Here is a 58547-nt window from a genome sequence, read left to right as displayed (position 1 = left end):
GCCCATCCAGCTCAGAGCCCGACATCGGAGGCCTCCTGGCCTTTCTGTGAAGTTCTGCAGGCCGAGCCGGCAGACTTCCTTGTCAGAATGTACTGGAAGGACAGAGGCCTATGGGCAGCTGACCAGGAACCAGATCCCTCGGGACCGCAGCCATTCCATCCCAGTGCCCCTATACTGAGTGGCCTTGTGTCGGGTGGCCAGGCCCAGAGGCTCTGGCCCAGCCCTCCGAGTGCCAGCTGCCAGGATGTCACGTTGTCGGGGAAAGAACACGCAGTCCTTGGCTCTCCCGGTCTCCCCTTTGTTCCCGGGAAGAGGAGGGGGCTTTTGTCCTGGCAGCCAGCCCCTCCCCCCTCAAACGGTCCCTTGAGGTGAAGATCGGAGGCACCTCGGGTCTGGGGTTTCTGGCCGGAGAGGGTCCCTTGTCACCCAGCATGGCAGAGGAGTCCCCTCCCCCCAGCCAGCCCTGCCTGCTCAGAGCTCCTGTGTCCGGACCTTGGGGGAGGCCAGGTCACCCCCTCGGGATTGGAATGCCGGAGGTGGCAGCAGCGGGGGGGTTGTGGGGGGGACATTCCCAGCGGGACAGGCGCCGTGATGACAGCTGCTGGCCCCCGCCTGTCCTGCGTCCCCTAAGTTGGAGGCTGCAGCTGGCGCGGGTGGCTTTGGTTTGGGGGGGCATGTATGTTATTTTGGGGGTGGCGGCAAAGGAGCGCGAGAGGCGCCTCCACCCAGGGCAGGAAGTGGGGCGGCCCCAGCTGCGTTCTCCCGTTGGCACACCTGGCCCAGCGGGCACTGGCGGCCACCGCACAGGAAGTGTTCCCAACGCCCGCCTGTATGGTCCCCCAATCGGAGGCCCGGAGGGGAGGCGGCCAGCAGAGAGGGTGCAGGGGCCCTCTGTTGTGGGCCAGAATCTTCCAGAAGACCCCCCCCCACTGGGGTAGCAACGGTGCCTCTGGAGCGAGTGCTTACTGCGGTTGATACCGGTTATAGACGTTAATCCAGAGACTTCGGGAGGGAGGGGCTATTGATGAATCCGAGTTCTACAGATGAGAAAACTGAGGCTCAGAAACAGAAGCGACTCCCCCAAGGTCACACAGCACAGAAACCGCAGAGCTGGGAATCTCAGTAGCATTTAGGATCAGATATACTAATAACTCAACATAGGCCTCCAACCTGATAGTGTGGACAGGAGGTCCCAATCAGGGCGATCCTTGGGGTGTCTGGAGACATTTTTGGTTGTCTCGGTTGGAGGTACACCTGGCATCCAGTGGGTGGGAGCCAGGGATGGTACTCCACACCCCACAGTGTCCAGGATGCCTCCCACAGAAAACAGTCCAGCCCCAAATGTAGTCTTGCTGAGGTGAAAAGTAATAATAATATTATTAATTATTATTAAGTATAATCTTCATTTTATTTTATTTTGAAACAAGGTTTGTTTGTTTTTGGGGGGCCGCACCTCACAGCTTGTGGGATGTCAGTTCCCTGACAACCAGACATGGAACCTGAGCCCTCGGCAGTGAACGTCTAGAATCCTAACCACTAGGCAACCAGGGAACTTGCTAACCTTCATTTTATTTATTTATTTTTTAAAGTCTTTATTGGGGCTTCCCTGGTGGCGCAGTGGCTGAGAGTCCGCCTGCCGATGCAGGGGACACGGGTTCGTGCCCCGGTCCGGGAAGATCCCACATGCCGTGGAGCGGCTGGGCCCGTGAGCCATGGCCACTGAGCCTGCGTGTCCGGAGCCTGTGCTCCTCAACGGGAGAGGCCACAACAGTGAGAGGCCCGCATACCGCAAAAAATAAAAAAAAGGCTTTATTGAATTTGTTACAATATTGCTTCTGCTTTATGTTCTGGTTTTTTGGCTGCGAGGCATGTGGGATCTTAGCTCCCTGACCAGGGATCGAACCTGCAACCCCTGCACTGGAAGGCGAAGTCTTAACCGCTGGGCCGCCAGGGAGGTCCCCTTAGTCTTCACTTTAAAGATGAGGAAACTAAGGCCCAGAGAGCCTGTGCTTTGGACTCCTGGACCCCAGGTACCCATTTCCCTTGGCTGCTTCCTTACTGTCCTTTCAAGCTTTGCAGTAAGGGAAACTGAGGCCCAGAGAGGAGATATAAGTGAAGACTGGAACCCACAGCCCAGCACAGGCCCCTCTGCTCCTCACAAATCGAGCCTGCAGTGGCTGTGTGGGCTCAGACTCTCCAGGGTCCCCATCCCAGCTCAGTCACTCACTGACACCCAGGGACCCTGGCAGGCAATGTCACCAGCCTCAGCTGTGTGTCTTCCTTCTCAGCTGAAGCGGTAATGATAACCACCGTGGTTCATGGAGAAGCAGCATGTACAAGGGTTAGGGCATCTAATCCTGGCTGCAAGCACTTGGGCAAATCACTGCTCTCCCCTGAGCCTCAGTTGTCTCAACTGTAAAATGGGGTGATAATCATTGTCCCTAACTCACAGATGATGGAGGGGATCAAATGAGGTAACACATAGCTTAGCATGGTGCCTGGGACATGGGAAGCACCATATAAGGGTCGGATATTTAAAAAAGAAAATTTTTAACTGTGGTAAAATACACAGAACATAAAATGTATCATTTAAACCTTTTTAAAGAGCACGCTCGGTGGCATTAAGCACACTCACACTGTCATGCAACCATCCCCACCATCCATCTCCAGAACTTTCTCATCTTCCCAAACTGAAACTCTGTCCCCATGAAACACTGACTCCCCAGCCCCTCCCCCAGCCCCTGGCCCCCACCATCTACTTCCTGTCTCTGTGGATCTGACTCCTCTGGGGACCTGCTATGAGTGGAATCAGACAGTATTTGCCCTTTTGTGTCTGGCTTATTTCTCTGAGCGTCATGTCCTCAAGGATCATCCATGCTGTAGCAGGTGTCAGAATTTCCTTTTTAAAGCTGAGTAATATTCCATTGTATGGATGGACAGCATTTATTTATTCCTCCATTGATGGACACTCGGGTTGCTGAACCAGGGTGGTGTTAAGGGAAAGGGTAATAGTCTAGAAGGAATTTGAAAGTGGATTCAATAGAATTTGCCAAGGAATTGTCGGGGAATGTGGTTTTTATTTATTTTTTATTATTATTTTTTTAACATCTTTATTGGAGTATAATTGCTTTACAATGGTGTGTTAGTTTCTGCTTTATAACAAAGTGAATCAGTTATACATATGTTCCCATATCTCTTCCCTCTTGCATCTCCCTCCCTCCAACCCTCCCTATCCCACCCCTCTAGGTGGTCACAAAGCACCCAGCTGATCTCCCTGTGCTATGCAGCTGCTTCCCACTAGCTATCTATTTTACGTTTGGTAGCGTATATATGTCCTTGCCACCCTCTTACTTTGTCACAGCTTTCCCTTCCCCCTCCCCGTTTCCTCAAGTTCATTCTCTAGTAGGTCTATGTCTTTATTCCCGTCTTACCCCTAGGTTCTTCATGACCTTTTTTTTTTTTCTTAGATTCCATATGTATGTGTTAGCATACAATATTTGTTTTTCTCTTCCTGACTTACTTCACTCTGTATGACAGACTCTAGGTCCATCCACCTCACTACAAATAACTCAATTTCGTTTCTTTTTATGGCTGAGTAATATTCCATTGTATACATGTGCCAACATCTTCTTTATCCATTCATCTGTTGATGGACACTTAGGTTGCTTCCACGTCTTGGCTATTGTAAATAGAACTGCAGTGAACATTGTGGTACATGACTCTTTTTGAATTATGGTTTTCTTAGGGTATATGCCCAGTAGTGGGATTGCTGGGTCATATGGTAGTTCTATTTTTAGTTTTCTTAAGGAACCTCCGTACTGTTCTCCATAGTTGCTGTATCAATTTACATTCCCACCAACAGTGCAAGAGGGTTCCCTTTTCTCCACGCCCTCTCCAGCATTTATTGTTTCTAGATTTCTTGATGATGGTCATTCTGACTGGTGTGAGATGATATCTCATTGTAGTTTTGATTTGCATTTCTCTAATGATTAATGATGTTGAGCATTCTTTCATGTGTCTGTTGGCAATCTGTATATCTTCTTTGGAGAAATGTCTATTTAGGTCTTCTGCCCATTTATGGATTGGGTTGTTTGTTTCTTTTATATTGAGCTGCGTGAAGGGAATGTGGTTTTTAAAAATATGTCCACACATTTTGGACACTGCTTTAAAAGGTGGAGCCTAAGTCTATTCCCTGTGAGTATGGGCTGAATTTAGTGAATTGTTTCTCACAAACAAAATATGGCAGAAGTGATTGTGTCCAATACCCGTGAGGCTTCTGAAACTAGGTCATAAAAGGCACCATAGCCTTCTTGCTCTCTTTTTCTCCCTCTCTCTCTCTCTCTCTCTCTCATGTCAATCGCTCCAGGGGAAGCCAGGTGCAATGTTATGAGGATACCCCAGAAGCCCAGGTAGCAAAGAACTGAGGTCTCCCACCAACAGCCATGTGAGGGAGTCTTCTTGGAAGCAGCTTCCCCGACCCAGCTGAGCCTATAATCACAACTGCATTTAGAAAAGCTGTCTCTCTGACTGCTGTGTGGGGAATGGACTGTAGGGGGCAGGAATGAAAGCAGGGCCACCTGGGAGGTGGCTACTGCAATAGTCCAGGGAAGCCTTGATGGTGGCAGAGGAGATGGAGAGAATTAGATGGATGGATTTAATAGTTATTTGGGAAGTAAGACAAACAGGACTTGGGAGAATAAAAAGTCAGTGATGACCCTCAGGTGCGGTCTTCAATGAAACGGAGGGAGGAGCAGGTGGAGGCAGGGATGGAGGAAGATATGATGGCAGGTTTAGCTGTGGCCACACTGAGTCCATGTCCCCAAAATGTACAAGGGTGTCCATAAACGTAGCTACCTGCATGATAAGAATAGACTGGAGGCTCTCCACTAAGGGTGATTCTACCCACCCAGGGGACATTTGACAACATCTGGGGAAATTTCTGTTGTCACAACTGTGGCTGGGTGGGGGTGGGGTAGGGTGGGTGGGGATGCTACTGGCATCTCTTGGCTAAAAGCCGGAGATGCTTCTTAACATCCTGCAATGCACAGGGCTGTTCCCCATAAAAAGATTTATCTGACCCCAAATGTCAATTGTATGGAGGTGGAGAAATCCTATGGCTGGAATAAGGAAATCTACGATGTGGTATGTATATACATAAATATATATATATATATATAATGGAATACGACTCAGCCATAAAAAAAAGAACAAAATAATGCCATTTGCAGCAACATGGATGCAACTAGAGATTACCATACTAAGTGAAGTAAGTCAGAAAGAGAAAGACCGATACCATATGATATCACTTATATGTGGAATCTAAAATATGGCACAAATGAACCTATCTACAAAACAGATACAGACTCACAGACATAGAGAACAGACTGGTGGTTGCCAAGGGGGAGGGGGTGGGGGAGGGAGAGATTGGGAGTTTGGGATTAGCAGATGCCAACTATTATACGTAAGATGGGTAAACAACAAGGTCCTACTTTATAGCACAGGGAACTGTATTCAACATCCTGGGATAAACCATGATGGAAAAGAATATTTAAAAAAAGAATGTATGTGTGTAACTGACTCACTTTGTTGTACAGTAGAGACTGGCACAACAAACTATAGTTCAATTAAAAAATAAATAAATAAAGACAATCCCAACTTCAGTGGAGGTCGTTTATTCAGTAAAGTTTTATTTCTTGGATATGCAACAATCAAGTACAGAGCGAGTTTCCTGGGCAGCTCGCCTCCAAACAATCTGGGGCAAGCAGCTGGCAAAAGGGGAAAGAGCAAACAAGTCTCTCAGGGGAAGATTTTAAAGGATCAGGCCGGAAGTGACTTTTATCACTTCCTCTTACACCCCATTGGCCAGGTCAGTCCCATGGTCTTGCCTAAGTGCAAGGGGTGCTGGGAAATGTAGTCCAGCCACGTCCCCAGGAGGAAGAAGGAAACGGATGGAAAAGGAGCCAGTTTGTGCCACAGTATTATTATCATTGTCCTCATTATTTCTGATGTTATTCCGAACTAGCGGCTTCCTGGATGTATTGTATTCCATCCACAGGGTTAGTGCAGTGATTTTTCAAATCTCCTTTCTCAAATCCTCACTCTCTAGCCCGTCTCCAAAGAAAAGTACTCCAAACATTTCTGCATAAGCCATAGGATCAAGTCCAATGCCCCTGACCTAGCATTTCCAGAGTTCAAAATGTTGACCAAGCAGTGGGATATGGATGTCTGCAGAAATGAACCCTGAAACTCATCTATGTTTCGGGACCTGGTAGAGAACGGTGAGAGGCTCTGCTCGGCAGGACTGGAAGGCTTCCTGGAAGAGGAGACCTGGGTGCTGTGACTTTGAAGAAAGCAGAAGCCCCTTATCTGAAATCCGAGGAGCGGGAGAAGAATGAGAAGGGTGTGGCATCAGTGAAATCAAGGGAAGTGGATGTTTGCGTAAAGAGGAAATGGTTGGGACTTACCTGGTGGCGCAGAGGTTAAGAATCCGCCTGCCAATGCAGGGGACACAGGTTGGAGCCCTGCTCCGGGAAGATCCCACATGCCGCGGAGCAACTAAGCCCGTGCGCCACAACTACTGAGCCTGCGCTCTAGAGCCCGTGAGCCACAACTACTGAAGCCCACGCGCCACAACGAAGAGTAACCCCGCTCACTGCAACTAGAGAAAGCCCGCATGCAGCAATGAAGACCCAACACGGCCAAAAATAAATAAATAAAATATTTTTAAAAAGAAAGAAAACAGTATACCAAGTCCTCAAAAAATTAAACATAGCATTGCCATATGATCCAGCAAGGCCACTTCTGCGTATATACACAAAATAATGGAAAGCAGGGTCTCAAAGAGATATTTATGTGTGTACCGTGTTCGTAGCAGCGTTTTTCACAGTAGCCCAAAGATGGAAACAAATGTCCACCGATGCGTGAATGGATAAACAAAATGTGACATATACAGACAATGGAATATTATTCAGCCTTTAAAAAAGGGGGTGCTGGTGGTGAGGGGAATGGGGAGTTAATGGTTAATGGAGACAGAGTTTCAGTTTGGGAAGCTAGGAAAGCTAGTTGTGGTTGCACTACAGTGTGAATGTGCTTGATGCCACTGAGCTGTACATCTAAAAAATGGTGAAGATGGTAAATCATGCTGCGTGTATTTTACCACAATAAAAAAAGATACATATCGGAAGAGTGAGGATAGTGGAATAAGGAGTGTATACAGGTGAGAGGATGGAACTGCCCTGGGAGTGATCGTGTTACTGTGATTATCTAGACGCTTCTAATTCTCAGGGTACTGGAAGAAGTGCAAACTACAGGGACCCAGCACCATGATGCTACAATTTACTGCAAAACAATCTGGGAGAGAGAAAAAGAGGAAAAGAGCAAATATGGCCAAAATCAACAACAGGAGGCTCGAGGTGGATGATCACCTGTCTATTGTATAATCCTTTCAAGCTTTTTCCATAGGAATTGGAATTTTTCCAAATAAAAAGTCTAAGAAGGACAAGGACAGTGAGGTGACCCTAGGCGCAGTGACCTGGAGGTCACTGAGACCTGACTGGTGAGCTGTTGGGAGTTGGAGAAGTCCATGAAGGGAAATAAATCCTAAAACTCATAATTAGCATCTGGCTGGCACTTACTGTGTTCCAGAAGTTCTCCTAAAATCGGTGCACATACTAGCCCTTTTATTTTAATTTTTTGGCCGCACAGCAATATGGGATCTTAGTTCCCCGACCGGGATGGAACCCCTGCCCCCTGCAGTGGAAGCATGGAGTCTTAACCACTGGACTGCCAGGGAAGTCCCTAATCCTTTTAATCTTCTCCAAACTCTAGGGCTAACAACTTTTGTTTTTTCCATTTTACAGATGGGGAAACTGAGGCCCAGAGAGGAGAAATCCCTTGTCCCAAACAGAAGGAAGTAAGGATAGTATGGTGGGAAAGAATCGGAGGCCCCCCCCCGGGTTCACAGATGCCCCCTTCCGGCCTGATGACACCCCAGCTGTGAGGGGTAGTCACCAGCTGGCTTATGATCCACCTCTGGGATTCTTGAAACGCTCTGTCCCACCATCCAAGAGGAGCAGAGTCCCGAACACTGTTGTTATACATTAACAATCGCTTGTTATATCTTTAACAACCACTTGGGGGCTGGAGTGGTGCCGGGGCCCTGAGGAGGACTCTGCTGTGATATCCCCATCTTAATTTCCCCCCCATATGGAACAGAGCTGGACAAAGGCCTTTGTGGTGTATGAGGTCAGGACCAGATGGAGGAAGGGTCTGGGACTGGGGAGCCCTTTGGAGGGCAAGAGACATGGCTGGAAGGCTTCCTGGAGGAAGCGACATTGGCTCTGCAGCTTTGAAGAGCACAGCCCTTCTAGATCTAGTTCTGGGGAGGTGGGGATGGCCCAGACCTGGTCTCCAGAGCCTCAAGGATGCTCAGGCTGGGGCCAAGGACATTATGGCAAGCAAGGTCATCCTCTTCCTCCCTAAAATAAACCATTTTGAATTTTCGGGAAGCAGGGCAGCGGAATGACACCGCCTCAGGGTTGGATCCTTTTGTCCACTGCAAAAGGAAGATTACATACCCAAATCAGCAGGGGTACCTCCCCACCCAGGCCCAGCAGTGACCTCTGCCAGGGAGCCAGGACTGCCACAGAAGCTCTTTTGGAGACACCCTGTAAACATGGCTGAAAGGGAGAGATCTCTCTCATGAAAAAAATTGTTTTTAAAGAGAGAAATAGCAAATTAAATCTGTGCATTCTATCTGCACCGCCTCCCCTCAAAAAAGTTTGATCTGAAACAGCATCTCAGAATGTTCCGGGATGCCTTGGGCCCACCATTCAAGTGTATATGCCTCCCCTCTGCATGGTTTATGGAGGGCCCGCGGCAGAGGTGAGGCAGGTGCGAGTATTTTGTCACCTGCGGGTGCTTGGAGAAATATTTCAGAGTCATTAGCCCAGAATAAACACTCTGGCCCATTCCTTCATTCCTGACCACCCAGGACCTGGTGGGCCGCAGCGGATGCTTTGGGGACCCAACGGAGGTTTAAAAGATTTTAAGCCGGGGAGTATGGTGGCCCGACTTGTGTGGAGAGTCTTTTAGTTGCTTGGGGAATCGGATGACCAGATAAAATACAGGATGTTCAGTTAAACTGGTATATCAGATAAACAACGAATGATTTTTTAAAGCATAAGTAGATACTAACTGTGGTGAGGGACATACTTATGCTAAAAAATTATTCTTCTGAAATTCAAGTCTAATTGGGGGTCCTGGATTTTTATTTGCAGGAAGGACAGAACGTGGGGATCCAGGTCAGGGGTCAGGAGACCCAGGTGCAGGTGACCGCCCTGGTCCAGGGGATGGATGGGAGGAAAGCTGGATGCAGAGGAGGGCAGAGAAATAGGTGGATTCTGGGGAGATTTTGGAGAGGGACCCCTATGGCTTGCTGATGGATTGGACGTGGGTGGATGTGCTGGGAGGACTTGGGCTTTTACCCTGAATGTGGTGGGGGAGCCGGGGAGGGGGACTGTGAGTGGACGAGGGATAAGACTTGGATAAGAGGCTCCCAGACCCAGCCTGGGGACTCAGCAACCATCTGTCCCCATAAATGGCCCCAGCCCGGGTCTCCCCACCTCGGTACTACTGACATCTGGAGCCGGGCCATTCTCTGTGGGAGATCGTCCTGGGCACTGTGCGGCACGGAGCAGCAGCCCTAGCCCCCACCCCCTAGATGCCAGGAGCACACCCTGCTCCCCTCACTTGGGATAACCCATACAACCAGGCTTTGCCAGTGTCCTCTGGAGGGCAGAGTTGCTCCCAGTTGGGGATCCCTGGTCTTGGCACTGTAAGAGCCAGCAAGCAGGTGGGTCTGGGGTGCTAACTGGGGTGCGGTCCTGGAAGGCTTTGTCAGTCTGGAAGGCTTTGTCCTCTACTGGTATTGAGTGATCTTTCTTGGGATGGGAGAAATGGATGACCGCCCGGCTGGAGCTTGGCAAGTTTCACACTACGTGCTGCCCAAGCCTGGACTCATCTGAAGGCCATCTGCACGAGGCAAAGGAAGGACCTGCCTTAGAGTTTGATAAAACTTGAAATATTTAGACGTTTGGGCGTTTAATTCTGATGATCCAGGCTCACGGTAACACTGCTCCCGTCCAGCAGCCCGCAGCTGTCTGAGTCCACGGGGGCTCTGGTGATAATGATGGGCACCTTGACCTTGACACTGGTCAGGGACCAGGGCAGGTGGACGGTGCTGACCAGCTCGTAGTAGGTGTTCATGATCTCGCTGTCCTGTGTGCCGCCGCTCACGGACAGCACGGGCGGGAGGTAGAAAGTGCTGACGATCTTGGTGGTGTTGAAGGGTGTGATTTGGATGTTGGCCTCCTGCCGAAGCAGCTCGCTGCTGTCCACCCTTGAGTGTCGCTCTGCATTGGGTGTGAAGCCCTCGTACTGCACGTGGGCGTAGAGGGCGAAGATGACCTTCTTGATGCGCTTGCTGGTCTGGTTGTTGATTTCCGTGGTGAAAATGACCCTCTCCCCTGGCGTGAAGGTGTTCTTTTCCATCTGGATCTGCAGGCAGATGGTGCCCTGTCTGCAGCAATTGTAGGAGATCTTTTTCTTGGCCTCCACGAACAGAGGATTCTAGAAGGAGGTGGGGGGAATGGACAATTGTGAGGCATTGCGGCCACAAGATCCACTTGCTCACCCAACAGTCCACCAAAGCCTTGAGCCTTTGGGACTCTCCTAGTAAGAGGCACTGGGATGGAATCTGGAGTCTTGGGGATTTTGCAGCCCAAAGTCATTCCCAGCTTTGCCATTTAATCAAAATCCTTTGCCATGCTGACTGTCAATTTCCTTGTCTGTAAAATAGACCTAAGAAATTCACAAGGCCCTGGCTTTATCCCCAGCTCCATAACTCACTTGCTGTGTGACCTTGTACCAGTGCCTTGACTTCTCTGAGTCTTAGTTTTCTGGAAGACAGGGAATGTCTTATGGTCTAAGCCCAAACCTAGGGCTTACTCAAGTAGTTCAGACTTAAGGAGAAAATATTATGGGCTCTGAATCATGAAAACTGTAGAGTTGAAATTATGTAACGTGTTTAAATAAAAGCTTCAAAAAGCAGCCTTTATATCAATTGGTTAGCTGTTGGATTGCAAATAAAGTCACATATACGTTATGTTTAATGTTTGGCTTGGGTAACATTTGGCTTTTTATTTGTGGGTACTATTGTAAAAGACTCGAGGGAGTTCTCTGGCCGTCCAAGGGCTAGGACTTGGCGCTTTCACTGCTGAGGCCCAGGTTTGATCCCTGGCCAGGGAACTAAGATCCTGCAAGCCATGTGACCAAAAAATAAATAAATAAATGAAATAAAATAAAAGATTTGATGTGAGGTGGAGTGCGCTTCCAACGATTTGCTCTCCACTTCTGCTGACTTCCTGTATCTTCTTCCAGAGGAACTTAATACTTTTACAAGCATGTGTGTGTGTGTGTGTGTGTGTGTGTGTGTGTGTGTGTGTGGCATTTGTCATGCTCATGCAAATGTTTGTATTGTTTAGGAGTACATTTATTTATTTGTGGTAGAAGTACACAGTATTGTTTGACATATCTGAATGTTTTAAATAAATCAAGCCTCATATCTTTTCCAGCAACCTGCTTTTCTAGCTTAACATCCTGTGTTTGAAAGACATTCATGTTGGTGCCTGTCATTCTGATTCATTTGTTTCCACGATGGCAATGGAAAGTGTTGCAAAATAGTTAATTTACCCTTCCCCCTCCAGGATAGACATTTATATATATATATTATATGCATATTTTATGTATATATATAATTTTTTTTTTTTTTTTTTTGCCGTGCTGTGTGGCATGCAGGATCCTAGTTCCCTGACCGGGGATTGAACCTGCACCCCCTGCAGTGGAAGCATGGAGTCCTAACCACTGGACGGCTAGGGAAGGATAGACATTTATATTGTTTCCATGTGTGTTTGACATCATAAAAGAGCTTGAAGGAGCATCTGAAGACACTTCTTGGGCTTACATACAAGAAAGAGTTGCTCTACCAAAGAAGATATACAGATGGGCAATAGGCACACGAAAAAAGGCTCAACGTGGCTAATCCAGAGAAATAGAAATCAAAACCACAATGAGATAGCGCCTCACACCTGTCAGAATGGGTATCATCAAAAATTCTACAAATGGCAGACGCTGGCCAGGATGTGGAGGAAAGGGAACCCTCGTACACTGTTGGTGGGAATGTAAATTGGTGCAGCCGCTGTGGAGAACAGTATGGAGGTTCCTCAAAAAACTAAAAGTAGGGCTTCCCTGGTGGCGCAGTGGTTGAGAGTCCGCCTGCCGATGCAGGGGACACGGGTTCGTGCCCCGGTCCGGGAAGATCCCACATGCCGCGGAGCGGCTGGGCCCGTGAGCCATGGCCACTGAGCCTGCGCGTCCGGAGCCTGTACTCCGCAACGGGAGAGGCCACGACAGTGAGAGGCCCACGTACCGCCAAAAAAAAAAAAAAAAAAATGGGCAGAAGACCTAAATAGACATTTCTCCAAAGAAGACATACAGATGGCTAACAAACACATGAAAAGATGCTCAACGTCACTAATTACTAGAGAAATGCAAATCAGAACTACAATGAGGTATCACCTCACACCAGTCAGAATGGCTATCATTAAAAAGTCTACAAACAATAAATGCTAGAGAGGGTGTGGAGAAAAGGGCACACACTTACACTGTTGGTGGGAATGTAAATTGGTACAGTCACTATTGAGAACAGTATGGAGGTTCCTTAAAAAACCAAAAATAGAACTACTATATGACCCAGCAATTCCACTCCTGGGCATATACCTGGAGAAAGCCATAATTCAAAAAGATACATGCACCCCAATGGTCATTGCAGCACTACTTACAATAACCAGGTCATGGAAGCAACCTAAGTGTCCATCAACAGAGGAATGGATAAAGAAGATGTGGTACATATATACAATGGAATATTACTCAGTCATAGAAAGGAATGAAACTGCACCATTTGCAGAGACATGGATGGACCTAGAGACTGTCATACAGAGGGAAGTAAGACAGTAGGAGAAAAACAAGTATCATATATTAACGCATATATGTGGAATCTAGAAAAATAGTATAGATGAACTTATTTGCAGAGCAGAAATGGAGACACAGACGTAGGGAACAGACGACGTATGGATACCAAGGGGGGAAGGGGAGGGTGGGACAGATTGGGAGATTAGGGGTGACATATATATACTACTCGGTATAAGATAGATAACTAATGAGAACCTGCTGTATAGCACAGGGAGCTCTACTCAGTGCTCTGTGGTGACCTAAATGGGAGGGAAATCCAAGGAAGAGGGGATACATGTATACATGTGGCTGATTCACTTCGCTGTACAGCAGAAACTAACACAACATTGTAAAGCAACTATACTCCACTAAAAATAAAGAGAGAGACACAGGCTACTATATACAAAGTAAACGATTAACAAGGGTATATTATACAGCACAAGGAAATATAGCCATTATTTTGTAATAACTTTAAATGGAGTATAGTCTATAAAAATATTGAGTCACTGTTATACACCAGAAACTAATGTAATATTGTAAATCAACTATACTACAATTTAAAAGAAAGAGTTGGTCTAGGACATAGAGTTGATGAATTTTTTTCTGTAAAGAGCCTGATGATAAATCTTTTAGACTCTGCAGGCCACATAGAGTATTTGTTACATATTATTCTTTTTTTAAAAACCGCAACTCATAGTTGAAATGTAGATTTTAATATTGTGGCAAAAACCACAAATCTATATATCCAGCGGCATCTAAATCTATGAAAGAGAAATAAGTTTCATGAAATAATGCTTATCCTTGCTACATGCCTGCTGAGAATTCCTCTTCTATCCTCTTCTATTCTATTTCATCTATTCTTTTAAAAACTGTTGATTGGACCCTCTGAATTGATTTTTCTGTTATTTCTAGTCTACTTACGCTATTCTATTCTATCATTTTGTTTTATATAAAACGAAAATGTTGTAACCCACCAAATTTATTTTTTCTGGTAAATTCTATCCCCTTTTACGTATTCAATACTATTCTATTCAGTCCTACACATTGATTTTATAAAAACAAAATCTGTTGCAACCCACCAAATTTATATTTTCTGACATATTCTATTCTCTGTTTTCATTTTAAAAAATTAATGGCAACCCACCAAGTGGACTTTTTCTGATATTTTCTATTCTACTTATTTTATTCTCTGTTCTGTTTTCTTATTTTATATTAAGAACAACAACGTTTGCAACCCGCAAAATTGATATTTTTTGATATTTTTCTATTTTGGTACTGCCTATCCTTTCATTTTGTAGAAATATGCTTTGCAACTTGCTAAATGGATTTTGCACCCCACTAGCGGGTCATGACCTGAGGTTTGAAAAACACTGTTCTAGGTTCAATGCCCTTCCTCTTGGAGACCTCAGGCTGACCCCCACCCCCCCCAACCCCTTCAGCCTCACCTCCTACCCTCTGCCTCTGGCTTCTGCCTATCTTCAGCCTTCCCACTCTTTCCCTCCTCTTGGAAGGCTAATTGCAGCCCATTTCATTCTAAACCCCTCCAGTCTTATTCGAAAATTCGTTGCATGCGTTAGGACCCTGCAGGCATTAAAGGACTCACTGCCCTAACTCAAGGCCAAGCCAGCAGTTCTGTCCTGGTCCTGAAGGAGGTGCTGAGAGGCATCAGGGGTGGCCCATCAGAGAGACCCCCGCACCAGGCCAGGTGGGGTGGCCACAGGGCTCTGATTTCCAAGAATATTAGGGCACAAACTCAACATTGATTTTCCACACCCAGGAGTTTTTTGGGACCCCATATTCCTTTGGCATATATGAAACTTTGCGGGGATTCATTCATTCAACCAGTATTTGTTTGTATCAACTTGGTGCAAAGTTCAAGGAAAACCCATAGCAGTGAAGACCAGTCCAGTCTCTGCTCTGGTCTGGAGAGGGACATATAAATGGTACATTCCTTTTTTTTTTTTTTAATGGTGCATTTCTTTTGTTGTTGTTGTTTATTTATTTATTTATGGCTGCTTTGGGTCTTCATTGCTGTGCACGGGATTTCTCTAGTTGCAGCGAGCGGGTGTTACTCTTCGTTGTGGTGCGCGGGCTTCTCATTGCAGTGGCTTCTCTTGTTGCGGAGCATGGGCTCTAGGCACATGGGCTCCATAGTTGTGGCTCATGGGCTCTAGAGCGCAGGCTCAGTAGTTGTGGCGCACGGGCTTATTTGCTCTGTGGCATGTGGGATCTTCCCGGACCAGGGCTCGAACCCAGGTGTCCTACATTGGCAGGCAGATTCTTAACCACTGCGCCACCAGGGAAGCCCTAATGGTACATTTCTGATAGGGATAAGATAGGAGGTTAGGCAAGGGGGTGAGGTAAGGGGAGTCAGGATGCCAACTCTTTCAGGCTTCTTGGTTAGAAAAGGTCTTGGGGACATGTCCTCTACCCAATGATACTGCTTGTTGGAAGAGGCAACAGGTCACGTCTTTCAAAATTCTAAAGGTACACAGAGAGGAGTGAATGTGGAAAAATTGGAACCCTCGTTCATGGCTGGTGGGAATGTAAAATGGGGTGGTGTCTACCCATGAGAAATGAAAACTCGTGTCCATGTAAAAACTTGCACACATATGTTAGTAGCAGCATGGTTCCTAATAGCCAAAATGTGGAAACAATCCAAGGTCCATCAAGAGGTGAGGGGAGGGACGTCCAGACCAGGCAAATCCACAGAGACACAGAATGGATTTAGTGGTGGCTGGGGGAGGGGACGGAGAGGTTTGGGGGTGACAGCTAAGGGATGCAAGACTTCTTTGGGGGATAATAAAAGTGTTCTAAAACTGACTGTGGTGAGGGCTGTATAACTGTGTGAATGCACTAAAGGCCATTGATTTGGACATTTTATTTTATTTTTATTTATTTATTTTTTATTTGGCCGCACCGCTTAGCACATGGGATCGTAGTTCCCCCATGAGGGATCAAACACACGCCCCTTGTGTTGGAAGCATGGAACCTTAACCACTGGACCGCCAGGGAAGTCCTGATTTGGACATTTTAAAGGGGTGAATTATAAGGTATGTGAGTTGTATATCAATAAAGATGTTAAAAAAAAAAAAGTGGAAGGGGAAAAATTTTGCCCCTCCCCTGCTCCCTCCCAGGAGGCAGTGTCTGTTGCTGGTTTCTCTGGTCTCTGGAAAGAGACGTCTGTTACACCTGCAAGGAAGTTCTGTGCAGTTTTTGTTTTTACCACCAACGGCTAGACACGCTGTTCTGAACTTTGCTTTACTCATTCAACCCAGTAACTTGGAGGTGCTGAGAGGGAGAGCTACCTCACTCTCTGTCTCTGTGTCTTGGTCTCTCTCTCTTTCTCTCTTTGCTGTATCTGTAGAGTTGACCTTTGTGTACTGCTACTTTAATTGACTTAGCAACAAACATTTAAGCTGTTGCCAGTTTCTGGCCACCACAAACAGTGCAGTGAGAGGTCATGTCACACACGTGAAACGATAGCGATGGGAGAATTTTCTAGAAGGGAAATGGATGGGGCAAAGTGCGTGTTCATTTTAATATGGATATTGCCTTCTGTGGGGGTTGTGGCGGTTCATTGGGGCATCAGCAATGCTGGTGATTGAAGACCTGGCTTCCAAGCAAAGATCTGAAGGATGAGGGGGAGGGATAGGAAGATTCTGTCACAGGGCTCCAGGCAGAGGACACAGCCTGTGCAAAGGCCCTGGGGCAGCACCATGCCTGGCGTGTTGGAGGAACAGCAAGGAGGCCAGTGTGTCGGGAGCAGAGTGAGTGAGGGGGAGAGAGGGAGGAGGGGAGGGCAGGGAGGGGACGGGGCAGGTGGTGCAGGGTCTTGGGGGCCACAGGGAGGCCTTGAGCTTTTACCCCGTGGAAGGTGGGAGCCCTGGAAGGCTGAGCAGGGTCATCACCTGAATCCTTTCAGCTGCTATGAGAAGGACAGATTATAGGAGTCAAGACTCCGTGTCTACTTGGACCAGAGCAGTAGCTTCTGCCCTGGTCCACCAGCTCCTGTCCTCACCCTACCCCCTACAATCTGATTAAAACAGTACTGAGTGGCTGAAGAAAACATCATATTTCTGTACTCTCAAAACATATCTGTAGGGACTTCCCTGGTGATGCAGTGGTTAAGAATCTGCCTGCCAGTGCACGGGGCACGGGTTTGAGCCCTGGTCCGGGAAGATGCCACATGCCACGGAGCAACTAAGCCCGTGTGCCACAACTACTGAGCCTGCGCTCTAGAGCCCGCGCACCACAGCTATGGTGCCCACGCGCCACACTACTGAAGCACGCATGCCTCAAGTCCGTGGTCCGCAACAAGAGAAGCCACCACAATAAGAAGCCCGCACACCGCACTGAAGAGTAGCCCCCTGCTCGCCGCAACTAGAGAAAGCCCGTGCAAGCAACAAAGACCCAGTGTAGCCATAAATAAATAAATAATAAAACATATCTGTAATAACTCCCTTTGCTGCTATAATAATGATTTGAGCTCTTCCCATTTACTAGGCATCCCCTATGTGTACACATCATGCTGGGTGCTTTGTGATCCCCACAATCGAGGAAAGATTAGTAGTAGTAGTATTCCCATTGTACAGATCAGGACAATCGAGGGTCTGGGAGGTGCTGTTAATTGCCCAAGGCCATCGGCTAGTGAAGGATCTGGCGGCAGAGATCTCAAGCTAGGTGTGGTCCCATACCAGCATTTTGCCCCAATTCCTGCCTTGTGCCCCCTGAACCCTAGATTAACTCTTGAGGGAAGAGCCAGAGAAGGGCCAGAGCCCGCTCTGGGTCACACAGGGAGCAGGTGGCCAAGCGGGCCTTGAGCTCAGGTCTGCTTCATCTGATCCACCCCTCCAAGCATCTACCCCCCTGAAGTAGGCCGGGCTAGAGATGATCCCTGTTACACAGGTAAGACTACCCGGGACTTCCCTGGCAGTCCAGTGGTTAAGACTCCATGCTTCCAATGCAGGGGGCGCACGTCTGATCCCTGGTCAGGGAATTAAGATCCCACATGCCATGTGGTACAGCCAAAAAAAAAAAAAAAAAAAAAAAGGCTACCTGTGGCAGCAGCAGCAGTGACAAGATTTATGGGGCCTTAGTATTCTGGGGCTCTCTCCTACCACCGCTGCCGGCCACTGTGCAAGGTCCAGAATTTGCATGAAGTCCACTCACTGCTCCTTCTGAGATCTAGGGGACAGGCACCATCTCTGTGCCCATTTGACAGATGAGGAAATGCAGGCACAGAGAGGCCACATCACTTGCAGAGGGTCACACAGCAGGTAGGTGGAGATGCTAGGATTTTTAACTTGGACGTTGAAAACTAAAATGCCAGCCCTCTCAGCCACAACACTCTGATGACAAATGGGTCCCCAGGGAGGTGAAGTGACTTTGGCCAATGTAAGTCCACCCTCCCTTACTTCCACCTCTGCACCTGGCCTCCAGAAGCTGTCCAAAAACTTCCTCCGCTCAGGTGACTGATGCCACAAGGCCCTTCCTTCCCCCTGAATGGAGGGCATCCCCTTTCCGTGCTTCTTGGTGGGGGGTACCACCTCCATTATCAGTTCCTGGAGAGTCACCGAGCACCCAGGACCCTCAGTCAGGGGTCACAGAGGGGCCTCTGCTCACTCTTTTTTTTTTTTTAATAACATTTATTTATTTACTTATTTTTGGCTGCGTTTGGTCTTCGTTGCTGCACGCGGACTTTCTCTAGTTGGGGCGAGTGGGGGCTACTCTTCATCATGGTGCACGGGTTTCTCATTGCGGTGGTTTCTCTTTGTTGCGGACCATGGGCTCTAGGCTCAAGGGCTTCAGTAGTTGTGGCATGCGGGCTAGTAGTTGTGGCTCGTGGGCTCGGTAGTTGTGGTGCACGGGCTTAGCTGCTCCGCGGTATGTGGGATTTTCCCGGAGCAGGGCTCAAACCTGTGTCCCCTGCATTGGCAGGCGGATTCTTAACCACTGCACCACCAGGGAAGTCCCTCTGCTCACTCTTGATTCTCGAATGTCAAGGACATTCAGGGCCCATGTCATTCTCTGTGGGGGGCACTGCGGGGTGTGGAGCGTCATCCCTGGCCCACACTCTCTTGATCCCACTCATCACCCCTCCCCAGTTGAGACAAACAAAAATGTTCCCAGACATCTCACAGTGTCCCCCGCAGGGGCAGAATCACCCCAGTTGAGAGCCGCTGGTTTAGTTCCTGCCCTGGTTTCTGATTCCTCGTTTGTGAAATCACTGGGCCGGAGGAGCGGCCAACACCTTCCCTTCTTCCGGGTCACGGCCTCCCCTGTCTCCTGGCTGCCCACCTCCCCCTCCTCCGGGGAGCTTTGAGGACATGCCCTACCCCTGCTCCTTCTGCATCACTACCTGCAATGGGTTTTCTGCGTGGAAATCCGAAGAAGTCCCTTGAACCAACAAGTACCTTCTCTTCTTGGCTAGAATGTGCTCCCGACCCATGCAGGAGGCCTGCACGAAGTAAAAGACGTGGCCACTTTTGCTGGTGAAGGTAGAAGGGAGCCTGGCAGGTAAGTTGAAATGGAAGTCAAAGGTGCGGCTGCCTGCACTTAACCAATTATCTGAAAGCAAAACACACCGATGCCATCAGAAGGTTCTAGAATCTTTTCTTCCCTCTTTTCTTTCTTTATTGTTTTGGCAGGGAGCTTGTTTTGGACCTGGCCTGTTTGTCCTTGAGCTAGGCTTAGCTCTGTGATTTTTAGGGATCGAAAAAGCCTAGGCCCATAAATATTAGGTCTCAGCTGGGCTGGAGACCGATGCCCTGGGTAGGTGATGCGACTGGGGTGGTCACCCAAAACCACTGACCAGGACTTGCTCACCCCTGCTCTGGGCCTGGGAAACTGGAGGTCTGGCTGCAGGATTCGATCGCATATTTATTCAACAAACACACCTTGGGTCCCAAGGCAGGCAAATCTCCCTGCCCTGGCAGAGCTTGGCCTTCAGTGCACAGCATACAGTAGGTGCTTAATATTTGTTGATTGACTGAGTGCTGATGGAAGACCGGGGAGGGACTCACACTGCCCCCCATCTCTGTGACCTCCCTGTTTTATTTTTTTTTGCACTTCTCCAAAACCCCCTTATTAGAGCGTTTTCCCTACCTGATGGCAACCCCAGCGACGCCAGGGACCCTGTCTGTTTTCTTCGCTGTTGTATCCCCAGCATCTGCCATGGCTGTTGTGCACAGTAGGTGCTTAATACATGTTTGTGAAGTAAATGAGTGAACCTATCGCAGGCTTGGGGCTGATGCTTCTGAGGGGAAAGGATGCTTCCCTTGGAAATGGAGAAGGGTGATAGCTGATAATGTGGGTGGTGAGGGGTGGGGGAGTGTTTTGGTTGAAAAAACGAACACCTAACAAGCATTACTGTATACCCCTCCCCCCCACCCCACTATTCTGAGCCCTCCCCGACATGCCATTAAATCATTAAGTCCTCAAGGCAGTCTTAGGAGGCAGGACTTTTTCCTATTCCCATCCTCCAGGTGGGTTAACCGGGACACCGAGAGGCGGCCTAATTGCTGAGTATGAAGGCCCAGCAGGTTGCCGTTCCTCCCTTGGATATCTGGGCAGGTCCCCCTCCCATCACTAGATCTGAGCTTGGTAGTCACCTCTTTGGAGAGACCTTCCCAGGCTACCCTATCTAAAATTTAAAAAAAAAAATCTACAATTGAACTTTGTTCAGTCAAGCATTGGCCAAGTGTTCTGCTTGACTGTGGACTACCCGGAAACACCCCCATGGACACATTTTGGAAAGGACATATAGTTTCCTGGTAGCTTAGGCTTCCTGATGTCTGTCCAGACTTTAGATTTGAACCTGGCAGAGTTGGGGACTAGTCAGTCCTTCCCACGGAGAGCTTTCCTAGCCTTCTCCCTCCTATCTCTTTCCCTGTGACCACGGGACCAGGCCTCTGCCGAGCTCTGATATCCCTGGGGGTTTGTTGATTGACTAACAGATGTGTTTACCTTCCAGACCCCGGTTCCTATTCTGGCTAAGGTTGGCGGCCGGCCTTGTCCTTACCCTCCACTGGGAATGTCTTTGTCTTGTGCACATAGTTAGCCTTGTTGTTGCAAATAACATCTCGGCTATAATCGCGGGATGCCCCAATTTCTTCATTCCACTCCACATAACCTCTTCCCACGAGCTCCACCTTCACAATGGGGTCCACCAGGGTGCTGTTCAGAGTTAGAACCACCTGCCCTTTTATGCTGGAGCCGGCCAGGTAGACCGCATCCTTGGGCAGCACTAATTCAATGGACTTCACCACAGACATAGGGGGTTGGGGTGACGGAGAAACATCCTCCCCCCTCCCCCATGTCACTGAGATCCCCGGTTCCTTGGCCACAGTGACATCATCTGTCTGTGACATCATCCAGCCAGGGTTCCAGGAAGGGTTTCCCAATGGCCAGGATGAGAGGCAAGGCTGTTGGGAGTGGGCGGCTGCTTGGGAATCCCAAAGTCCTCACTGGTTGGTGAAATGGTAGCCTGACCTCTTTTTCCTAGGAAATAACGAACAAGAAAACCACAAGATCCCAACATTGCTGGTGACTAGGGAACAACTGTCATCCTGCCAGAGGTCTAGGGGCCTGGGTGGGAAGAATTCTTCCAGACCCGGTGGTGAGGCAGGCATTGTGAGCTCTATTTACAGATGGAGAGGCACAGGGCATGAGTCCAGGGGTATTTTCTGCCCCATCCGATGGCCCCCAAATGTGGGTGTGTGCACCCCTTTCTCAGGGTTCACAGATTGATGCTGGGTCCTACACAGATAATCGTTTTCACCTTTTGTCTGTTTGTTTGTTTTGGCCACACCATGAAGCTTGTGGGCTCTTAGCTCCCAGAGCAGGGATTGAACCCGTGCCCTCAGCAGTGAAATCTCGGAGTCTTAACCACTGGACTGCCAGGGAATTCCCAGTCATTTCCACCTTAATAGCTCTATATTTATATCAGTGTGTGTTAGAAGGAAAATGATAGCCATGGCCAGGACATGGAATCTGCTGTGTCTTGAAGATGCTCAGAGCACGGTGGGCTCCATGTGAACGCGGATACCACCACGAAGCATTCTCTCTCTCTGCACAGCTGACACTTGTCTTTATGCCAGCGTCTCCTCCATTGGTTGGGAAGTCCCTCTAGGGCAGGAATTTGTTTGCCAAACCCAGAGCCTGGTTCAGGCAAGGGAGGACAATTAAAGTTTGTTGAATGACTTAATGACTGTCGAGAGCATATTGTTCTGCAAAAGGGAAACTGGGGCCCTTGGCACCCTAGCAGTTATTCGTGGTGCCCAATTCGTGCGTGGGCCGGTGCCTAAGCAGGGGGAGGGTCTGAAGCAGAAGAGGCTCTACAAAGTATCTGTTCTCCAGGCTCTGGCAGGCCTCATTTACTCTTTCTCATATCTTGCTTTATTGGATGTGATGTCTTTTGCGGACATCTATGTCTTGTCTTCCTAACTAGTTACTAAGCTTCTTTTGGAGATGCTTGGCATAGTCTCTTGCTCATAGTTAATTAACCCAAGCAACCCCTCTGACTTTCTCGAAATGACTAGAGAAATGGGGCCCTGCATCCCCGCCACTCCAGGTCTTTTCTTCAGGGAAAGCCAGACACCTCTTTCTGTGTCACTTAACCTCATCCAAGGAGCCTGGGCTGTGCCCTGCACCAAATGTACATGAAGAATATATGGTCTATTTCTTCTTTTGGCCACGAGTTTTAGCAACAGCCGGCACAAATGGATGCTATGCTCTCGCCAGGAGCAGGCTGGGTTCCTGGGGCAGCTGTTGTCAATGTGGAAGATTTCATCTGCCTCACAAGCTCTGGGAGGCCTGCCTACCTGTTCTGTGACGTGGTCTCCACGTGGCTGATGGCTGAGCACCCAGAAATGCAATCAGTTGCATTGAGGAAGTCCTGAAGGTGGAGAAAATTAACAGGAGCACCTGGACTTTGTGTATTGGAGTGTATTAGTTTCCTCTGGCTGCTATAACAAATGTCCACAAAGTCCGTGCTTTAAAACAACACAAATTAATTCTCTTACAGTTCTGGAGGTCAGAAGTCTGAAGTGGAGCTAAAATCAAGGTGTTGGCAGGATTACATTCTAGGGTTCTAGGAGGGAACCTGTCCCTTGCCTTTTCCAGCTTCTAGAGGCTTCTCACATTCCTTGCCTTTAAGTTTCATCACTCCATCCTCTCTTTCCATCGTTATGTCTCTGACTCGACCCTCCCACCCTTTTTCATTTATTAGGACCCTTGTGATGACATTGGGCCAGTACAGATAATCTAGGTTAATCTCCCCATCTGACGATGTTTAATTTAATCCCCTCTGCAAAGTCCCTTTTGCCATGGAAGTTTCTACATTCACAGACTCCAGGGATTAAGATGTGGACATCTTTGGGGGGCCATTAATCTGTCTACCGCCAGGGGAAGCAAAAGCAGAAGTACCCGCGCCAAGACAGAAGGAACTCTACATGTGGCGAGAGAAGCCTTGTAAAAACATAAATTGGAGCTCATCGCTTTTCTGCTCACAGCCCTCCCATGCTACACACTGCTCTCAGGAGAAAGACCAAAGTCCTCCTGGTGGCCTGCGAGGTCTTATAGACACCCCTCTGACCTCCTCAGCTCCTGCCGGCCCTCCCCTTTGCTGTGTCTGCTCTGCTCTCCGTCCATCGCTAAGCCTTTTCCGGCCTCTGAGTTTGCTCTTCCCGCCTTGACCCATCTGTCCTTGGTGTCTCATCTCAGATCTCAGCTCAAATGTCATCTGCTCAGAGAGGCCCACCTCTCCACCTTAACCAGAGTACCCTCTCTCCCCACCCCCCATACGGCCGCTGGTCACTCTCCAGCTCTTGTTCTGTCTTCATTGCATGTGCGGTATCTGAAATGATTTGCTTTATTTATTCATTTCTTGCTGGTCTCCCCAGATAAGAGTGTAACGTCCCGGGAGACCACCAACAGGGTCGACCTTGCCCACTCTTACGCTCCCAGCTCTGAGCACCCTGTTCAGGCACTTTGTAGGTGTCTAGCATGGGTCACTGTATGCCCGCCAAGACTGGCCAGAGCAGAGCAGGCAGGGCGGAGGGGGGAGGGCAGCTCTGCCCGCCTGGACAGCCTGGAGAAGGCGGGAAAACGAGGCGGGAAAAACCAGCAAACAAGCCCTGCGGGTGGGTAGGGTGGGGAGCGCTGGCGAGCCCTGACGCTAGGAAATCAGGCTGGGGCGATGAGGCCCGTCATCGGGTGCAGGCGGTCTCCTGGGGGGGTCCCCTCAAATTCTCCGGCAGAATTTAGACATTGATTCCCGCCTTCCTGCCCTACTGGTCAGTGCATGCCTGGGGAGAGGGGCTGAAGCAACGGACTTAGGAGGTCGGGGGTCTCTACGCTGGGGGCCTCTGCCCCCGGGGGGATCCCTAGGGCTCCTGAAGGGCACCCTTGGTGGGGGGGGACTCAGGTCCCGCCACCCGACCCCATTACACGCTGGGCGCGCCCAGCAGAGCGCGCAGGGCTGGGCGGGGCCGTGGCCCGCTGGGCGGAGGGGGGGGGTGGACAGAGGCGGGGGCGCCCCCCACCCCCTTTCTCGCTTCCCGCCACTGCGGCGGCCAATCACCAGGCAGGCGCCCGCCCCCGGCGCGGCCTCCTGTGGCCCCGCAACTCCCAAACGCCAAGTTTTCGCGGGAAAAAATCAGAGCAGCTGGCAGCGCAGCGGGCAGTGGTGGCCGTCCGGGCGCTCGGGATCGCACGCACGTTCGCGCGGGGTCCCAGCCACACACGCGGTTCCTTTGCCATCCTCAGAAGGGCCGGCGCAAAATAAGGCGAGTGAATCGTGAGCAGTCAGGCGGATTGGGGTGCCAGCCCGGGCCAGGGCGCGGGTGGGCGGGGGGGTGGGGGGCGGGCAGGACTCGGCGCACCCAGCGCCTTGACTTTGCAAAACTTTCCGGGACTCTCGGCCAGCACGGGCGCACGCGTCCCCCGCGCCAGGGCTGCCCTACACGCGGTCTCGGGCTCTGCCCCCAGCCCTGCCGGCCCTTAGGAGTCGCCCCTGGCAGCCCGGGCTCGGGCAGGGGCGAGCGGAACATCCCTGGCGCCCCGCGGGGGTCGTGCCGGCTGGGTGGGGGAGGGCCCGGCGAGCCGCGGGGGAGGATGTCAGGCTCCGCGCCTGCGCGCGGGGTGCCCCGCGATTCAATTGTCGCGCCCGAGCCCGATTTCGCGCGCCCTTAGGTCCCCGGGCGCGTCTGGGCCAATGGGGAGCGAGCAGGGCGGGGCGGCCGGCCGCGGCAGAGCCAATGATCGAGGCGGCTCAAGTGAAGGGGGCGGGACTTGGCGCGCGGGCCCCTCGGCAGGTCCTGGCGGTGGGGGTGGGCGTGGGCTCGCCGGCTTGGCCCGCGCGGGCGGGCGGCAGAACAAGAGGGGCTCCGGGGCCGTGCGTCGGGGTCCGGGAGACGCAGGCTGGAGCTCGGGACAGCCGTGGGGCTGAGGTGAGTAGCGCTGCGCGCGCGGGGGCGACCGGGACGGGGCGGCCGGTTGCCATGGCCACCACGGGGCGGGTGTGTCGCGCACGCGCGCGGGGGCGGCGGCGGGGGGCCACGAGCACCGGGGGTCCCGAGCTCCCGGGTCTCTGGTGGGCTCCTTCCCCTTCGGTCACACTTAGTTGAGTTCCCTGGGACTTCTGAAGTTCCAACCCGAGCCGGACTTTTGGGTTCCTCTTGCGTCAGTATTCATCCAGGGAATGAATGAATGGATGAATGAACAAACTCAGCCCCTGACCGTTTGGCTGTGTCCCCTTTCCTCCTCTGGACGCTGGTGTGTTTTTTCTTCCTCTGTGAAAGGCAGGGTGGGTTGACTGAGTGGTCCAGGATGCTTTTTCCTCTCCGCCAATTTCCTCTCCCTCCTCAGTCCTCCACCGGTGCTACTCACTAATGCATTAACTCCTTAATTCACTCAGCCAGGCCCTGGGCCAGCCGTGGCAGTCTAGGGGGATTACGGGGCTGGGAGGGCGTTCCAGGAGTTGCCCGCTGTCGACAGTCTGGACATTAATAGCAAGGATGACCTGAGTATGGCACAGCCCGGTGGTGGTGGTGACGGCAGAACTGACCGAGGGGTCCTGCTCTCTTGTCCTCCTAGCACCAGCAGGCACCATGTGGATCCAGGTTCGCACCATGGATGGGAAGGTGGCCCACACTGTGGACTCCTTGTCCAGGCTGACTAAAGTGGAAGAGCTGAGGAAGAAGATCCAGGAGCTGTTCCATGTGGAGCCAGGCCTGCAGAGGCTTTTCTACCGGGGCAAGCAGGTAAACCCGCCCTGCAGGCTGCCTGCCTGCCCGCCCGGCACCTTTGTTCTTGCCTCAATCCAGGCACCGCACACACACTCTTCCCCTGTCGTCCGGTCCGCTTCTCCACAGAAACCTCCAGTGTCTGAGCGAGGAACAAAGGCTCTCGACTCCTAGACCGACACATCAGGCACTCGAATCTGTTGCGTCTGGGGGCTTTTAAACTCCCAGCCCACCACCCCCCCGCCGCCTTTTTTTTTTTGACCCTCCCCTCAAAATAATTTCTAGAAAAAATAAGTTGGAGGTGGCCGATGGAGGGCTGATGAATTTCGAGGAAAAGCCTAGAATCAATACTGAGACGCTAGGACGGAAGGGACCAGGATTTTCTTTGAAACACGCACGCTGATGGCCCACGGTCTGCACCTATTTAGCTTCCGACCCCCACGGGGTTTTCTAGAAATTTGGATCAGCTTATTCAGGGTCGGAGATGGCGCTTGCTAATCAGGAATTTCCGCCACTTCTGGGCCTCCTCTCTGGCGGCAGCGGGGCCGCCCCTGATCAGGGGTTTGTGCTTTCTGCGGGCTCAGCTGGCCCTGCTCCTAGGTTTCCTTTCTTCGAGATTCCCCCACCCCACCCCCAGCCCCTGTAGCAATTGAAAATGGCCACCCTTGGTTTGTGGGCTGCCCACTTTGGGGACATTTTCTCTAGTGGTGCCCCTGAGGGTGTCCATTCTTGTTGGTGCGTGGACAGGGGGGACGGCAGGCCAGGCTGTGAGTAGGATTTCCCTGAGTGGGAGATGGTCTGACAGAAAGTGTTGTTCCCATCTGCTGGGGCCACCCTGGAGTTGGGTGGCCTGTAGGGACCTCGGCATAGACAGCGCATGGGATTAAAAGTGTTCAGTCCGGCTCTATGACTTTGTTTTTGTCGCGTTTTGAACTGGGTGCTGCCGCCATCTGGTGTCTAGATTGAAAAATAAATGCTCCCCGCCTGGCCAGGATTTTTTGAGGGCTGGGAGGATCCTGCCTGCCTCCTGAAAATGAGACCTGATGATTAATTTCTTGGGCTTGAGGCACCCTCCGAGACCTTTAACCTCCTTCCTGTGCGAGATACGAGGACTTGAATGTCTTAAGCATCTGAGTTAACGCTCCCCGCCTTGGGGAGGGAAAGCCGAGCTGGCGAACGAACTGGGGGATTTGACTGCGGTCACGTGCGTGGCGCGGGTGGAGAAAAGGCAGGGCCGCGAGTGGAGCTCCCCTGAGATGCTGTTTCTCTCCCCTGTCCTCCAGCGGGGGCTCATCTTTGCAGCATCCAAACTGATTTTGATTTGCCTCTCAGTCTTTGTGTTCAGCAGAAGGTCCTTCCACCGAGTTTCTGAAGACCGCCTGCGGGCACCGGCTAAACAGTTCGTGGCATCATCCAAAGGCGGGTTGGATCGAGTTCCCTTAAGTTCAAGGCAGTGAATATTTCTGGGTGCCTGCTGTGGGCTGGGCACCGTGCATTTTAATCTTTACATTCAAAGACATGCAGAAAAGTTCAAAGAGCCGTGAACACCTAAACACCTACCCGTGGCTCTTAGCACTGACATTTCCCACGTTTGCTTTATCACTGCAGCTGTCTCCCTTGCCTCTATCCGTCCACCAATCCGTCTTATTTTGGGGGATGCATTGCAGAGAAAGTTCCAGGCACTGGTTCACGTCACCCCCTAAACCCTTCAGCATTGCCTGTCCTTAACTAGAGTACAATGTTTGTTTGTGGTTCTTGTTTCTTTAGATGTAATTTGCATATAGTGAGAGACACGTCTTAAGTGGACTTTTTGGAGTTTTGACAAATGTCTACACCCATGTAACCAGACCGCTGCCTCCCTGCATCAGGAACATAATAGGTGATCCACATGAAGGCTTACGAAAGCCTCCGTAACGTCTGTGTGAGTTAAAAAGTGTGATGATAAGCATCGGGCCTCTAATCATCAGGATATCTGCGCTGAGAGACGGCTCTGAACCCTGCCTTTCTCCTCGTAGCACAGCTTTTGAAGTTCTCAGAAGGTTCCACGTTCCCACGGGACCTCTAACTGCCACTCGCTCCCTTCCCTGCGCTCACTCTGCGTTCAGCCCGCTCAGCGGGCCGATGCGTAGCCGGTTCTGTCTTCCGGGTAAGGAGGCCAGGCCTCAGCCGTGATGCAATTTCCCCAAGGTTGCGCGACCAGGAAGTGGCCCAGCCTCACCGGAGGTGTGGACAGTGCCAGGAGGGTGGGGAACAAAGGCACGCAGCAATAGCACCTTGAAGCAAGTCAGGTCTACAAACAGACTGGGCTAATCACGATAGGAAGCAGTGCAATTTCCAGCGGGTGCAAGAGAGCTGTTGTTTTTACGGAATGTTCTAGAGAGTGTTCGAGATCCTTTCCCTTCTTTTGTTTTTCCTTTATAAAGGAACGGCATCTCAGTCCAAGGTCTGCAGTAAGGTCCAGGGAGCCAATAATGCAGAACAAGAGTTGAGTCTTTCTCCAGGATATGGGAGGGTTTCGTGGCGGCTTGCTTAGGCTGAATAGGTTGGCGGTTATGTCACTTGATTGACGGAAATGCAGGGAGCCGAATGGGGGAAGGGACGCCAGGCGCCGGCCCAGGCTGGGCGAAGGCGAGAGGCATCTGGCGCCTCTTTTTTTTTTTGGCTGCCCGGAAAAATAGCAGTAGCTGTCGTTTGTGGCGCCTTTAACGCAGTCAGGTACAATGGTTGCGCTTAATCTTCCCAAGTGCCCTGGCCAAGTGTCTCTGGCCAGGGTCAGTCTCTGTGCTTTCCCATCAGGTGGGGCTCATTGCGGACCCACCGCATGTGCACGGTGAGAATTCAGTGAGGTCATGGATGCAGGGATGTGCAGGGAGGGGGCTGGTGTTTGAGCTTCGCGCCTGGTTCACGGTAAAGGAGCAATAAATCATTTGGTGCAGGGCCTTCCCCTGGGCACTGCTGACATCAGGGCCAGATTATCCTCTGTGGGGGGCCGTCCTGGGCGCTGTGGGGTGTGGAGCAGCCTCCCTGGTCTAACCCACTTGATGCCAGGAGCCCTCCCCCAGTCATAAAGATCACAAAGTCCCCAGATGTTGCCAAGTGCTCCCTGGGGGCAAAATTGTCCCCAGTTGAGAACTGATGATTTAGTAGGTAATTTACTTAGGAAAGCAGTCTGAAAGATCAGGTGAAATGGCATCCTAGGAATGGCCTTTGGAGGGTCACTCATGTCACAGTGCCTCACCAGATGTCCCTGCTGGATTGGCTTTTCCTGAATGTCAGCCCGTTTTCCCAAAGGACAGGGTTAGGCGGCAAATAAGACAGTCTCCTCCTGGAGACCTGTCCTTCCGGCTGGGCTGCATGAGGGAGGGTCCCTCCCTCCCCACCCCCAGAGCTCCTGGCTGGAGACATGCCCTCTAGGTCAGGGATTAGCAAACCCTTTCTGTTAAGGACCCAGTGGTAACTGTTTGTGGGCTGTGCAATCTGTCCGCTCACCTCTGCCATGGAAAGTCCTGAACTGAACACGGAGCACAAATGAATGGGTGTGTCCTGATTCAGGTCGTGGTAGAACTTTATTTACAAAACAGGGACAGCTGGAACTGTCCCGCTGGCCAGGGTGTGGCAGTTACTTGCAAGCTTCCTCCTGGGGTGGTGGATCCAGGTTGTACCTCAGGAGCAGGCAGCCGTGGGATGTGCGGGACCGCGTCTCTCTCCAGGGCATGGGTGCTCACACTGTTTGGACTGAGGACCCCTTTCCACCCGCCAAAGCGATAGAGCACCCCAAAGAGTGTTGTGGATGTTCACCATGTCTTGTCGTTTCTTATCCTATTAGAAATTGGAAGCTGAGAAAACACGAGGGCACCTTCCCTTAGGCACAGGCTCTGGTACCCCTGCGGGATCACGAGGCCGAAGATGGCCAGTGACATCACGATGTCACCACGCGATAGATAGCCTAGGCCTTGCAGACCCCTGAAATGCCGCTCCAGGGCATAGCCTCGGCTGTGGCCCGGCGGGGTCAGAGAGCAGAGTTCACTTGTCAGGACCTACCCATGGATGGGCTGGGACGTGAAGAGAGGGTCGTGCCTCTGTGTCGTGTCCCCCTACCCCGCCCTGGTGGGAAATGTGCCCCTGTGCCACGGCCGGGATCCTGCTTCGTACCTATTCTTCCCTCCCCTCCCTGTCCATCCATCAGTCTGTCTGGCCTGAACCCCAGGTTGCTGCGGAGGCCTGGAGGCCTAGATGGGAAGGTGTGGGCTGGGGCCATAGCCCCAGGAGGGGAGGCCGCGTGGTGTCTCACGTGCTTTCTCTCCCAGCCCGGCCATCGGGCGTTACAGACCCCCCTGCCCTCCTCTGGCCGGAGGTCCGTCTTGGCCTGGAGCTCACGCGCCCTCCTAGGGGGCCTGCGGTCTGGTTTACACCCTCCACTGCTCTTGATGGCCGCCTCTAAGCCTGCAGGAGAACCACCCCTTGCCAAGCCCAGGGGTGTTTATAGCCTGTGCTCTTTACCTCTGGGCAGCACTCAGCGCCTGAAAAGTATCCCCACAAAATGCCCCGAGGGGGCAGAAAGTGAGCCGGAAGTGTCACTGTGGTGAGCTTTGAATCCAGGCTTCGGAGAGGAAGCTGTGTTGTAAAGCGGTCTCTGTGTTTTATTTCACTTTGTGCCATGCGTGTGCCCAGAATTCCCAATGTCCGGGAAGCTTCCCGATTAAAAAAGAGAGGGATGTGATCTAAATGCCCTGGGCGGCTTTGCCTTTACACCTGAATCTGCGGAGCAGGGTCACCTGCCCCAAACCATGTGTATATGTTTTACTACAGGCAGTTTAAGGGATTTTCACCGGGAATTTTGGTTATGCGGGATTTTAACTGAACGTTTAATTTTAACGTGAGAACCTGCAACCTCAGGTACTGCTCGCCTGCCATTCACTCTGCGCAGCTTTTATTAATGCCTGTAGCCTCAGTTGGAGTTTTAGGGTCTTAGAAGGAACCTAGACTCGGGCACATTTGGTCCCTTTGCCTGGGGCCAGCCCTCCCCCGCCGCGCTTCCTGACGGGCTGTGCACAGCTTCGGGCCAGCAGCGTTGGGGAGAGGGACACCTGACACACACCCTCTCACCATGGCAAGCGGTCGTGCGAGCGCCTTCCTCCCAACTGTGGGGCCCTTCTGGAATGTTCCAGAGGGGGTCCCAGGAAGCAGTCAGACCAGCCCGTGCATTCCGTCCTGTAGGCAGAGCCCTGGGCCAGCCTGCCCCAGCGCGTGGCCCCTTCCGTACCCAGCCCACCCTGCTTGTGCCTCTGTCCAATGTGCACTGGGAGGGGGGAGTGTGTGTGTGTGCGGGTGTGTGGGTGTGAGTGCCTCTTGTCTCTCGGGCTCTCAGACCCGTCACAGACGTGTGGGGCTGGTATCATGGGTAGAAAATGCCGGGAGAGAGGAGACCAGTGGGTATGCAACCCGGCTCCTCCACTGCTCCCTCCGCGGCCCCGGTCCTGACCACCCCTGCTCCCTGCTGCTCCCTGCACACCCCCCGCTGCCATTCTGGTGCATTCCGCTTCCCCCCTTAGCTCTGCTGCCCCATCTCCCGCTTGACCTCCGTCCCAGTGCTCCTTGCAAAACAGAAGCCCGGCCCCGGCTCTCCCCCCCGCCCCCCCCACCCCCCGTGCTTCCGTTTATTTCCCATCCTCTGAAACCATCCTCCCTCCCTTGACGTGTGTGGCAGACGCATCTACTTTCCTGCGTTTAACTGTCACACGCAGCTGTGTAACATGCCTTGGTAGGAACCAGTCACAGTTTTGCTTGCAAACGATGCTGCTGTGAGCATAGTGGGCGCTGGGCTACCTGTCCCTCCGGTGCGCACCTAAGGGCCTCTAGCTCAGTGGTTCTCACCCGGGGCCGTGCGGCCCCGCTGGGAACACTGGGTGGTGTCTGGGGACGTCTGTGGTTGTCACGACTGGGAAGCTGTTCCTGGCATCGAGTGGATGGGGCCAGGGAGGCTGCTCCACACCCCACGGTGCACAGGACAGCCCCGCACAGAGAATGACCGGCCCCGAATGTCCGCAGTGCTGAGGGGTGTCTCCCTAGCTGTGGAGGCACTGGGCACCGGGTGCCTGCATCCTGTCATCGTTTTTAATGACGTTTGGCTTACTCTCTGCTGGTTTCCTTATGATAGTGGTGCTGGAGACACTTGTCTTTCTCCATCTATTTTTATTTTTTCCATCTACTTTTTTTTTTTTTTTTTAGAAATTAACAAACTTTATATTTTTAGAGCAGTTTTAGGTTCACAGCAGAATTAAGAGGAAGGTAGAGATTGCCCATATACCCCCTGCCCTGCCCCCCACCACCACTGTGCACAGCTGTCTCCCACCAGATGGTGCAGTTGGTACAACTGATAAACCTATGTTGACGTCTTAACATCACCCAGAGTCCATAGATTACGTTTGGGTTCACTCTTGGCGTTGTACACTCTATGGGTTTGGACAAACGTGTAATGATGTGTATCCACCGTTATGGTGTCATACAGAATAGTGTCACTGCCCTAAAAAGCCTCTGTGTTCCGCCTGTTCGTCCCTCCCTCCCTCCCTCCCTCCCTTTACCTCCTGGCCGCCACTGATCCTTTTAATGTCTCCATAGTCGTGCCTCTTCCAGAACGTCTTATCGTTGGCATCATACAGTCTGTAGCCTTTTCAGATTCTTCTTTAAAAAAAAAAAAAAATCTTCAGTGGGGTATAATTTGCATACCATACAATGTACCCATTTAAAGGGTGCGATTCACTGGTTTTCAGTGTATTCACGGAGACTTGAACCATCACCACTGTCGATTTGGGGACATCTTCATCACCTCCAAGGGAAGCCCTGCGCCGTTTCTTGATCACTCCCTTACCCCCCTCCCCAGCCCGTGGCCACCGTGAATCCAGTTTCTGTTTGATTCCTCTAGGGACGTCCTATCCGTGGATTCTGGCAGTATGTGTCCTTCTGTGTCTGGCTTCTGTCACTGAGCCTCGTGTTCTCAGGGTCCATCCACAGTGTAGAAAGTGTCAGTGCTTCACCCCTTTTTAGGGGGGATGGCCACCCTGTGTTGATCCATTCACCCATCAGTGGACCCTGGGTTGCTCCACCCTTGGGCTTCTGTGCGTCATGCTGCTGTGACCACACGTGTCATCTCTCCCCGCTGTCACGGCTGTCCTGGGTCGGCCCCGTGTGGGAGGGCTGGCGCTCTCTCACTCCCTGGCCCCCTCTGCCATCTGGGCCGTGGTGGGCACATTGGAGGCTCTTGCTGGGCTCCGGGTGAACAGGTAGCGTGGGCCCGGATGTCCAGGGTGGGCTTTGGAGGGACCCTGGTGGCCCCTGCAGCTGCAGGCGAGTGTTGGTGTGTTCAGATGTGCCTTTCTCCGGAAGCAGGGTCAATCAGCCATCTGATTCTCAGGTTTGCAATGAATAAGATGAATAAGGATTAACAACTACTGCAGCGAGTGCCCTGGAACTTGTCTTCCCTGTGACCCCAGGTGCTGTTTGCATATCAATGGCCATCAGCCCTTTGAACCACCAGCTTTGGGTTGAAAAGTGGGAAGGAGGGAAAGCCGATCTTTTGTGTGTTCTTCCTTCCTTTAGGGCACCGCTTCTGAACCAGGTTGTTCTGCCTGGGGGCACTGGGTGATGTCTGAGGCCATCAGTTGGTTGTCACGACCGGGGTGGGGGGTGCTCCCAGCATCCAGGGGGTGCTGCTCAACCTTCACCCCCTGCGGTGTCCATGATGCCCCCCCCCCCCAACAGAGTGATCGCCGGAGGTCAGCAGAGCCTGCCTTAGGGTCTTCTGGAGGCTGAGGGTCACCATTGGGTGTTGGCGGAGTGCCCTGGGGCAGCTTCTAATAAAAGCCCCAGTGCAAAGCCTTTTGTGCCCTAGGGCTGCCCTAGAGATGCAGTTCAGAAGACAAACTTCTTCACACACCTGATGAGTCACGCCTGGTGCAGATTGTAGAGCCCCGCCGGCTCCCAGGCTCCCCATCAGCCAGTGACTAGTGTGGGTGGAATTCATTAGCACAAAGGAGTTAATAGAGAGGCGGCCTGAGTGGATGAGGTTTGAACTAGAGCCTTATAAGGCACCTGATGGATGTCACGGGGCACCCACCCTTTGGTTCATGCAGGCCAGCTTCCCCCCTTCACCCTCCCCGGCACTGTGGACATCAGGGCAGGTCATTCTCTGTGGGGGCCGTCCTGGGGATCCTTAGCGCGCCCAAACCTATCATGACAACCAAAAATGTCCCTAAGGCATCGCCCAGCGTCCCCTGGGGGCAGGATCACCCTCGATTGAGAGCCAGGGGTACAGGTGATGTGTGTTTACTGTAACAGAAGTTCCAAAGCACATAAAGTATTAACACCTCCCCTGATACCCGATGCGTAGCCACGGCACAGCGGGGTTAGGCTGTGTGCTCCCGGGGAACGTTCCCCGAGTGGCAGCAGCCGTCCTCACTTGAGAGGGCCTGGGGACCCTGAGGAAGTGGTCACTGGGCACCCCGGGGCCTGAGCAGGTTTCACTTGCCGTTGGTCTGTTCCAGGGCGGGGCCACCGCGAGGGCTGGTGCGGTCCTTCGCCCGTGGTGAGCTCTCTGTGTCTGCTGACCTAGTCCCGTGTCCCTGCAGATGGAGGACGGCCACACGCTGTTTGACTATGACGTCCGCCTGAACGATACCATCCAGCTGCTGGTCCGGCAGAGCCTCGTGCTGCCTGCCCCCAGCGGCGGTGGCACCGGCGGTGGCAGCAAGGAGAGGGACTCTGAGCTCTCCGACACGGACTCTGGCTGCTGCCTGGCCCAGAGCGAGTCTGACAAGTCCTCCAACAGCGGCGAGGCCGCGGCCGAGCCGGAAGGGAAGGCCGACGAGGATGAGTGGGATGAGACGGAGCTGGGCCTCTACAAGGTGGGGCTCCCGCGGAGGCCGGGGTCGGTGTGCTCCGCCCGGTTGGCGCCTGTACCCCTGGAGCGCCCCCCAGCCCTCCATCCCCGAGGCTGGGCACCCCCGTCCTGTCGGGACCATCTCCCCAGGGTTCCTTGGCGTAAACATAGGTACTCAGGGATTCCTTCCTAACCCCTAAAGTAGAATCCCGTGTCCGGGCCTGTGGGTGTCTTCCCCGTGGTCCTCGCAGGGGCCGTCAAAGTCCTGATCTGCTGCCATCCGCCCCCTAAGATCATGACATTTCACGGAAGGATCTGGATTCCCAGCTTCTACGGAAAAATGGGCAGTTCTGGCCTCCCTGGGCCACATGGCAGGGGTGTTCTGACCCCAGGGACACTGGGCGGTGCCTGGGGACATCTGTGCTTGTCATGACCGGGGGTCACCTGGCATCGAGTGGGTGGGGCCAGGGATGCTGCTCCGACCCCCCCCCAGGGCCCGGGACCGCCTCCCTCTGGAAAACGACCCAGGCCCCGTGTCCTCAGTGCCACAGTAGAAGCATCCGGGCCCAGGAACCAAAGCAGGCTCGTGGCGGTTTTGCTCGTAAGGCATCCCTTCCCTGGGCCGAGTGAGAGCTCTCTGCCCCCGCAGGCTGGCGAGTACGTGGACGCGAGGGACACGAACATGGGCGCGTGGTTTGAGGCCAAGGTCATCAGGGTGACGAGGAAGGTGCCGGCCCAGGACGAGCCCTGCAGCTCCACCTCCAGCCCAAAGCTGGAAGACGACATCGTCTATCATGTGAAATATGACGAGTGAGTATCCGTGGGGTGGGCGGGCCTGGGGCGGTGGCTCCATGGATGTGGGACCTGGAGTTTGGAACTGCCTTGGGGGTGATGATCGGGATTTGAGATCCCACCCTCGTGCTCCCAAACCACACAGAGGCCCCCCCCACCCTGAGGACCAGCGTCGTGGGGACCTCGTCGGAGAACCCTGTCCAGTCGTCCCCTCAGGGTGGCAGTCTCCCTGTTTCCTGTGCCATCTTCTTCATACCACATAGCACTGTGTGAAACCATCTTAGGTGTCCTCTCTCTCCCTCGCCGGAATACACAGTACTTATGGAGCACTCACTGTGTGCCAGGCCCTGCGATAGGCATGGGGGATTCCTGTCTGTGAACACAGAGTGTGTCTGAGTGGGCTCTGGCGGCTGTAACAACATACCATACCACAGGCTGAGCGGCTTCAACCTTAGCCGTTTATTTTATTTTATTTTATTTTTTCATTTTTTGCGGTACGCGGGCCTCTCACTGTTGTGGCCTCTCCCGTTGCGGAGCACAGGCTCCGGACGCACAGGCCCAGCCGCTCCGCGGCATGTGGGATCTTCCCGGACCGGGGCATGAACCCGTGTCCCCTGCATCGGCAGGCGGACTCTCAACCACTGCGCCACCAGGGAAGCCCAGACGTTTATTTTCTCACGGTTCTGGAGGCTGAGAGTCCCAAGATCAGTGTGCAGTCAGGGTTAGTTTCCAGTGAGGGCTCTCTTCCTGGCTTGTAGACGGCTGTCTTCTCACTGCATCCTCACATGGCCTTTGTGTGCATGGAGAGAGAGAGAGAGCAAGCGAATGAGACAGCGAGCTCTGGTGTCTTTTCCTCCTCTGATAAGGACACCAATCCCCTTAGATTAGGGCCCTGCCTTTTTGACCTCATTTAACTTTGATGACACCCCCTAAAGGCCCTGTCTCCAAATACAGTCACATTGAGTGTTAGGGCTTCAGTGTATGGATTTGGGGGATACAGTTCAGTACCTAACAGAGGGCAAGCGTGCCTGCCTACAGGGAGCTCACATTCTGTGGTTCTCTGCCGGGTCCCTACTGTCTACATCGGTTTCTGGCACATCCTAAGCTTAGCTCTAAGAATTACGGGAGTAATTGGATGAGTGAATCGCAGTTTTTGCAACATTCCCATCCTCTTGGTCAGGGGTTGCAAACTCGTTCTCAGACCAGATCTGGCCCACAGCCTGTTTTTGTAAATAAAGCTTTATCGAAACACACCAATACCCATTCGTTTACACCTTGTCTGTGACTGCTCTCGTGGTAATAGCAGCCAAGTTGAATGTTCACAACAGACGCCTTCTGATGACAAAGCCGAAAATATTGACTATCTGGTCCTTCACAGGAAAAACTGGGCAGCCCTTGTACTTGGTGGTTTGTTAGGAAAAATAATGAGTACCAGGCTATAGAGCTAGTCTCAATAGATTTGGGGTTGTCCCCCTCACAGCTGAGGCTTAACTTTGTTGCTAATAGAATATGCTACTTTTAGCTCAATTATTTTATGCCTTTTTTGAGGCGGCTGGAATATTCCTGCATATCCAGAATAATGACTTCCTATCATTTTCTAATCTCTAGTATGTTGCATTTACATAAACGAAATAATGTATATCCCTTTACAAAAATCACTTTCAACACATGTATGTGGAAGAAGCTAAGTTCTTCCCTCCTCGCATTTCCTGCTGTCTTAGTTTCCTATGGCTGCTGTAACAAAGTACCACTAGCATTGCTCCGACAGTTTATTCTCTCACAGTCCTGGAGGCCAGAAGTCCAAAACTAAGGTGGCGACAGGGCTGTGAATCTTCTGGAACCTGAAGGGGAGAATCCTTGCTGCCTCTTCCAGCTTCTGGTGGGACCAGCAGTCCTTGGCTTGTGGCCACATCCCACCAGCCTCCGCCTCCTCTTCCTGTGTCGTTCTCCTCTGTCTGCGTCTCATCCTCTCTTCTTGTAAGGACATCAGTCACTAGGTTTAGGGCCACTCTATTATGACATCATCTGAACTCATATCTGCAACGACCCTATTTCCAAATTAGGTCCCACTCCAAGGTGCCAGGGGTTGGAATCACAATATAGGTTTTTAGAGGATGTAGTTCAACCCACAGCACCTTCTGTAATTGGAACGTGTCACTATAGCTATGTGTTTTTGTTTCTTTTGTTTTTGTTTGTTTGTTTGCGGTACGCGGGCCTCTCACTGTTGTGGCCTCTCCCGTTGCGGAGCACAGGCTCAGGCTCCGGACGCGCAGGCTCAGCGGCCATGGCTCACGGGCCCAGCTGCTCCGTGGCATGTGGGATCTTCCCGGACCGGGACATGAACCCGCGTCCCCTGCATCGGCAGGCAGACTCTCAACCACTGCGCCACCAGGGAAGCCCTAGCTGTGTGTTTTTGACACCAGCAAATGAGATCATGGGGAGGGGGCTTTCCAGGCTGCTGTGATGAGCACAACCCAAACCCGTACAGCAGGCGGCCCTCTCCGCCTGGCTTCTCTCTCTCGTCAAGGGGGTAAGGTCCCCTGGCACCTGGGGTCTGAGCGTGGGGCTTTCCCCCCCTCCCCCAGCTACCCGGAGAACGGAGTGGTGCAGATGAACTCACGGAACGTCCGGGCTCGCGCCCGACACATCATCAAATGGCAGGACCTGGAGGTGGGCCAGATGGTCATGGTCAACTACAACCCTGACAACCCCAAGGATCGTGGCTTCTGGTACGATGCGGAGATCCTGCGGAAACGTGAGACCCGGACGGTGCGGGAGCTGCACGCCAACGTCAGGATCGGGTGAGTCAGTGCCTGCCGGCCTCTGCCTGGCCTCTGCCTGGCCTCTGCCTGGTCTCTGCCTGGTCTCTGCCTCCTCTCTGGGTCTCCATGCCCCACCTGCTCACCCCAACCTAGGGAACTGTCTCTGGGCCCCAGGCAGAGATTTCAAGCTTCCTTGTTCTCTTTTGTCTGTCGTTTTGAATTTGGCAAACAGGTGAAAAGTCTAAAAGGGGCAAAATCCAGAAAGTACCGAAGGCCACACAGTTAAATATTCTCCCTTCTCTTCTGTCCCCTGGTCACCTGGTTCTCCTCTTTCTGGAGACATGATGGTTCCCGGCGTCTTCCAGGGCTACTCTGTGCACAAACAGGCCTGAACGTACACCGAACTACACACACCCACATGGAGGTGCCCTTCACATCAGGGATCAGCAGGCTGCTGGCCACAGGCCAGGGCCGGCCCCGCCCCTGATGGGCAAATAAAGTTTTATTGGCACCGGGCCACGCCCATCTGTTCACTGAATCACTGTGGCTGCTCAGTGTTAGGAGGACACCAAGAGGACAGCTGGGTAACTGTGAAACAAACCGTGTGGCCCACAGAGCCGAAAATATTTACCATCTGGCCCTTTGCAGAAAATGTTTGCCGAGCCCTGTTCTTCCTTGCCTCTGTGTGTGTAGAAAACTTACCATCTTACCCATTTTTAAGTGCACAGCTTGGTGGCATTAAGTACATTCACATTGTTGGGCAACCATCCCCACCATCCATCTCCAGAACTTTCTCATCTTCCCAAACTGAAACTCTGTCCCCAGGAAACACTGACTCCGCAGCCCCTGGCCCCCACCATCTGCTTCCCGTCTCTATGGATGTGATGACTCTAGGCACCTCCTATGAGTGGGACCACATAGGATTTGTCCTTTTGTGTCTGGCTTTTTTCACCGAGTATAATGTTCTCAAGGTTCGTCCATGTTTCATGATGAACGTCTTTTTTGGTGGCTGAGTAATACTCCATTGTATGTATTGTTTATAGACATGATTATCGGGGCAACAGTGTCCTGAGCATAGGCACAGCAAGTGCAAAGGCCCTGGGGCAGGACCATTCCTGGTGCATTTGTGGCCTTGCGAGGAGGCCAGTGGGCTGGAGTGGAGGGATAGAGGGAGGAAGGAAGCATTCAAGGTATGGCCGGGAGTGGTGCAGAACTGGTGTGTATTCTCTGTTGCTGGCAGCCATCAGAGCTGAAAGCACTGGAGCCACAGGCTTCGACCTATGATTAGGAATCATCACTCGGGCAGCCGAGCCGGGAATGGACTGTAGGGGGCAGCATAGCCGCAGGGAGACCAGGGAGGAGACCGATGGGGGCGTTGAGGGGCAAGGGCCCAGGGCTCGGCCGTGGTACGGTGATGTGATTGTTAAAAATAACCTGCTTTTTGTTAGGTTTCTTTTTTATGTTTTCTTGTTTTCCATTTCTTTGATTTCTGCTCTCTTTTTTTAAAAAATATTTTTATTTATGTAGTTAGTTAGTTAGTTATGGCTGCAGCATGTGGGATCTTAGCTTCCCGACCAGGGATCGAACCCATGCCCCCTGCAGTGCAAGTCGGAGTCCTAACCACTGGACTGGACCGGACTGCCAGGGAATTCCCTGGTCTCATCTTTGTAATTTTTTTTTTTTTTTTGAGGTAGCAACTTAGATTATTGTAGGTCTGATATAAGCATTTATTTATTTATTTTTAAACATTTATTTATTTATTTTGGCTGCGCTGGGTCTTAGTTGTGGCATGCGGGATCGTTCAGTTGTGGCGTGTGGACTTCTTAGTTGCGGCGTGTGGACTCTTAGTTGTGGCGTGCATGCGGGATCTAGTTCCCTGACCAGGGATCGAACCTGTGTCCCCTGCAGTGGAAGCCAGAGTCTTAACTACTGGACCAGTAGGGAAGTCCCACTTGGCATACATTGTTGACCCTTGAACAACTCGGGGGTTACAGATGCTGACCCCTATGCAGTTAATAAGAATCTGAGCATTAACTTACAGTCTGCCTTCCATCTCTGCGGTTCCATCGTATCCGTGGTTCCGCATCTGAGGATTCAACCGACTGGGGATTGTGTGGTACTGCCATATTTACTATTGAAAAAAATCCGCCTATAACTGGATTCGTGCAGTTTCAATTCATGTTGGTCAAGGGTCAGTTGTATTTAGACCATTTACATTTAAGGTAATTATTAGTATGTTAGGGCTTGAGCCTGCCATTTTGTTATTTGTTTTCTCTGTTTCTTTTTCCTGTTGCTCTTTTTCTGTCCTTCCTGTGGGTTATGTAAGCATTTTTTAGGATTCTATCTTGATTTATTGATGGCCTTTTGGAGTGTATTGATTTATACGGTTTTCTCAGTGGTTTCTCTGGATTTTATCATATAAACGTGTGACATACTGGTATCTCTTTTCCCACTTTGAGGGAAGTGTGGAAATCTTCCTTCCATTCACATTCCTTTATAGTCACTGTCTTGAGCATCAGATGGTGTTACGGTTTTTATTTCAATCATCATATATGATTTAGAAAACCCGTAAGGAGCATAATTTATTTATTTTTATTTTTTTGTTTTTTTGTTTTTCTTTTTGCGGTACGCGGGCCTCTCACTGTTGCGGCCTCTCCCGTTGCGGAGCACAGGCTCCGGACGCACAGGCTCAGCGGCCATGGCTCACAGGCCCAGCTGCTCCGCGGCATGTGGGATCCTCCTGGACCGGGGCACGAACCCGTGTCCCCTGCATCAGCAGGTGGACTCCCAGCCACTGCGCCACCAGGGAAGCCCCGCATAATTTATTGTATGGACCCATATTTCTGCTCTTTCTATTCTTTCTTCCTTCTTTTTCCTCCAAGATGCTTTCCTTTTTAATTTCCTATTTGAAGAACTTCCTTCGTTATTCTATAAAGGTGTGTTGGCTAGCAATGAATTCTTTTAATTTTCCTTCATCTGAGATTATGACCACCACCATTACATTGAAGTAACTCCCAAGCATCGACTCATTGTATCTGTTAATATTTTCAAGTATATTTCTTCAAAATGACTCTTTTAAAGGGACATAAAAAAAAGGGACATAGTTTTAATGCTATTATTACAACATAAAAATTAATTTCTTAATATATAGCCAGTCATTGTTGAGTCTTCCAATCAGCTCACTCTTTTTAACTTATTTGTTTAAGACCTAAGTAATGTCCACAGATTTCAGTTAGGTTGGCAGATCTCTCTCTCTTTTTTAAAGAAAAATTTATTTATTTTATTTTGGCTGCGTTGGGTCTTCACTGCTGCGCGCGGGCTTTTCTCTGGTCGCGGCGAGCACGGGCTTCTCACCGTGGTGGCCTCTCTTGTTGCAGAGCACGGGCTCTAGGCACGCGGGCCTCAGTAGTTGTGGCTCGTGGGCTCTAGAGTGCAAGCTCAATAGTTGTGGCGCACGGGCTTAGTTGCTCTGCGGCATGTGGGATCCTCCAGGACCAGGACTCAAACCCGTGTCCCCTGCACTGGCACGCAGACTAATTTATTTGTTGGGGAAGCCTGGTTGTTTGTCCCACAGAATCTGCACGGTCTGGATTTCCCACTGGCTTTCCTCTGTTCCTCTGTCCCTTTGTTTCCTGTGAACTGGTGGGTAGATCTGGACCTTCCCATCTAGCTTCACAGCCACGAGCCACACGTGCTGCCTAGCCCTTGAAATGTGGCCAGGACACATTAAGATGCGTCGTGAGTGTAAAATACACAATGGATTTCAAAGATTTAGCGCTGAAAAAGAATGCAAACTAGCTTGTTAATAATTCCTTAATGTTCATTACATGTTGAAATGATATTTTGTATACATTGGGTTACATAAAACATCCTCAAATTGATTCCATCTGCTTTTACTTTTTGAATGTGGTTCTCAGACAGTGTGAAATTGTACACCTGACTTGCATTTGCTTTCCCTAGATGGTTGCCGATGATGTAGGTGGTGGGATGATCTGATGGAGGTGGTGAGATGATCCCTGGGGTCGTTTTAACTTAGAGGAGTTTTTGTATTTTGATCAGACCTTACTTTATTGCTTTTGCCTGTTGGGCCTTGTTAAATGGGCCTTGTCTACCCGCAAGTTAGAAATGATTCTCTCAAATGCATCGCGTGATGAAACTCTGGTTTGTCTGTTGTTTTCACCTTGTTCCTGATTTGGTAGGACTTGAATTTGCAAGGGGAGTAGCTAATCGAGTTCACAGTGCCCTGCAAAAGCCTCTTCTCTGATGCAATTAGAGACGGAGCTGTTCACAGGCTCTGAGAACTGTGTTGACGTGGCGAAGTCTTCTCGGGCGCTTGGGCAGGGCTGGCCCCGTGGGATGTCCTAACGGCCTGTCTCTTGCAGGGACGATTCTCTCAACGACTGTCGGATCATCTTTGTGGACGAGGTTTTCAAGATTGAGCGCCCTGGCGAGGGGAACCCCATGGTGGAAAACCCGACAAGAAGTGAGTTCCGATCCCGCCCCTCTGCGGTGGGCGGGCAGGGCGCCTGGTGTGGTGGGGTCCTGCCCGAGATGACACCATCCTCCCGTGTCCAGGGAAGAGCGGGCCCTCCTGCAAGCACTGCAAGGACGATGAGCGGAAGCCGTGCCGCATGTGCGCCTGCCACCTGTGCGGGGGCAAGCAGGACCCCGACAAGCAGCTACTGTGCGACGAGTGCGACATGGCCTTCCACACGTACTGCCTGTGCCCGCCGCTCAGCAGCATCCCCACCGAGGAGGAGTGGTTAGTGCCCGGAGGCTGCCGGTGACCCTGCGATGACAGTGGGGGCGGGTGCGAGGCCTGGGCCCTGGCTCCCTGCAGGGAGGAGGCAAGGCGGGCAGGAACGCGGTGGGTGTCCCCGGCGCTGGAGGGGACGGTTGTGACGCTGGGCTGTGGTCTGAGGACCCCGACCTGCTAACGGCAGTGGCTGTCGTTTGCACTGTCCCCTCCCTCGGGGAAACCGAGTCCACGGCAGGGAGCAGGTACCATCGAGCTGCCCTGTGAGTTTGCCACGTGCCAGCTGGACTTGGCCTCGCTGTGGGAGGCACTGCCATTACCAGTGGGAGGGGGTCAGGGTCCGCCGTCCACCACGGGCGCCACTCGCCACACGTGGCTACTTCAGATGTGGCCCGTGCGACCGAGGAACTCGCTTTCTTATGTCATGCTCGTGGATTCAAGTTCAGCCCCCTGCCGCCGCCCTGGTCTTGGATGCACAGGACGGCAGGGGGCTGGAAGGAGGTGGCCGTGTAGCCACGGGCAGAGGGTGACGTCCCTGTGGTCTCAGGTACTGCCCCGAGTGCCGGATCGACTCCAGCGAGGTGGTGCAGGCAGGCGAGAAGCTGAAGGAGAGTAAGAAGAAGGCGAAGATGGCGTCGGCCACGTCGTCCTCGCAGCGGGACTGGGGCAAGGTGAGGGGCCCCTGTGCCCCGTGCGCCCCTGCCGCCCCCCACGCCCCTGCAGCCGTTCACGCTGCTCTCCCCTCTGTTTTGGAATGGACAGGGCATGGCGTGCGTGGGCCGCACCAAGGAGTGCACCATTGTGCCGTCCAACCACTTTGGCCCCATCCCGGGCATCCCCGTGGGCACCATGTGGAGGTTCAGAGTCCAGGTACCTGCAGACGTCGGGCCCCGGCCTTCCAGGAGCCCCTCCACTGGGGAGGGCTATCCCAAGGGCAGGAGGCTGGGGATTCACGCCAGGTCCTTCCCTGGTGTGGCCAGGACTCGATCTCTCGGGGGCAGAGGTTCTCATAACAGGAGTGATGCTTTCAGTGGAAGAGTCAGGCGCTGGCTCCAAAGGCGGGAGTGAAGAGGGCCGTCGAGCAGCGGCTGGTCCAGGAGGTGCCACTTATTTCTCGGTGGTGTTCACAGGTCAGCGAGTCTGGGGTCCATCGACCTCATGTGGCAGGCATCCACGGCCGGAGCAACGATGGGGCGTACTCCCTGGTCCTGGCTGGAGGGTATGAGGATGACGTGGTGAGTGTGGGAAGCTGGTTTTGTTTTTGTATAATTGTGGCAAATACTCAGTGTAAAACTTAACCATCTTAATCATTTTTAAGAGCACGCTCGGTGGCATTAAGCACACTCACACTGTCATGCAACCATCCCCACCATCCGTCTCCAGAACTTTCTCGTCTTCCCTAACTGAGACTCTGTCCCCAGGAAACGCTGACTCTCCATCCCCTCCCCCAGCCCCTGTCCTTACCATCTACTTCCTGTCTCTGTGGACCTGATTCTCTAGGGACCTCCTGTGAGTGGAATCACAGCATTCATCCTTTCGTGTCTGGATTCTCTCACTGAGCATCATGTCCTCAAGGTCCATCCACACTGTAGCATGTGTCAGAATCTCCTTCCTTTTTTTTTTTTTTTTTTGCGGTACACGGGCCTCTCTCTGTTGTGGCCTCTCCCGTTGTGGAGCACGGGCTCCGGACGCGCAGGCTCAGCGGCCATGGCTCACGGGCCCAGCTGCTCCGCGGCATTTGGGATCTTCCCAGACGGGGGCACGAACCCGCGTCCCCTGCATCGGCAGGCGGACTCTCAACCACTGCGCCACCAGGGAAGCCCAGAGTCTCCTTCCTTTTTAAGGCTTAACAAGATTCCAGTGTGTGGATGGACCACATTTTTGTTTATCCAGTCATGCATCAGTGGATGCCTGGGTTGTTTCCACATTTTAGCTACTGTGAGTAATGCTATGAACCTGGATCCGCAAAAATCTCTTCAAGTCCCTGTTTTCAGTTCTTCTGGGTATAAAGAAGTGCGATTGCCGGATCATATGGTGATTGTTTTTAGTTTGTTGAGGAACCTCCATACTGTTTTCCACAGCAGCTGCACCATTTTCCATCCCTACCAGCTGTGCACAGGGTTCCAGTTTCTCCACATTGTCACCGACACTTGTTATTATCTGTTTCTTTGGTAGTTGATCCTGACATCCTGATTCTTTGTTGACATCCTGATGGGTGTGTGTGGGTTTGTTTTGAGTGGGTCTCTCCTCTCCTCTGCGCGGAGGGTTCAGCCTGCCCTCCATGTCTGTTTCAGGACCACGGGAACTCGTTCACGTACACAGGTAGCGGTGGACGAGACCTCTCCGGTAACAAGCGGACTGCAGAGCAGTCTTGTGATCAGAAACTCACCAACACCAACAGGTTTGCAGAATCGAGTGTTCCTGTTTCTTCACCAACACGTGTCTGTCTGCCTTGTCCTCTGGTGGCTTCACAGGGGAGGGGATGGGTCCCGTTTGGGGCTTTCATGTGCAGGAAGTTAGATACCCATTAAGAGTGTGATGGAACGTAGGGACCACGAATGTCCGTCTCTTCCCTACTCTGTCCACCTGTGAGTCAGTCAGATGCACTGAAGCAAACTTTTCCCCCGAAAGGCCAGATAATAAACGTATGTGGCTTTGTGGGCCGCGCGGCCTCTGTGGCAACCACTGAACTCTGCCGTCATAGCACGTGAGCAGCCACAGAGCACATGTAAAAGAGTGTGGACAGCTCTGTTGCAGTAGAACTTTATCTGCAACACCACAAGGTGGGCAGGTGTTTGCTGAGCCTCGATTACAGGATGGGATACAGCATCACAGAGCCCAAAGGAAAAGACAGAGATTGGATGACCTAAGTATTATAAATTACACCAATAAAACCCATAAGGACAATGAAAAGGCAGGTGACTCTTGGGGGAAAAGTCTGCCACAAACATGACACCTGGTGATGGTTATGCCCTTATATGTAAAGAGCTGTGTTGCAAATCAATAAGAAAAACTAACAGAAAAAAGCAAAGGACATGCAAATCATTCTGCCAAGTAACACAGATCTACAGTGGCCATGAAAATTTGTTCACCTTTAGTGATCAAAGAAATAACATATTGAAGTAATGATGAGATACTGTTTATTTACCCTGTAAAGTTGGCCCCAAATTCTCCAGTGTTGAGAAATGCCAAGGCATAGACTAGCATTCCACTGTTGGTAGAAATACAAATTGGTATTTCTTTCCAGAAAGCTCTTTGCCTAAATATCTTTCTTTAAAAAAGAGGGAAGGGTTCATTTTCGTGCATGTATTAGTCTAGTAGAATATTTAAATTTCACTAGCCATTTAAAAAATCTCATTTTGGGGACTTCTCTGGGGGTCCAGCGGTTAAGACTCCGTGCTTCCACTGCAGGGGACGCGGGTTCGATCCCTGGTTGGGGAACTAAGATCCCGCATGCCACATGGTGCAGCCAACAAAAAAATAAATCTCATTGTCGGAGGAGATTAGACAGTGTGAGAAACTGCTCGTGAGCAGTGATAAAAGTCTGGACTTAAAACTCTAAGAAATCCGTTCTTTACCAACTGCCATCTGCACGGGAGAACAGCTGTGCGGTGGCAGCTCTCTTTCTTGCTCACCTGAGGAAGGTGGCGGCGTTGCATCAGATGCCGAGCTGACCTCCGGTCCACCGACCCCAGGCCGCTGTGCCCCTTGTCGGGACAGGCCTGCCGGCCCAGGCCGCGTTTGTGTGCCACCTGCTTTCTCCTGGGTGACGTCTTCCCCCACATCGTGTTAGTGTCCTGTGGCTCTGGTACCAAAACACCGCACACTGGGTGGTTTAGAACAACAGGAATTTATTCTTGCCTAATTCTGGAGGCCCAGAGTCCAAAGTCAAGGTGTCTCGGGGCCGTCCTCCATCTGGAACCTCCAGGGGAGTGTCCTTCCTTGGTGTCCCTTGGCTGGTAGATGTGACACTCCAACCCCTGCCTCAGTCTTCATGGGGCTCTGTCCCCTAGTGTGTCTGTTTTCTTTTTTTATTTAGTTTTAATTTTTATTTATTTATTATTTTTTAAAAAATTGTTTGTTTATTTTTGGCTGTGTTGGGTCTTCGTTGCTGCGCGCGGGCTTTCTCTAGTTGCGGCGAGCGGGGGCTGCTCTTCGTTGTGTGAGGGCTTCTCATTGCGGTGGCTTCCCTTGTTGCGGAGCACGGGCTCTAGGTGCGCGGGCTTCAGTAGTTGTGGCACGCAGGCTTCAGTAGTTGTGGCTTGCAGGCTCTAGAGCGCAGGCTCAGTAGTTGTGGCACATGGGCTTAGTTACTCTGCAGCACGTGGGATCTTCCCAGACCAGGGCTCGAACCCGTGTTCCCTGAATTGGCAGGCAGATCCTTAACCACTGCGCCACCAGGGAAGTCCTAATTTTTAATTATTTATTTAAAAATTTTTTCTTCTTTTTTTTGGGGCCATGTCTCGGTGTGGCTTGTGGGATGTGGGATCTTAGTTCCCCGACGTGGAATTGAACCCCGGCCCTCGACAGTGAGAGTGCTGAGTTCCCACCGGGGAACTCCCTCAGTTTCCCTTTCCTTATAAGGACACCGGTCACTGGGTTTAGGGCCCACCCTAATCCATTCTGACCGCCTCCGAACTTGACTTCATCTGCAAGCACTGACTTTCCAAAGGTCACATGTTCACGGGGCCGGGGGCTTGGGACGCCGCGACCCCCTCTCTCCGGGGGATGCAGTCCAGCGTGTGGGCCCGGCTCTCCCCGCAGGGCGCTGGCTCTGAACTGCTTTGCCCCCATCAACGACCTCAAAGGAGCCGAGGCCAAGGACTGGCGGTCCGGGAAGCCGGTCCGGGTGGTGCGGAACGTCAAGGGCCGCAAGCACAGCAAGTACGCCCCCATCGAGGGCAACCGGTATGACGGCATCTACAAGGTGAGTGGGGGCCCCTGTGCCTGCCCCCCGCCCCTGGCCCCCAGGTCACTGACCCCGCGCTTCTTCCCACAGGTCGTGAGGTACTGGCCCGAGAAGGGCAAGTCCGGCTTCCTGGTGTGGCGCTTCCTCCTGCGCAGGGATGACGTCGAGCCGGGGCCCTGGACCAAGGAGGGGAAGGACCGGATCAAGAAGCTGGGGCTGACCATGCAGGTGCGTCCAGGCCTGTGCTCACAGCTGGAGCTCGTGCCCGGGGCCTGGGCCGGGAGCGTCTGAGCGGGGAGCCATGCTCTCTGGGGTTTTTCTCATCCCAGACGATTTCCAGGCTGTGAGCTGGTGACTGTACCATCCCTGTCCTTCAGCCAGTGGATATAGGGGAGGGGTGGCTCAGGCAGGTTTGCGTCTTTGCTTTGTGATGTTAGAGCTGAGAGCTGGCCTTCCTTATCTGAGCTGTGTTTGAAGAGCTTATCTGAAATCAATCTGGAGTCCTGTCTCCTCTCTCTTGGCCAGTCCCCTCCCGTCCCCTCTTCTCCTCCCCCTCTTCCCTGTCTCCTTGATTTTTTGTTTCTTTTTGACCGCACCTTGCAGCATGCAGGATCTCTCTGACCAGGGATTGAACCTGTGCCCCCTTCATTGAAAGGCGAGTCTTAACCACTGGACCTCCAGGGAAGTCCCCCATCTCTCTTTCTCCTGTCTGTCCATCACCTCTCCCTACCCCCAAAGCAGACAAACCAATAAAATTGGTCTAAATATAGAATAGAGCAAGGTCTAAATGTAAAGATAGGGTGGACTGATTCCCTGGAGCAATCACTCACCTCTTTATAGCAGCAGAATCCTCCATCTTCAAGAGTTCACCCAGTGCGTGCAGAGTACGGCTTTTTTGCACTATAATTATGGTGTTTTCTGTTCCTCCTGGTGATCCGATTTCCAGCTGATAAGTCGTGGTGGACTATTTAAGGAATCTTAATTGCTGTTGAGAGTCTGATAGCACCTACCCCGCCCCGCCCCCTGCCCCCCACCGGGAGGCCACAAAGAGTTGCCTTTTTTTTTTTTTTTTTTTTGCCGTACGCGGGCCTCTTTTTTTTGAGGTACGCGGGCCTCTCACTGCTGTGGCCTCTCCCGTTGCGGAGCACAGGCTCTGGACACGCAGGCTCAGCGGCCATGGCTCACAGGCCTAGCCGCTCCGCGGCATGTGGGATCCTCCCGGACCGGGGCACGAACCCGTGCCCCCTGCATCGGCAGGCGGACTCCCAACCACTGCGCCACCAGGGAAGCCCAAGAGTTGCCTTTTGAACACACTGGTTGTTCCACAGGGAATTGTATTTTATTTATTTATTTATTTATTTATTATTATTATTTTTTAACATCTTTATTGGAGTATAACTGCTTTACAATGGTGTGTTAGTTTCTGCCTTATAACAAAGTGAATCAGCTATACATACACATATGTCCCCATATCTCCTCCCTCTTGCGTCTCCCTCCCACCCTCCCTGCCCCACCCCTCTAGGTGGTCACAAACACAGGGACTTTTAGAGGCGGAGGAACTGGGGAGAGACAGCCATGGGTCAGGCATGTCACTGTTTGGTGAGAGGAGGATGTTTTATTTAGAACTTAGGCCTTCGTTGCAAGTTTGTGTTGCTAGAAAAGCTTGAGGGTTTCTTGATGAAACACTGGAGAATCGGATGTGGTTGTAGGTGCCTTAGAACCCCATTTCTAATTAGATAATGCCTGATGGGGCTCAGAGGAGTCCAAGACCCATCAGAATCGGGTTGTGGAGCTAAGGCCCTGGGCCAGTGGTGAGTAAACGAAATCTTCCTGGGGCCCAGCCATGCCCATTCAGTCCCACAGGGGCTGGGCCGGCTTTTGTCCCCACAGAGCCCGAAACTTTTACTGCCTGGCCCCTGGCTGGAAAAGTTTGCCTACTTCTCATCGAAATGGAAAGATACCAAGACTGTCTTGGGAGTTCCCTGGCCGTCCAGTGGTTAGGACTCGACGCTTTCACTGCTGAGGCCGAGGGTTCAATCCCTGGTCAGGGAACCAAGATCCTATCCTACAAGCCGCGGGGCACGGCCAAAAAAACGCAAAAAATAAAACAAAAGGAAAAAGACTGTCTTCTTTGCTTGACCTGGTGGTGGGCCTCTACCGTGCGTTATCTCGCTCATTGCCGCTGTGCCATTAACGTTCGTTCCTGTGAGTTTCTGTGCTTAGTTACTGCTCCAGAGTTAAGTTGGTGCAGGCCTCTGAGCTGAGGCCAAGGGAGCACAGAGTCCGTCTCTGGGGCCCGGCTGGGGACCGGGTAGGGGTGACCGTCCTGTCTTCTCCTCCTCGCAGTACCCGGAAGGCTACCTGGAGGCCCTGGCCAGGAGGGAGAAGGAGAAGGAAAACAGCAAGAGGGAAGCCCTGGAGAAGGAGGACGACGGGGAGGAGGACTTCGCGTCCCCCAGGAAGGGCAAGCGGAAAAGCAAGTCGGCTGGTGGGTGTCTCAGCGGCCGTCCTCGTACTCGGGACCCCATCCTCGTGCTCGGGGGGCGGGGTGGGGGGGCCTCCACCCTCACCCGCCCTGCTCTGTCCCAGGGGGCGATGGGTCCTCGCGAGGGACACCCAAGAAGACCAAGGTGGAGCCGTACAGCCTCACCACCCAGCAGAGCAGCCTCATCAAGGAGGACAAGAGCAACACAAAGCTGTGGACGGAGATCCTGAAGTCACTCAAGGATGGGCCGGTGCGTCCCCCTACCCTCGCCCAGGCCTGGCGGGGGCCTCTTTCTTTCCATTGTGATGAAATAGAGAAAACATGAAACTGACCATCTGAACCATTTAAAGTGCACAGCTCAGTGGCATTAAGCCTGTCGTGCAGCCATCCCCACCATTGTCTCCAGAACTTTCTCATCTTCCCAAACTGAAACTCTGTCCCCATGAAACGCTGACTCCCCAGCCCCTCCCCCAGCCCCTGGCCCCCACCATCTACTTTCTGTCTCAGTGGATCCGACTCCTCTAGCGACCTCACATGGGTGGAATCAGACAGTGTGTGTCCTTCTGTGTCTGGTTTCTCTCACTGAGCATCCTGTCCTCAGGGTCCATCCGTGTTGTGGCAGGTGTCAGACTCCTTCCTTTTTAAGGCTGCGTAATATTCCACTGTACGGATGGAATTTGTATATCCACCATCTCTCAGTGGACACTTGGGTTACTTCCAGCTTTTGGCTACTGTGAACAGCGCTGCTGTGAACACAGGTGGGCAAGTCTCTGCGGCCCTGTCTTCAATTCTCTGGGGCATAAACGCAAAAGTGGGATTGCCGGATCGTAAAGTCATTCTGTGTTCAAATTTCTGAGGAACCGCCAAACCGGCACTGTCTTTGTTTTGATCCTCCTGCCTTAGTGGGGTGAGTGACATTGATGGGTCACTGGAAGTGAGTGGCTCAGCGTCCTCTGGCTGCCCCTGCCTGGTGGGGATTGGCTCTCCATGGCTCACGGTCAGGGTCCAACCCAGCTCCTCTGAGCCCTGGGCGAGCGGCCCGTTAATACTAATGTCCTCTCCTTCTGGACTCTTCCTCCTGGTCATGCCATTGCATGGCCTCTGCCCTCGTGGGTTTCTCTTTGAGGAAGTACCCTCCACCCCAACCCTCCCGGCTCAGTCTCCCTCCGGCATGAAATCACTGTGGCTGCCCTAATAAGTGAGCCTTTAGGGGTAAAATCCAAGTGTAGGCAGGGCTGGTCCTTCCGGAGGCTCCAGGGGAGCATCGGTTCCCGCCTTTTCCAGCTTCTGGAGGCAACTCATCCCTGGCTTGCGGCCCCGTCCTCTATCCTCTTATCTCTATCGTATCCAGCAGTGCAGCATCTCCCGTCTCTCTCTGCCTCTGACCCTCCCACCTCCCTCTTATAAGGACCCTGTGATGACGTTGGGCTCCCCGGGGAATCCAGGGTCATCCCTGTCTCAAGGGCCTTAACCTCACCTGCGAAGTCCCCTCTGCCCCATGAGGTGACACGTCCACAGGTCCCGGGATTCAAACGTGGACATCTTAGGAGGCTGTGATTCAGCCGCCCCACGTCCTTCGGGTCTCTCTGCTGACAGGTCACCTTCTCCACAGGGGGACTCTGACCGCCCTCCTTCTGGGGCTCCCTGCTGTCCTTTCCCCAGCACTGGTGTGACCTTTCTGTCTTTCACCTGCTTAATCTCTGGTCTTCCCCACTGGGCCCCAGGCTCCAAGAAGGCAGGCGTTTCTCGGTCTCATCCGCTGCTGGAGCCCGGGGTCTGAGCAGTGGGCGGCAGGCAGGCGGTGCTGTGTGTCTCAGGGCTGGGCTCTGTGCCGAGAGAAGTGCTGATGGAGTGCGGTCTTGATCTCCAGCCTGCGTGTGCCCCGGTGCCAGAGGATGAGATGCGGGCCGGGGCGAGGGCTAAGCAGGGAGTCTGGGGACCCGTCGTGCTCGTTCACTCTGGGGAACTGAGCCTTTGCCGGGCTCATGCACCCTCTCCTCTGCTTCCAGAAATTCCTGAGCAAAGTGGAGGAGGCGTTCCAGTGTATTTGTTGCCAGGAGTTGGTGTACCGCCCGATCACGACCGTGTGCCAGCACACCGTGTGCAAGGTGAGTGGGCACTGAGGGCCCTGGACGGGAGGTCCTGGAGGGGTGATCGGACCCACGCTGCCAACCTGGGCTTGCCGGTTTTGCTTCTGCACCTCCCGCCCCCGGCCCTTCGAGGGGATTGAGGGTCTCTTTTCCAGGTGACCTGGGTTACAGTAGCACCCCAGCCTTAATCACAGGCACCCATCACTCGCTCCCTGCTCCCCACCCTCCTGGTGCCCCGGAATCCAACGCAAACTCCTCGCCCAGCCAATGCCCACCCTGCCATCGTCCCGAACCTCCAGCCACACCGGCCCTCTGCTGTGCCTTCAACAGGTCGGCGCCTCCTTTCCTTAGGGGCCACGCACTGGTCCTCTCCAGCCTCTTAGATGCCTGGAGGTCCAGTGTGGGAGAGGTTGGGCTATTGTCCTGGCCTGGGATCTGGTCATACTAAATGACTAAGTGGGCTGGGCTGGAGATGCATGCGGCGCTTATCCCCTAGAGGAGCAGGGAGGAAGGCTTCCTGGAGGAGGTGGCATTAACCTGCCGCCTGAGGCGGTCCTTGGGGCAGCATCCCAGGTAGGCAGAGTGACCTGTGTAGAAGCTTAGACCCACAGGCCTGTTGGAGTAGCCAGGGCCTCTTGGGGACTAGGGCAGGGGAGGGGGGCCGGGTGGCGGGGCTGGAGGGTTCCGGCCAGTGGTCAGTCTTAGGAGGGAAACAGTACCCGATCTGATGCTTTTGAAAGAAGAGATTGGGAGGGGCTGAGATTGGGCCAGACCAGGGTCTCTCCCCAAGCAGTGCTGATGTTTGGGGCCGGATTGTTCTCTGTCGTGGGGTGAACGACACCAGAGTGAACACACCATGGGGTGTCCTGGGTGCTGGGGGGCTGAGGCCCCACCCACTCGGTTCCAGGGGTCCCCAAACTTGGGAAGCGCTGGTCTGCGTGTATGGTGTCTTTGCAGTGCCTTCTGGCCAGAGTCGGTCAGTAGGAACTCATGGGCAGTGTAGGCATGTAATTTAGAAGGGACTGTCCCTGCCTCCTGGTCACCCTGGGTCTCTAAGCTGCTCTCTCGCCTCGGGGCCGTCTTGGTCCAGGGCATCGGGCCACTTATCAGACCAGGGGATGGACTCTGAGAACATGGACACTTGGGCAGCAGTCGTGCCATGTGGCCTGACCGAGGCCCTTCAGCTGTGTGGCCGGGAGAGATGCCCCTGGGTGTCTGAGGCCGTGTGGAGCCCGAGGGGGCTCAGAGTCTTGGCGGGGCGGGGTGAGAATACATCGTCGGGGTCGGCAGTGTGGCTTTGACCCCCGGCTTTGCCCTTTCTGGCCGTGTGACCTTGGAAAGCCTGTAACCGTGCTGAGCCCCTTTGCCCCGTGGAAAGGGGCATCGCAGCACCCTTCTGGCTTTGAGGTGTACCCGGCCAGCGCGCAGTTGGACACTGAGACGCGGGGCGCGTGCGAGGTCAGGCCGAGCGGCTCAGGGAGTCACCACACCTGCGGCCGCTGTGCCGCCAGTGTGAAGGAGGTGGCCCTGGTGAGTGCATGTCTGTCCTGGGCATCCTCACGACTGTCGTTCGTCTCCAGTGAGCTCAGCGTCTGAGGGGCTGTGGGGAAATGGCTTTGACCCTCCACCCTGATGTCCCAGCATTTGATTTTGTTTTTACTCTATTAAAATATTTTTACTGTGGTAATATACAGATAACACAACCTTCACCGTTTTAACTATTTTTTAGGTGCACAGCTCAGTGGCATTAAGTACATTCACATTGTCGTGCAACCATCCCCTCCGTCATCTCCAGAACTTTCTCATCCTCCCAAACTGAAACGCTGTCCCCGTGAAACACTGACTCCCCAGCCCCTCCCGCAGCCCCCGGCCCCCACCATCTACTTCCTGTCTCTGTGGATCTCACTCTCTAGGGACCTCGCATGAGTGGAATCAGTGTCTGTCCTTCTGTGTCTGGCTTCTCTCACTGAGCATCGTGTTCAGCCTCATCCACGTTGTCACGTGTGTCAGAACCTCTTTCCTTTTGAAGGCTGAGTCACATGGCAGCGCGTGGATGGACCACATTGTGTTTAGCCATCATCTGTGGACGGACTCTTGGTGTTTCCACCTTTTGGCCATTGTGAATCGTGCAGCGATCCAGAACCTGATTTTGAACCCAAGTCTTAGTGTGTTGAGCACTACCTCTTGTGCCTGGGATTAGGCTATAGACCTTATATTGGACAAGAACACAGGAGTTTATTTTTTTTTGTCTTCGTTGTATTTTTTTGACTGTGCTGGGTCTTCATTGCTGTGCTTGCACTTTCTCTAGCTGTGGCGAGCGGGGGCTACTCTTTGTTGTGGTGCACAGGCTTCTCATTGCGGTGGCTTCTTTTGTTTCAGAGCACGGGCTCTAGGAGGGCGGGCTCAGTAGTTGTGGCACACGGGCTTCAGTAGTTGTGGCCCGTGGGCTCCATAGTTGTGGCACGCGGGCTCTAGAGCACAGGTTCAGTAGTTGTGGCGCACTGGCTTAGTTGCTCCGCGGCATGTGGGATCTTCCCGGACCAGGACTCGAACCCGTGTCCCCTGCATCGACAGGTGGATTTTTAACCACTGGAGCACCAGGGAAGTCCAGGACTTTTTAAAAATAGGGATCAAAAGCGGCCGTCTGCGTCCAGCGGTAGCGTGACGTGGCAGCAGCAGGTTTTCACCAGCTTGGTGTTGCCCCTCACCCAGCTGCCTGGCGCCATCCTTCAGGTGTGTGTGCCTGTGCAGGTGCCCGCTCCCCGTGGCGTCTTCGGCCTGTTGCTCCGACGGGGAGGTAGGGCCTGTCAGCCTCACAGCTCGGGCTTCACCTGGCTCTTCCCCTGGCGTCGCTGGGTTGACAAGTGGGTTCAAACCCAGAAGTCTGGCTCAGCCTCCAGACCCCCTCCTTCCTCCCTCTTCTCCCGTCTTCTCACCGACACATGTTCCTTGAGCATCTGCTCTGGGTTGGGTCCTGTGCTTGGTGCCGGGAGATTCAGGGAGACACAGCCCCCATCCTGGGGAGTGTCTGGTGTGTTACACGCCAGCAGGTTAGTCGACAAGATGATTCCAGAAGGCCGAAGGTGCTGTTTTGAAAGCAGACAGGGTGAGGTGAGGCGGGGATGTTCCAGGGGCTTCGAGGAGGGGTCCTCTGAGGAGGGGACTTGGGCCGAGGCACGGTGACAAGAGAGCCAGGGCATGGACCTGTCAGGTGGTGTGACCTGCAGGTACACGGGCCTGGTGGCCGGGATGACCTTGGAGTCTTTTTTTTTTTTTGCCACACCGCTCGGCTTGTGGGATCTTAGTTCCCTGACCAAGGATTGAACCCGCTCCCATAGCAGTGAAAGTGCGGAGTCCTAACCACTGGACCGCCAGGGAATTCCCGACCTTGGAGTCTTTGAGCCTGGGGCAGCCGGGCTGGTGATGGGCAGCCAGCAGTGGCAAGTGAGACTGAGGGTCAGGAGGGGCCTCTGGGCTGCCGACACCGCCCCGGGGGGACAGTGGGTGGCCAGGAGCACCTCTCACCACCCGCTCTCCCGCAGGATTGCCTGGACAGGTCCTTCCGGGCCCAGGTGTTCAGCTGCCCGGCCTGCCGCTATGACCTGGGCCGGAGCTACACCATGCACGTGAACCAGCCACTGCAGGCCGTCCTCAACCAGCTCTTCCCTGGCTACGGGAGCGGACGGTGATCCTCAAGCACTTCTCGCCGTGTGTTTTTTTTAAAAAAAACGTTATCGGGGGGTCTGTGGCCCCCATTTTGTTTTTAGTGAGCTTAACTTAAACATGTAGTTTTTCCTCCACTCCCTAAAAAAAAAAAAAAAAGCCTCGTCTTCCCGGTTTGGTTTTTTTTTTTTTTTTAATCTATAAAATTTTCAGGAATTTGTATTATGGCTCAAAGGAAGGAAGAAAGTCGGACTTCTCCATGTTTTTATTTTGGTTTTAAAAATAAATAAATAAATAAATAAAAAGCCTGCAATTTATCAGCAGAAAAAAAAAACCAAAAACCAAAAAAAAAAAAAAAAAATTGTTTTTCTTCTGAGGATGGAATTAGAAACAACTTGGCGTGAAGGCCACTGAAATTCCCAGCATCAGGTTCTCAGCTGTTCTGGCCGCTGACTCGCAAGACGGCGCCGGGCTGCCTAGAACAATCTTTTCAAGGTTGGTGGGTCAGGCCCCCAGAGGTGAAATCCCGCCTGGCGGTAGCCCTGGGTGTGGTGTTGGCCCTGCATTGCCGGCAGGAAAGTGTTCAAAGGAAAAGCGAAGAAGTCCCGTTGGGCCCGGTTGAACCCCCCCCCCCCCGCCCACCTCCAAGCCATCCCCCACTGGGCTGCTTCTGCGTCCCTACCGGCCACCCGAGCAGAGAGCTGGGGCCACACCGAAGCTACCTCCGCTGGACTCTTCCCCTCCATGGGGGCCGATGGGCGGCCCAGCGACGTCCCCTCTGGACGCCACGGAATCAAACACCTGGGGCCACGTTCAAGTGCCTTTGGTCCCTCCTTCCTTCTTCAACACGGGGCTCTTTCTCAGCACTGAATTGTTGACAGTACCAACCAGAATCTCAGACTGTGGTCCTCCAGCGCCTCCCTGGAGACCCCGGGTGAGCGAGTGGGGACGATGGGACTTTTGTCGATCCTCGAAGTTGAATCTTCAACTCGCCAATTGGGAATTACAAGAGGGAAACTTTAAAAAAAAAAAAAAAAACCTTTCTAAATGAAATTTTTTTTGTAGTTACTGTATATGTACCGAGAAAGCTAATAACTTAGGGTTTGGTTGTGTTTTTTTTGGGGGGGGGGGAGTTTTGTGTTGTTTGGAATGATTTGTTAATGTTTCTAACTTGACCAAAGTTTGCAGCTTATACCTCAACAGAACAGGGATATTTTAAATCACATAACTGCAGACAGACTGGAGCGATATTGTTTTAAAAGTTTTTCTTTTTTTCCTTATTATTAGGTGGTTAATGTATTAGGAATAAACGACGAAATCCTGTGTAGGCTTTTTCTATGAAGTTCAATATTCTCTGTCCAGGTTTTAGATTCTCAGAATAAATGCCTTTTACAGATGAATTTGGTTGTGTCTTCTATTTGCAAAGTGCTTTGGAGCCCACCAGGCACTTCTATAGCTAGTAACACATTTTCTCCTTACAAAAACCCTGGGAGTCAGACTAGGCAGGTGGCATCGTTCCCACTTTGCAGATGAGAAAACTGAGACCCACAAGGTCCAAGTGACGTGCAGCGGTCCATAGGGGCCAAACCAGGCCTTGTAGCTTGGAGCCAGACGTCACTTAGTGTCACCAAGGTGGGTGGCACTGTCCCCATTTACATTAGAAGAAACGGAGGCTGTTGTGGTCCCCCACTAGGAGACTGGCTCTGCCTTGAGTGGGTGTCAGCAGCCTGAGTCATCAACTAAGGAGCTGCTTGGCCCCAGGGGGCCTTCTGCAGGCCTGGGGAGATGGGGGTACCTGGGGGTGTGGAGGCTGGTGACCTGAAATGCTGTTTCCAGCAGGAGTCAGACCAAGGATGAGGCAAGGTTTTTTTGTTTTTATTTTTTAAATTAATTTTTATTG

The 58547-nt window shown here is 52.4% G+C and overlaps 2 protein-coding genes across 2 annotated transcripts; one reads left to right on the top strand and one right to left on the bottom strand.

Annotated features, from left to right (window-relative positions):
- Positions 1–10059: 10059 nt before the first annotated feature.
- On the bottom strand, positions 10060–21354 carry ARRDC5 (arrestin domain containing 5). Its single transcript, XM_065875164.1, has 3 exons — positions 21092–21354; positions 19430–19638; positions 10060–10629 (listed from the first exon to the last, which is right to left on the bottom strand). The coding sequence occupies exons 1-3, from the start codon at positions 21342–21344 to the stop codon at positions 10102–10104; spliced, it is 990 nt and encodes a 329-aa protein (XP_065731236.1). The 5' UTR covers positions 21345–21354; the 3' UTR covers positions 10060–10101.
- A 4056-nt stretch (positions 21355–25410) lies between these two features.
- On the top strand, positions 25411–58045 carry UHRF1 (ubiquitin like with PHD and ring finger domains 1). The gene is made up of 17 exons (XM_065874055.1): positions 25411–25520; positions 26167–26333; positions 34940–35215; positions 35840–36000; positions 38568–38783; positions 43127–43227; positions 43320–43506; positions 44048–44171; positions 44263–44370; positions 44631–44735; positions 45795–45901; positions 48265–48427; positions 48500–48637; positions 50756–50897; positions 50999–51144; positions 52904–53002; positions 56527–58045. The coding sequence occupies exons 2-17, from the start codon at positions 26181–26183 to the stop codon at positions 56671–56673; spliced, it is 2373 nt and encodes a 790-aa protein (XP_065730127.1). The 5' UTR covers positions 25411–25520; positions 26167–26180; the 3' UTR covers positions 56674–58045.
- The last annotated feature ends 502 nt before the right edge of the window (positions 58046–58547 follow it).

This window comes from Phocoena phocoena, chromosome 3 (genome assembly GCF_963924675.1).
Source record: "Phocoena phocoena chromosome 3, mPhoPho1.1, whole genome shotgun sequence".
Classification (NCBI taxonomy): domain Eukaryota; kingdom Metazoa; phylum Chordata; class Mammalia; order Artiodactyla; family Phocoenidae; genus Phocoena; species Phocoena phocoena.
This window is presented reverse-complemented; position numbering and strand designations above follow the sequence as displayed.

Coding starts and splice junctions, on each gene's coding strand:
- ARRDC5 (XM_065875164.1), bottom strand. CDS start 21,344: ATGTCTGTGGTGAAGTCCATTGAATTAGTGCTGCCCAAGGATGCGGTC. Junction 19,639..21,091: donor AAAGACATTCCCAGTGGAGG/GTAAGGACAAGG, acceptor TTTTGCTTTCAG/ATAATTGGTTAAGTGCAGGC. Junction 10,630..19,429: donor ACGCAGAAAACCCATTGCAG/GTAGTGATGCAG, acceptor ACCTCCTTCTAG/AATCCTCTGTTCGTGGAGGC.
- UHRF1 (XM_065874055.1), top strand. CDS start 26,181: ATGTGGATCCAGGTTCGCACCATGGATGGGAAGGTGGCCCACACTGTG. Junction 26,334..34,939: donor TTTTCTACCGGGGCAAGCAG/GTAAACCCGCCC, acceptor GTGTCCCTGCAG/ATGGAGGACGGCCACACGCT. Junction 36,001..38,567: donor TATCATGTGAAATATGACGA/GTGAGTATCCGT, acceptor CCCCTCCCCCAG/CTACCCGGAGAACGGAGTGG.